We start from the raw sequence: 72,089 nt of genomic DNA, 5'->3' as shown, positions 1-72,089 counted from the left end.
TCGTTATGCTTGAGCACATTGTTGCAGCCACTGTGTCAATCCACCTCGTGGAGAGTCTTCCTCTCTTTCACTGACCCTTTACTTTACCAAGCATGATGTCCTCCAGGGACTGATCTTTCCCCGTAACATATCCAAAGTATGTGAGACATGGTCTTGCCCTTCTTGCTTCCAAGGAACATTCTGGTTGTACTTCTTCCAAGACAGCTTTGTTTGTTCTTTTGGCAGTCCATGGTATATTCAATACTCTTCACCAACACCACAATTCAAAGGCATTAACTCTTCTTCGGTCTTCCTTATTCATTGTCCAGCCTTCACACGCATATGATGTGATTGAAAATACCATGGCTTGGGTCAGGCGCGCCTTAGTCTTCAAGGTGACATCTTTGCTCTTCAACACTTTAAAGAGGTCCTTTGTAGCAGATTTGCCCAATGCAATGTGTCTTTTGATTTCTTGACTGCTGCTTCCATGGGTGTTGATTGTGGATTCGAGCAAAATGAAATCCTTGACAACCTCAATCCTTTCTCCATTTATCATGATGTTGCTTATTGGTCCGGTTGTGAGGATTTTTGTTTTCTTTACGTTGAGATTTTCCTCCATAGGTTTCTTAATGTAGTAATTTTAACATTGTACTGTACCGAAAATTGTATTTGCATCATAACCATAAAACAAATAATTTTATCTTTAATGTTGAACTTTTTAACTGAATTTAAACAACATTCACAATAATGTCAGATGTTTCATCTTAAACAGAATGAAATTTAGTTGGCTTCCAAAAATTGGGTAAAAAATTTAAACCATTATACAAATCAACTACTTTTCTCAGAATACGGATATAAAGCTGGCACCTTTAACTGCTTGCAAAGTTCTTTTTTTTTTTTCTTAATGATTCATTTTGTTTTTGTGGTTGTTTAAAATATACACAGCTAAATATACGCCAATTCAACAATTTCTAAATGTACAATTCAGTGACATTTATTACATTCTACAAGTTGTGCAGCCATTTTCACTCTCCTTTCCTGAATTGGTCCTCCTCCATTAACATAAACTCACTGTCCTCTAAGCCTCTTATCTAACCTTTTAAGGTGTTGGATGTCAATTTGTTCTCATATACATAGTTCTTTTACAGAGCACAATATTTAAGGCAGACATTCTTTACTAATTAAGCTAAACTTTTTTTTTTTTATTGTTTGGTTTAAAGAAAACTTCAGGGGATAGTTTTGGTTTAAGGTTTAAAATTATCTCAGGGCAATAGTTCCAGGGGTTTATCCAGTCTTAATGACTCTGGAAAGTCTGAACTCTACAAGAATCTAAAATTCTGTTCAGCATTTTCTCCCCTTTTGATTAGGATTCTTCTATAGAATCTTGCAAAGTTCTTCTCAATGGAGTCAACATATTAACAGCAATCATATTACCCTTTGTATTGCACACACAAAAAAAAAACTTGGTATAGAAAATGAGCAAATTTCATTTAGAAGAGTAATCACTTCATCTAAATGAAAAATCGTGCTTCACAGAGTGATAGACAAAAGCACCTTCTGTTGCTCCACACATTAATTCATTATTAACTAAAGTCTTCTTTTAAAATAACTATTAGCATTTGAAGTACATGTTGATGTTTCAGCAGTTTTGTGGCTTCTGGTTCTCATGGGGTCAGTGATAACACTAAAACCGAAAAAACCAAACCCGTTGCTGTCAAGCTGACTCCGACTCATAGCAACCCTATACCAATCCTACAGGACAGAGTAGAGCTGCCCCATAGCATTTCCAAGGAGCGGCTGGTAGATTTGAACCACTAAACTTTTGGTTAGCAGAAGAGCTCTTAACCACCATGCCACCAGGACTCCAAAATATCAACAAACATTTTGTTTATGTTAATCTTCATCATCACTTTTCCTGAGCAATAGAAATCCATTCCCTAATTTTTCATTAAACATGCATTCTTTTTAGCTCTTTGCTGTTAAAAGGGCTCATTGCAAAATAAAAGAAGTATTACCAATTAAAAAAAAAAATCGTTGCAGATATCAGCATACAATAACTGACAAAACCATCGTAGCAAGAGCGTTCAGAACACTTGCTATGCTATACACACATTTCTTCCACACACTTCACATACACCTGACCCACAATTTCCATGTTTCCGGGACCCTGCCAGCTGGAGGTCTGGCAGTCCCATGCATTTCACAGGTCTTGGCACAAGTCACAGCATTTCTGTCTGGTACACTCTACATGTTGCTGTTATTGTGTGCTATCTAGTCAATTCCAACTCACAGCGACCCCATATGATAGAGTAAAATTTCCCCTGTAGGGTTTCCTAGGCTGTAATCTTACAGGAGTCAGATCACCAGGTATTTTCTGTCATGGATCGGCTGGTGGGTTTGAACTGTCAACCTTTCGGTTAGCAGTCAAGCCTTAACCATTGTGCCACCAGTGTTCCTTACACTATACGTAACAGTTTCTAAAGCTTATCCCACTACCATCCAACATGAAAAGAGTCACCGGGCCCGAGCTGCCCCTCTTCAACCATCCCGTTGCTGTCCTTGAGAAGGAGCTATCAGTTACTTTGTGTCAGGAAGGTGCCAGGACAAGAGTCATTGGTGCTGGATGACTTTCAAATGCACCATGGGGTAAAGTCAGAAGTCCATATTTGTTCACTATATTGGTGGCTACGGCTGCTAACCAAAAGGTCAGCAGTTGGAATCAACCAGCCACTCCTTGGAAACCCAAAGAGGCAGTTCTACCTATAGGGTTGCTATGAATTAGAAACGACTTGACAGCAACAGGTTTGGTTTGGTTTTTATATTGATGGCGTAGTAGTTAAGCACTCAGCTGCTAACTGAAAAGTTGATGGTTTGAACCCACCAGCCACTCCTTGGGAGAAAGATGGGATGGTCTGCTTCTGTAAAGGTTACAGCTTTGGAAACCCTGTGGGGAAGTTCTACTCTGTCCTACAGGGTGACTATGAGTCGGAATCAAGGCAACTCAACGGCAGTGGATTTGGTTTGGCTTTTATTAATAACCATAGTAAATGCTAAATAGGCAAGGAAAAACAGCAGGAACATATTGGGACTGCCTTATAGAAACCAGGGTATATGATCACCATAAAACAAAACCTATCTAATTGAATCCAATTTATGGCTACTCCATGAGTTACAGAGTAGAGCTGCTCCTTAGTTTTCTTGGCTGTAATGTGGTACGGAAAAAAAGATTGCCAGGCCTTTCTTCCTCACCCTCTCTGGGTGGGTTCAAACCAACAACTTTTAAGTTAGTAGTTGATTGCAAACCATTTGCACCACCTAGGAACTTCATGGTCACCATATTGTTGCTGTTTTGTGCCATCAAGTCGATTCCGACTCATAGCGACCTTATAGGACAGAATAGAACTGCCCCACAGCATTTCCAAGGAGCGGCTGGTAGATTTGAACTGCCAACCTTTAGTTAGCAGGCTGAGCTCTTAACCACTTTGCCACCAGGGCTCCATGGTCACCACAGACGTAGGCATATCTCCTAGCCTGGCCTATCAGACCACTTATCCTCCTGGACACAGTAATTGGTTCAAAGTTGGACACATAACCCTTGTTGAACCAATGAGAATCACCCCTACAGAGTGCAGGCAGGCAGGCACTCAGGTTGTCGGCGCATCAGAAGCCCACTGGCTGTCAGGGCAGCACAAAGGCTGAGGTGCGCAATGTTCACATCAGGAGTACCGAGGGAAGTGGTCGCGGGCCAGCCTTGAGCTGTGAGCTGACAAACGGACTGTGAGCCCTGGGACTGCAGCTGGGGCTGAGTGCATAAGGAACAAGAAGAAACAAAAACAAGAGCACACTGGAATCAGGAAAACAATCACCATCCTCCTGCAATGTCCCTCTAGTGCCCTCTGCTGACAAAGCTTAATATCATGTTCACTTTTGCTGTTAGCTGCAATCAAGTTGGCTCAAACTCATGGCAACCCTATGTATAACAGAATAAAATGTTGCCCAGTCCTGTGCCATCTTCATAATGGTTGGCATAGTTGAGGCCACTGTTGTAGCCACTGTGTCAATCCATTCCATTGAGGGTTTCCCTCATTTTCTCTGACCCTTTACTTGACCAAACATGGTGTAAAGGAGAAGTGCCTCCTAATGATGAGTCCAAAGTAAGCAAGTCGAAGTCTCTGACAATTTCCTGCGACCATTTTATGGATTTTCGATGCCTAATTTTCAGAAATGCATAGCCAGGCCTCTCTTCCTAGTCTGTCTTAGTCTGCAAGCTCTGCTGAAACCCATCCACGATGGTGGCCCTACTGGTATTTGAAATGCTGGTGACATAGCTTCCAGCATCATAGCAACACACAAGCCACCATAGCATGACAAACTGACAGAGGGGTGATGGAAATCCAGCCTTTAAGGAGCTTTTCTGGTGTGACAGAACAACCTGGTTTAGAAATGACAAACATTGGTCTTCAATAATAGCCAAAACCACAAAGGAGAGATGTATAAATCTCCATCATGGAGCTGCAAGTGCAGCATAAAGTTGGAGCTGAGAGGTAATAAATTAACTGACAACACGACCACTTAAACCTGTTTTTCATATCACACGTATTAGCATTTGCCAAAAGAGCGTTCTGGGGACCACAGTTTAAGAAACACTGATAGCTGATTATCTTGGGAGATCTGTTCTCAATCTCCTATCCCTCTTATAAAAAAAACAAAAACCCATTGCCATAGAATTGATTCTGACTCATGGTGATTCCCATGTGTTACAGGATAGAACTGGGCTCCATAGGGTTTTCTTGGCTGTAAACTTTACAGAAGCAGATTGCCAGGTGTCATGGATTGAATTGTGTCCCCCAGAAATATCTGTCAACTTGGCTAGGCCATGATTCCCAGTGTTGTGTGACTGTCCACCACTTTGTCATCTCACGTGGTCTTCCTATGTGTTGTAAATCCTACCTCTATAATGTTAACGAGGTGGGATTAGCAGCAGTTATGTTAACGAGGCGGGACTCAATCTACAAAATTAGGTTGTGCCTTAAACCAATCTCTTTTGAGATATAAAAGAAAGAAGCCAGCAGAGAGACATGGGAACCCCATACCACCAGGAAACAAGAGCAAGGAGAATAGTGTATCCTTTGGACTCAGAGTCCCTGTGCTGAGAAACTCCTCAACAGGGGAAGATTGGTGACAAGGACCTTCCCCCAGAGCCAACAGAGAGAGAAGGCCTTCCCCTGGAGCTGGCATCCTGAATTCAGACTTCTAGCCTCACAGACTGAGAGAAGAAATTTCTCCTGTTAAAGCCATCCACTTGTGGTGTTTCTGTTATAGCCGCACTAGATAGCTAAGACACCAGGCCTTTCTTCTGTGGTGCCACTGGCTGGGTTCAAACCACCAACATTTAGATTAGTTGCTGTTTTAATGTTGTCGTAAGATGCCGTAGAATCGTTTCCAGCTCATGGTGACCCCATGTCTGGCACAAAAGGTTAAACACTTGACTACTGGCCAAAAGGTTGGCGATTTGAACCCACCCAGAGATGCCTCAGAAGACAGGCCTTGCAATCTGCTTCCAAGAGGTCACAGCCTGGAAAACCCTATGGAGCAGCTGTACTCTGCACACGTGGGGTCATCATGAGTTTAGGTTAGTACTAGAGCCCAAACTGTTTGAGCCACCCAGGGACCTATCCCTCTTCTTTGTATCCATTTTTGTTGAATCCCAAAGTCCACATGTCAACAACCACATCTGGAAAATACACTCCACTTTGGAAGGCTGCCAAGGGCCGAGAACCGGGGCTGTATGTGTGTGGGTTAAGTTCTGTAGAAAGACGCTTTAATGCAGGAAGCAAAGAAGATTTGATGAATCATTAATAAGGGTAATTTAGCAAAATATATCAACAAGTTCTTGCATTCAGTGACAATGTTATGACTATTTTCCCATTAGCCCAAATCTCTGGTTACACGAGCTTTGAAAATGCCCAAATTACACAGCTCCTGAACTAGCGTTTCGGCAACACAGAAATAAAAACCTTAAAGGCCAGAGATACAACACTGGCTGTTCCTCACATCTTGCAGAAAGCTGTCAAAGTCTTGCACCTCCTTCAAGTACCCCCTCAAACAGATAGTCTACCCGGATACCCCCCAGTCAGAATGCATTTCTCCTCTTGGGGGCCCTGGCGTTTTTTGCTTATGCCTCTACCGAAGTACTTCCTCAGGCTAACTTGTCTTGTACTTGGCTATGTCTGCAGCTTTCTCTCCCACTAGACTGTGACCTTCTCAAAGGTAAGGTGTTTGTCTTCTTCATCTTTGTATCCCCAGAGCCAAGCACAGGGCCTTGATGTGGTACGCTCTCTATCTGTATTTGTTAATCCAAACGTGTTCACTTCAGGTGAAGGAAGAAGGTCCGTCGAAGTCTCGTGATCATCGCTCTCTCCTTGCACAGGAGCTTGGTCACAGATGGCCACTTAGCTGGTTTTCGCTGTGAGCAATCTTCAAGGCATTCTGAAAACATTGGTCTTCAGGGGGATTCTTTTGAGACAGGCAAGGAGTCTGAAATTTATTTGAGAATCCTGGAATGCAGCAAGTTTACGGGCTAATTTGAAACCCAGAAAAAAAATAATAGGACATTATTTTATACCGGAATTCTGTTACAGCTTATCTGGATTCATTAATTTCCTACTCGCCTCCTTCCTGAAGCCTTGGCCTTTAGTAATTTAAGGCAGGGCTATTCGTCTAGCAAGGACAGTGGTGGTTCAGTGGTAGAATGTCTGCCTTCCGTGTGGGAGACCCAGGTTCAATTCCCAGCCAAGGCACCTCAAGCACAGCCATCACCTGTTTGTCAATGGAGACTTGGGTGTTGCTATAATGCTGAAAAGGTTTCAGCAGAGCTTCCGTACCAAAGCATGAAAATGCGATGGATCACAACAGTTTGATCCTGTTTGTATGCGGTCACCACGAGTCAGGGGCCAACTCAATGGCAGCCAACAACAACACATTAGTCTAGCAGAACCTTAGAATATCTTATTGGTAGCATGGCATATTCCGTCCCCCATATCCAACCCTCCCAAACAGGTTCTATTGGTCAGGATAAACTAAACTATGAGGCAATAACAAATAATCCTCAAATCTCAGCGCCTTAGAGCCATAATAATTTATTTCACACTTCTGCAAAGTCCACTACGAATCTGGGTAACTCTGCAAGGCAGCTGTGCTCAATGCAGTGACTCAGGGATCTAGGTGACTCTCACCTGCAGGTCCGCCATCTCAAGACAAGGTTGAAGATGAGATGACATGGAGACTCAAGACTGCATGTCCTATGCTTTGACCCAAAAATGACACAGATCACTTCAGTCACAAACCTTTGGCCACATACATGACTCCACTTACCTGCAAGGAAGCTGGGAATTCTATTCCTCCGTGTACCCAGGAAGGAACATACCATGGAATGCCAGAAGAACTAACAAATCTGTCTTGGAAGAAGTACAGCCAGAATGTTCCTTAGAAGCAAGGATGGCTAGACTTTGTCTCACTTACTTTGGATATGTTGTCAGGAAAGATCAAAAGCTGGAGAAGGACATCATGTTTGGTAAAGTAGAGGGTCAGTGAAAAAGAGGAAGGCCCTCAGTGAGATGGATTGACACAGTGACTGCAACAATGGGCTCAAATATGCCAACTATGGCACAGGACTGTTATACATAAGGTCACAATGAGTCAGAGCAGACTGGATGGCATCTAACAACAACACCCAGGAAGGAAAGGAAAGCCAGATATTGGTGAGCTCTGGTAATGTCTCCTTCCAAGCCTTTCACAAGGATTTTAGAAGTTCAAAAGCTACAAGTCCTCCTCTCATCAATCTCATTCCCCTTTGAGAACAGCACAGTGAACCATGATATGCATCTGACAGAAGGAAAGTAGGTGAGAAGAGGTAGCTCACTGCTCCCACCACTGCCTCTTGTCCCAAGAAGGCTGCCGTTCCAGGTAGGCCGGGCCAGGTCTCCTCAGCATCCCCTGAAGCAGAAAGCATACCTGCACAGAGCAGAAGTGGGAGGCACCTATTCCCCACCTGTCTCATCTGCACTCTTGTTTCTCTGGCAGCATGATTGTTTAACAGAGGTGTTCTAACCCTTTGGCTAGGAGATTAGCCTAATCATTGCCTATGCCAGGACACCCACCCTTGAAGAGTTCCTGTTCTGAGGAAGAAAGAAACGGTAAAGTTTAAAAGGTTTCAGCCCTCACTCCTATTTCTGTAACTGATTTTATTTTAATATCATATTCATTTCTCTTTGATTATTAATGTAATAACTCAGCACCTCCAACAAATATTTATTGAATATACCTTACTATAAGAAATGGGGACCCAAGCATTTTTTGAACAACTGTGGTGTTCCAAATTTCAAACTGTATGTTCTTTACAAACAATAAGTTATCCTTTGTACGTTTTAAGGTTATGCTTACTTCCATTTTTTTTTTATTAACTTTTATTGAGCTTCAAGTGAACGTTTACAAATCAAGTCAGACTGTCACATATAAGTTTATATACACCTTACTCCGTACTCCCACTTGCTCTCCCCCTAATGAGTCAACCCTTCCAGTCTCTCCTTTCATGACAATTTTGCCAGCTTCCATCTCTCTCTATCCTCCCATCCCCTCTCCAGACAGGAGATGCCAACACAGTCTCAAGTGTCCACCTGATGTAATTAGATCACTCATCATCAGCATCTCTCTCCTACCTACTGTCCAGTCCCTTTCATGTCTGATGAGCAGTCTTTGGGAATGGTTCCTGTCCTGTGCCAACAGAAGGTTTGGGGACCATGACCGCCGGGATTCCTCTAGTCTCAGTCAGACCATTAAGTATGGTCTTCTTATGAGAATTTGGGGTCTGCATCCCACTGATCTCCTGCTCCCTCAGGGGTTCTGAGTTGTGCTCCCTGTCAGGGCAGTCATCGATTGTGGCCAGGCACCAACTAGTTCTTCTGGTCTCAGGATGATGTAGGTCTCTGGTTCATGCGGCCCTTTCTGTCTCTTGGGCTCTTAGTTATCGTGTGACCTTGGTGTTCTGCATTCTCCTTTGCTCCAGGTGGGTTGAGACGAATTGATGCATCTTAGTTGGCCACTTGTTAGCACTGAAGACCCCAGACGCCACATTTCAAAGTGGGATGCAGAATGTTTTTATAATAGAATTATTTTGCAAATTGACTTAAAAGTCCCCTTAAACCATGGTCCCCAAACCCCTGCCATTGCTCCGCTGACCTTTGAAGCATTCATTTTATCCCGGAAACTTCTTTGCTTTCGGTCCAGTCCAGTTGAGCTGACCTTCCATGTATTGAGTATTGTCCTTCCCTTCACCTAAAGCAGTTCTTATCTACTAATTAATCAGTAAAAAACCCTCTCCCACCCTCCCTGCCTCCCTCCCCCGCCATAACCACAAAAGTATGTGTTCTTCTCAGTTTATACTATTTCTCAAGATCTTATAATAGTGGTCTTATACAATATTTGTCCTTTTGCCTCTGACTCATTTCGCTCAGCATAATGCCTTCCAGGTTCCTCCATGTTATGAAATGTTTCACAGATTTGTCACTGTTCTTCATCGATGCGTAGTATTCCACTGTGTGAATATACCACAATTTATTTACCCATTCATCCGTTGATGGACACCTTGGTTACTTCCAGCTTTTTGCTATTGTAAACAGAGCTGAAATAAACATGGGTGTGCATATATCTGTTTGTGTGAAGGCTCTAATTTCTCTAGGGTATATTCCGAGGAGTGGGATTTCTGGGTTGTATGGTAGTTCTATTTCTAACTGTTTAAGATAACGCCAGATAGATTTCCAAAGTGGTTGTACCATTTTACATTCCCACCAGCAGTGTATAAGAGTTCCAATCTCTCCGCAGCCTTTCCAACATTTATTATTTTGTGTTTTTTGGATTAATGCCAGCCTTGTTGGAGTCAGATGGAATCTCATCGTAGTTTTAATTTGCATTTCTCTAATGGCTAATGATCGAGAGCATTTTCTCACGTATCTGTTAGCTGCCTGAATATCTTCTTTAGTGAAGTGTGTGTTCATATCCTTTGCCCACTTCTTGATTGGGTTGTTTGTCTTTTTGTGGTTGAGTTTTGACAGAATCATATAGATTTTAGAGATCAGGAGCTGGTCGGAGATGTCATAGCTGAAAATTCTTTCCCAGTCTGTAGGTGGTCTTTTTACTCTTTTGGTGAAGTCTTTAGATGAGCATAGGTGTTTGATTTTTAGGAGCTCCCAGTTATCGGGTTTCTCTTCGTCATTTTTGGTAATGTTTTGTATTCTGTTTATGCCTTGTATTAGGGCTCCTAAGGTTGGCCCTATTTTTTCTTCCATGATCTTTATCGTTTTAGTCTTTATGTTTAGGTCTTTGATCCACTTGGAGTTAGTTTTTGTGCATGGTGTGAGGTATGGGTCCTGTTTCATTTTTTTGCAAATGGATATCCAGTTATGCCAGCACCATTTGTTAAAAAGACTATCTTCCCCCCCCCCCCCCCAATTAACTGACACTGAGCCTTTGTCACATATCAGCTGCTCATATGTGGATAGATTTATATCTGGGTTCTCAATTCTGTTCCACTGGTCTATGCGTCTGTTGTTGTACCAATACCAGGCTGTTTTGACTACTGTGGCTGTATAATAGGTTCTGAAATCAGATAGAGTGAGGCCTCCCACTTTCTTCTTCTTTTTCAGTAATGCTTTGCTTATCCGAGGCTTCTTTCCTTCCATATGAAGTTGGTGATTTGTTTCTCTATCACCTTAAAAAATGACATTGGGATTTGGATCAGAAGTGCATTGTATGTATAGACAGCTTTTGGTAGAATAGACATTTTTACTATGTTAAGTCTTCCTATCCATGAGCAAGGTATGTTTTTCCACTTACGTATGTCCTTTTTAATTTCTTGTAGTAGAGCTTTGTAGTTTTCTTTGTATAGGTTTTTACATCTTTGGTAAGATTTATTCCTAAGTATTTTATCTTCTTGGGGGCTACTGTGAATGGTATTGATTTGGTTATTTCCTCTTCGATGTTCTTTTTGTTGATGTAGAGGAATCCAAGTGATTTTTGTATGTTTATCTTATAACCTGAGACTCTGCCAAACTCTTCTATTAGTTTCAGTAGTTTTCTGGAGGATTCCTTGGGGTTTTCTGCGTATAAGATCATGTCATCTGCAAATAGAGATAATTTTACTTCCTCTTTGCCAATCTAGATGCCCTTTATTTCTTTGTCTAGCCTAACTGCTCTGGCTAGGACTTCCAGCACAATGTTGAATAAGAGCAGTGATAATGGGCATCCTTGTCTGGTTCCCATTCTCAAGGGAAATGCTTTCAGGCTCTCTCCATTTAGAGTGATGCTGGCTGTTGGCTTTGTATAGATGCCCTTTATTATGTTGAGGAATTTTCCTTCAACTCCTATTTTGGTGAGAGTTTTTATCATAAATGGGTGTTGGACTTTGTCAAATGCCTTTTCTGCATCAATTGATAAGATCGTGTGGTTTTTGTCTTTTGTTTTATTTATATGGTGGATTACATTAATGGTTTTTCTAATATTAAACCAGCCTTGCATACCTGGTATAAATCCCACTTGGTCGGGGTGAATTATTTTTTTGATATGTTGTTGAATTCTATTGGCTAGAATTTTGTTGAGGATTTTTGCGTCTATGTTCATGAGGGATATAGGTCTGTAATTTTCTTTTTTTGTGATGTCTTTACCTGGTTTTGGTATCAGGGAGATGGTGGCTTCATAGAATGAGTTGGGTAGTATTCCGTCATTTTCTATGCTTTGAAATACCTTTAGTAGTAAGTGGTGTTATCTCTTCTCTAAAAGTTTGGTAGAACTCTGCAGTACAGCCATCCGGGCCAGGGCTTTTTTTTGTTGGGAGTTTTTTGATTACCATTTCAATCTCTTTTTTTGTTATGGGTCTACTTAGTTGTTCTACTTCTGATTGTGTTAGTTTAGGTAGGTAGTGTTTTTCTAGGAATTCATCCATTTCTTCTAGGTTTTCAAATTTGTTAGAGTACAATTTTTCGTAATAATCTGATATGATTCTTTTAATTTCAGTTGGGTCTGTTGTGATGTGGTCCTTCTCATTTCTTATTTGGGTTATTCGTTTCCTTTCCTGTATTTCTTTAGTCAGTCTAGCCAATGGTTTATCAATTTTGTTCATTTTTTCAAAGAACCAGCTTTTGGCTTTGTTAATTCTTTCAATTGTTTTTCTGTTCTCTAATTCATTTAGTTCAGCTCTAATTTTTATTATTTGTTTTCTTCTGGTCCCTGATGGATTCTTTTCTTGCTCACTTTCTATTTGTTCAAGTTGTAGGGACAGTTTTCTGATTTTGGCTCTTTCTTCTTTTTGTATGTGTGCATTTATCGATATAAATTGATCTCTGAGCACTGCTTTTGCTGTGTCCCAGATGTTTTGATAGGAAGTATTTTCATTCTCGTTGCATTCTATGAATTTCCTTATTCCCTCCTTAATGTCTTCTATAACCCAGTCTTTTTTCAGGAGGGTATTGTTCAGTTTCCAAGTATTTGATTTCTTTTCCCTAGTTTTTCTGTTATTGATTTCTACTTTTATTGCCTTGTGGTCTGAGAAGATGCTTTGTAATATTTCAATGTTTTGGATTCTGCAAAGGTTTGTTTTATAACCTAATATGTGGTCTATTCTAGAGAATGTTCCATGTGCACTAGAAAAAAAAGTATACTTTGCAGCAGTTGGGTGGAGAGTTCTGTATAAGTCAATGAGGTCAAGTTGGTTGATTGTTGTAATTAGGTCTTCCGTGTCTCTATTGAGCTTCTTACTGGATGTCTTGTCCTTCTCCGAAAGTGGTGTGTTGAAGTCTCCTACTATAATTGCGGAGGTGTCTATCTCACTTTTCAGTTCTGTTAAAATTTATGTATCTTGCAGCCCTGTCATTGGGTGCATAAATATTTAATATGGTTATATCTTCCTGATCAATTGTCCCTTTTATCATTATGTAGTGTCCTTCTTTATCCTTTGTGGTGGGTTTAAGTTTAAAGTCTATTTTGTCAGAAATTAATATTGCTACTCCTCTTCTTTTTTGCTTATTGTTTGCTTGATATATTTTTTCCATCCTTTGAGTTTTAGTTTGTTTGTGTCTCTATGTCTAAGGTGTGTCTCTTGTAGGCAGCATATAGACGGATCGTGTTTCTTTATCCAGTCCGAGACTCTCTGTCTCTTTATTGGTGCATTTAGTCCATTTACATTCAGCGTAATTATAGATAAGTGTTTAGTGTTGTCATTTTGATGCCTTTTTATGTGTGTTGTTGACAATTTCATTTTTCCACTTCCTTTTTTGCTGAGACGTTTTTCTTTGTAAATTGTGAGATCCTCATTTTCATAGTATTTGACTTTATGTTTGTTGAGTCGTTACATTTTTCTTGGCTTTTATTTTGAGTTATGGAGTTGTTATACCTCTTTGTGGTTACCTTAATATTTACCCCTATTTTTCTAAGTAAAAACCTAACTTGTATTGTCCTATATCGCCTTGTATCCCTCTCCATATGGCAGTTCTATGCCACCTGTATTTAGTCCCTCTTTTTGATTATTGTGATCTTTTACATATTGACTTCAATGATTCCCTGTTTTGAGCATTTTTTTTTTCTTAATTAATCTTAATTTGTTTTTGTGATTTCCCTATTTGAGTTGATATCAGGATGTTCTGTTCTGTGACCTTGTGTTGTGCTGGTATCTGATATTATTGGTTTTCTGACCAAACAATTTCCTTTAGTATTTCTTGTAGCTTTGGTTTGGTTTTTGCAAATTTTCTAAGCTTGTGTTTATCTGTAAATATCTTAATTTCGCCTTCATATTTCAGAGAGAGTTTTGCTGGATATATGATCCTTGGCTGGCAGTTTTTCTCCTTCAGTGCTCTGTATATGTCATCCCATTGCCTTCTTGCCTGCATGGTTTCTGCTGAGTAGTCTGAACTTATTCTTATTGATTCTCCCTTGAAGGAGATCTTTCTTTTCTCCCTGGCTGCTTTTAAAATTTTCTCTTTATCTTTGGTTTTGGCAAGTTTGATGATAATATGTCTTGGTGTTTTTCTTTTTGGATCAGTCTTAAATGGGGTTCGATGAGCATCTTGGATAGATATCCTTTCGTCTTTCATGATGTCAGGGAAGTTTTCTGTCAGCAGATCTTCAACTATTTTGTCTGTGTTTTCTGTCCTCCCTCCCTGTTCTGGGACTCTAATCACACGCAAGTTATCCTTCTTGATAGAGTCCCACATGATTCTTAGGGTTTCTTCTTTTTTTTTAATTCTTTTATCTGATTTTTTTCCAGCTATGTTGGTGTTAATTCCCTGGTCCTCCAGATTTCCCACTCTGCATTCTAATTGCTCGAGTCTGCTCCTCTGACTTCCTATTGCGTTGTCTAATTCTGTAATTTTATTGTTAATCTTTTGGATTTCTGCATGCTGTCTCTCTATGGATTCTTGCAATTTATTAATTTTTCCACTATGTTCTTGAATAATCTTTTTGAGTTCTTCAACTGTTTTATCAGTGTGTTCCTTGGCTTTTTCTGCAGTTTGCCTTATTTCATTTCTGAGGTCATCCCTGATGTCTTGAAGCATTCTGTAAATTAGGTTTTTATATTCTGTATCTGATAATTCCAGGATTGTATCTTCATTTGGGAAAGATTTTGATTCTTTTGTTTGGGGGGTTGTAGAAGCTGTCATGGTCTGCTTCTTTATGTGGTTTGATATCGACTGCTGTCTCCGAGCCATCAAAAAAAAAAAGATATAGTAGTGATTTATTCTATATTTGCTCACTGAGTCTTATCTTGTTTTGTTTTCTTTCAATATACGTGGATGGGCTCCTAGATTGTGCTGTCTTGTTTGTTGTAGCCCTTGACTTACTTATGACCTATTACCAGCTGGTTTGGGCTGTTGCCAGATATATATGCCTGAGTCTATTCACTATTCTTGAGTAGAATCTGATTTTGGGTCATCAAGTGTTTGCTGCACACTAACACCTATCCACCTCAAGAAGTAGTGGTGATAGTTGTGCGCACCAGATTCTATTAGCAGCTAGGGTTCACACTCCAGGGGGGGCAGGATGCTGACAGGCTTCCACCAAGTATCAGTGAGGTAGGTGTGTCTCTATTCCTATAGCACCTTGGTGGGAGGGCTCTGCAGCTGTACCTTAGGCCCCCAATGCAAGTACCTCTACTGATTGGTAGGTGTCACCCTCCTTAGACCCCTAAGGCAAGAGGCTAGGTGGTCTGGGGGGAACTTCAGCCCTCAGTTCCCTGTTGTGGGTCAGTTAGGGCTCTGTTGAATAAGCAGAGATATCAGGCCTGGGAAACTTGTTTTTCCAGTAAATCCACTAAAAAAAATGCAGTCAGATCCCTATCAGAACTGCCTTTGCATTATAACAGCCACCTTGTTCCCTGTAAGGATAAAAGCCCGAGATTTGGATCATACATGCTTGGCTGGAGCTGGTTCTGTGTTTTTAGTCCAATTAGGGAAGGATTTTTGGTCCCTGAGTTTTTTGTGGTTGCTTCTCTCAGGCCGGAAGAATGGGTTAGGAAAAGACCAAAAAAAAAAAAAGGGAAAAGCAAAGCCGTGAGCCAGAGCCGTTCTCCCTCTGGCTCAGGAAATTCCAATGTTAATGAAGCTGCCTGGGAAGGGGAGGGGAGTGTTCAGAAAAACAGCAGAGAGTAGCACTCCAGAATATAGCCAAAGTTGCTTACCTTGCTTGGGATGACTATTTTATCTGAGACTCCTGAGGGGCGTGTCGCCTATGTGTGCTGGTTGTGTGGAGATTGTCCCCGAGGGTCTGGCCCGCTGAAGCCGCGGTCAGATCCTCCGCTGCCAGTCCAAAGCTCAGTGTCAAGGTTCCCCTGCTGGGACGCTGCACTCCCAGCTCCAAAATCAGTCGCTGTCTCCCGGGGACTTCTCGTCCCGCCAGCCGTGTTGCCGCGCCGCCTCCGCGGACCGGCTGGGCCCCCTCCCGGGGTTAGTTCAGGGGAGTAGGGCTGCGCCCCGTGTTTGCGTCGTGACCGGATGCCGCGTTCAGCTCCCCTGTGCCCAGTCCAAAGCCCGGCGCCAAGGTTCCCCGGCTGGGACGCTGCACTGCCGGCTCCAAAACCAGTCACTGCCTCCCGGGGACTTCTCCTCCCACCAGCCGCATGGCCGTGCTGCCTGGGCAGACCAGCTGGGCCCCCTCCCGGGGTCAATTCAGGGGGCTAGGGCTGCGCTCGTGTTTGCACCGTCACAGATGTCGTGTTCAGCTCCCCTGTGCCCAGTCCTAAGCCTGGCGCCAAGGTTACCTGACTGGGACGCTGGCTCCAGGCTCCAAAAACAGTTGCTGCTTCCCCGTAGTTGTTCGTTCTCCGTCTCTGTCACTTAGATCAACTCTTTAAATCTGAGTCTGTGGTTCAGGGTTCATAGATTGTCATGTATGTGATCGATTCACTTGTTTTTCCGAGTCTTTGTTGCAAGAGGGATCCGAGGTAGCGTCTACCTAGTCAGCCATCTTGGCCCCGACCTCCACTTACTTCCATTTTACAACCAAATAAATTGAGGTTCAAATAGTTAAGTAGTTTGTCCAAGGCCATGGATCATAAGTGGAAAAGTTGAAATCCCAACCCATATCTGTCTAGCTCATGATAAGGGAGTCCCACACATGTGCTAAAAATGAATTACAACTTAGGAGTTATTGCTTACAGTCTCCTTTAGACTTTGTATTACTTGAAGAGTAAAATCAAGAGATCATTCATTTATTGAAATAATTACAGTTCTATTTGAATAGGTTGAGATTTGAAAGAATGCTTATCATCACTTTTTTCTTGTATTCTTTGTTCCAGGATGATCTTTTTGACATCAACTTCCCTTTCTCTCTAATAACTCACTGAACAGAAGGCAGCTGTATAGCATGGTCAAGAGGATTAAATAAGATAATGCTTGTAAAACACTTATCAAAGTTCACACAGCAAGGTTAGTAGTTTATAAAGATAAGCTATAATTTTGTTTGGTAAAGTCATAGAGCACTGAGGCTTTATCTCATACAAAAGTGAAAGCATGAGAAAAGAAAATACTAATACTCTGATAAGAAGTGTTGGTGTCATGAGACCAGGAGAATAGATGGTGTCCAGCTACCACTACTAAACCTTTTGATCAAAGACCCAATAGAAGAATCCTGATCTAAAGGAGGAAAATCATGGAACAGAACTTCAAACTGATATAGGAACCATGCTTACTGGATCCATTGAGACTAGTTGCTGTTGTTGTTGTTAGGTGCTGCCGAGTTGGTTTTGACTTGTAGCAACCCTATGTACAACAAAACAGAACACTGCTGGGTCCTGCACCATCCTCACAATCATCACTGTGTTTGAGTCCATTATTGTAGCCATTCTATCAATTTATCTCTTTGAGGGTCTTCCTTTTTCACTGACCCTCTACTTTACCAAGCATGATGTCCTTCTCCAAGGACTGGCTCCTACTGATAACATGTCCAAAGTATATGGGACAAAGTCTCACCATCTTTGCTTTTAAGGAGCATTCTAGCTGTACTTCTTCTACAACAGATTTGTTCATTCTTCTGGCAGTCCATGACATATTCAAGATTCTTCACCAATACCACAATTCAAATGCATCAATTTTTCTTCTGTCTTCTGGATTCACTGCCCAGCTTTCCCATACATATGGGCCAGGCACACCTTAGTCCTCGAAGTGACATCTTTGCTTCTTAAAGGGGTCTTTTGCAGTAGATCTACCCCATGCAATAAGTCATTTGATTTCTTGACTGCTGCTTCCATAAGTGTTGACTGTGGGTCCAAGTAAAATGAAATCCTTGACAACTTCAATATTTTCTCTGTTTATCATGAAGTGGCTTATTGGTAGAGTTGTGAGGTTTTCTGTTTTATTTATGGTTAGGTGTAACCCATTCTGAAGGCTGTAGTCTTTAATCTTTATCAGTAATGTTTCAAGTCCTCTTCACTTTCAGCAAGCAGGGTTATGTCACCTGCATATCAAAAGTTAACGAGTCTTCCTTCAATCCTGATGCCCCATTCTTCTTCATATAGTCTAGGTTCTCAGATTATTTACTCAACATACAGATTGAATAAGTATGGTAAAAGGATACGTGCTGACACACAACTTGCCTGATTTTAAATCACACAGTATCACCTTGTTCTGTTCAAATGACTGCATCTTGGTCTAGGTACAGGTTCCACATGAGCTCAATTAGGTGTTCTGGAATTTCCATTCTTTGCAACGTTATTAATGATTTGTCATGATCCACAGAGTTGAATGACATAGCATAGTCAATAAAACACAGGTAAACATCTTTCTGGTATTCTCTGCTTTCAGCCAAGATACATCTGGCATCAGCAGATGTCCTCTTCCATGTCCTCTTCTCAATCCGGTTTGAATTTCTGGCAGTTCCCTGTCAATGTCCTGCTTCAACCATTTTTGAATGATCTTTAGCAAAATTTTGCTTGTGTATGATATTAAAGATATTGTTCGATAATTTAGCATTCTGTTGGATCACCTTTCTTTGGAACGGGCACAACTATGCATCTCTTCCAGTTAGTTGGCTGTCTTCCAATTTCTTGACATAGACAAATGAATGCTTCCAGCATTGCACCCATTTGTTGAAACATCTCAATCGGTATTCCATCAATTCCTGGAGCCTTGGTTTTGGCCAATGTCTTCAGTGCATCTTTGACTTTTCCTTCAACACCCTCAGTTCTTGATCATATGCTCCCTCCTGAAATGGTTGAGCACTGACCAATTCTTTTTGGTTCAGTGACTCCGTCTATTCCTTCCATCTTCTTTTGACGCTTCCTGTGTCATTCAATTTTTTGCCCATAGAAGCCTTCAAAATTGCAACTTAAGGCTATAATTTTTTCTTCCATTCTTTCATCTTGAGAAATGTCAAGTGTGTTCTTCCTTTTGGTTTTCTAACTCCAGGTCTTTGTACATTTCAGGATAATATCTTACTTTGTCTTCTCAAGTCGCCCTTTCAAACCTTCTTTTCGGCTCTTTTGCTTCATCATTTCTTCCATTCCCTCTAGCTTCTCTACATTCAAGAGCAAGTTTCAGGGTCTCTTCTGACATCCATTTTGGTCTTTTCTTTCCTGTCTTTTTAATGGCCTTTGCTTTCTTCATGTATGATGTCCTTAATGTCATCCCACAACTCCTCTGGTCTTCAGTCATTGGTTGGACACATCAAATCTGTTCTTGAGATGGTCTCTAAATTCAGGTGGAATATACTCCAAGGTCATACTTTGGCTTTCATGGACTTGTTCTAATTTTCTTTAGCTTCAACTTGAACTTGCATATGAGCAACTGATGGTTTCTTCCACAGTCAGCCCCTGGCCTTGTTCTGACTGATGATATTGAGCTTCTCCATTTTCTCTTTCCACAGATGCAGTCGATATGATTCTTGTGTATTCCACCTGGTGAGGTCCATGTGTATAGTCACCATTTATGTTGTTGAAAAAGGTATTTCCACTGAGTAGGTCATTGGTCTTGCAAAATTCTATCATGCAATCTCCAGTGTTGCTTCTATCACCAAGGCCACATTTTCCAACTACTGAACCTTCTTCTTTGATTCCAACTTTTGCATTCCAATCACTAGTAATTATCAATGCATCTTGATTCCATGTTTGATCAATTTCAGACTGCAGAAGTTGGTAAAAATCTTAAGTGTCTTCATCTTTGTCATTAGTGGTTGGTGCATAAATTTGAATAATAGTCACATTAACTGGTCTTCCTTGTAGGCATATGTATATTATCCTATCACTGACAGTGTTGTACTTCAGGATAGATCTGAAATGTTCTTTTTGACAATGAATGCAACACTGTTCCTCTTCAATTTGTCATCCCAGGCACAGTTGACCATATGCTTGTCTGATTTAAAATGGGCAATACTAGTCCATTTCAACTCATTAATGCCTAGGATATCAATCTTCAAGTGTTCCATTTCATTCTTGACAACTTCCAATTTTCCTAGATTCATATTTTGTACATTCCACATTTCAAACATTAGTGGATGTTTGCAGCTGTTTCTTCTCACTTTTCGTCATGCCACATCAGCAAATGAAGGTCCCAAAAGCTTGACTCCATCCGCATCATTAAGGTCAACTTTACTTTGAGAAGGCAGTTCTTTTCTAGTTGTATTTTGAGTGCCTTCCAACCTGAGGGCCTCATCTTCCAGCATTATGTCAGAAAATGTTTGACTGCTACCCGTAAGGTTTTTACTGGCCAATTTTTTTTAGAAGTAAATCACCAGGTCCTTCGTCCTCGTCTGATTTAGTTTGGAAGCTCCACTGAAACCCATCCACCATGGGTGACCCTGCTGGTATTTGAAATATTGGTGACATAGCTTCCAGCGTGATTGCAACACACAAGCCACCACAGTATAACAAACTGACAGATGAGTGGTGGACCACATATTATTTTTTGTTGTTGTTAGGTGCCATCTTGTTGGTTCCGACTTGTAGCAACCCTATGTACAACAGAACACGGCTCAGGCCTGTGCCATCCTCACAATCATTGCTATGTTTGAGCCTATTGTTGCAGCCACTGTGTCAGTCCATCTCATCAAGAGTCTTCCTCTTTTTCGCTTATTCTCTGCCTTACCAAGCATGATGTCTTTCTGCAGGGACTAGTCCCTCCTGATAACATGTTCAAGGTACATGAGATGAAGTCTGGCCATCTTCACTTACAAGGAGCACTCTGGCTGTACTTCTTCCAAGACAGACTTGTTCTTTCTTCTGGCAGTCTATGTATATTATATAAGGGTTTAATACCTAGGGTATATAAAGAATCTTTTACAACTCAACACCAGAAAGACAAACAACCCAATTTAAAAATGAGCAAAGGCAGGGACTGGAAGGCAGGTGGGAACAGGAAAGCTGGTAATAGGGAACCCAGGGTTGAAAAGGGAGAGTGTTGACATGTCATAGGGTTGTTAACCAATGTCATACAGTAATGTGTGTACTAACTGTTTGATGAGAAACTAGTTTGTTCTGTAAACCTTTATCTAAATTTCAATCTAAAAAAAATGAGCAAAGGACTTAAATAGACATTTCTCCCAAGAAGATACATAAATGACCAATAAGCACATAAAAAGATACCCAATGTCATTGGTCATTGTTGTTGTTGTTAGTTGCCATCAAGTCAACTCCAACTCATGGTAACCTTATATAAAACAGAAGAAAACGTTGCCTAGTCCTGTCCCATCTTTAAGATCATTGGCACCTTTTAATCCATTGTTCTGGTTATCATATCAGTCCATCGCATGGAGGGTTTTCCTCATTTTCAATGATCCTCCCCCTATTTTACCAAACATGATGTCCTTTCCTAGCAACTGGTGTTTCCTGATCATGTGTCTAAAGTAAGCAATTCGAAGTCTCACCAGCTCCCCTTCTAAGGAGCATTCTGGTAGTATTACCAGTAAGACTGCTTTGTTCGTCCTTTTGGCAGTTCACAATATACTCAATATTCTTTGCCAATACCACAGTTCAAACGCATCAGTTCTCTGTCTTCCTTTTTTAATATCCAACTTATTCATGCATATGAAGCGATTGAAAAGATCATGGCTTGGGCTATATATCAACCAGGAACTTCCAGAAGTTCAAGCAGGTTCAGGAGGGGATGTGGAACAAGGGGTATCATGACTCTTGTCAGATGGATAATGGCTGAAAGCTGAGAATACCAGAAAGATGTTTAGCTGTGTTTTATTGACTACACAAAGACATTCAACTATGTGGATCATACTAAATTATGGAGAATGTTGTGAAGAAAGGGGAAGTGATTGTAAAAGCAGGCAATACCCTTCTCCTGAAAAGTTCATTCTTAAACAAGGAATGATGTCTAACTAGACGCACTTAAAGTCAACCCCAGTAAGACAAGACAAAACCCCCTGATTATGGTACCTCCTCATTCTTCTTGCTGATCCAATCTAAGTCATCGTTTATTCTAAGAAGGCAGGTATTAGGAGAAAGGAAACCAGCAGGTTCAAAAAGAAAACCAAATCCTTTGCTGTCAAGTTGATTCTGACTCATGGCAACCCCAAGTGTTTGTCCTCAGTTCCTGTTCTCTTAAACTCAAAGTTGTTGTTGCTCTTGGTTTAATATGTTGTCCTTCTGCCTCTTGGAGAAGGTTGCTCATTTCCTTGCTTAGCAACAGGCTTAGAGAAGTTGTACACAGAAAAGGGGGAGAGTGCATCCACTGGATAGTCAACCAGAAACATCAGTTACATTTGGGATTCACAGCCCAGGAAAACGTCCAGCCTGCCTACATAGCACTGGTAGAGGCTCAAAGAACACCAGCTACAACAAGAGCCTTTTCTTGTGCTAAATGACACCCTCGTTTACATGCTCGCCATATTAATTCTCTTTGTTTCAACCTTAACTAGAATCAATGAAAGCTTCTCTTTAAGTGTTATTCACATAAATTAGACAACCTAAAATGACAATATGTTCTAATTCTATCCACTGATAAAGGTCAATTTGACATCAACACTAAGCTGTTATTTTTCAAATAACAATGGCAACATTTAATTAGAATTTAACCTGGCTGCTTGTTTTCACGTAACAATGGTAAGGTACAGTGTGGGTTCCCTGACTCAAGGAAAGATTGAAATCCAGGGTAAATGCTGCGTTTTCAAAAGAGCTGCATGCTCCAAAAAAACACACCTAGTGCCCTTGAGTCGATTCTGACTCATAGCAACATAGCTGCATGCTAGTGGTGCCCAATTACGCATAACACTGTGCCATTAATTGCTAGTATTTCAAGTGGTTTGAAGGGTCAACTGGATTTAGTCCTTCCTAAAAACCTGATTTTTTTTTTTTTTAAAAAACCTGATTGCAGTTTAGGTTAAGTCTTTGTGGCACTATAACAATTGTTTCGCAAAAATTACTTCGACAGAGTGAGCCTGCAAAAACCCTTCCAAATGACTGATTGTATTTTTAGATCCCTTCTTTGGCCAGAAAAATAATGTAAGAAAGCATCTAGCATAGTATCTGGCGTATTACCAGCTAGGAGTTGCCCTCAGGTCAGCTCTGACTCATTGCGACCCCCGTGTGTGTCAGAGCAGAGCTGTGCTCCACAGGGTTTTCAATGGCTGAATTTTTTTGGAAACAGATCTCTCTTCAAGGTCTTTCTTCAAGGCACCTCTGAGTAAGTCTGAACCTCCAACCTTTCGGTTAGCAGCCAAGAGCATTAGCCATTTGTACCACCCAGTGAATGGCACATAGTAGGTACTTAGTAAATAGTAGATATTAGCATAACGAATGTTTCATAAATGCATCTCGACTTGATAATATTGTAGTCCTGCGATGTACCTTGATCAGGGAAGTGTTCTTTCCTCTCTGGGAACTTCTGCAGTACGTCATCTATACCATTCATTCACTGATCCTTCACGCCACACACAGTCACAGAGTACCCCAGGCACATAGTCTAGCACTTCTTTTTTTTCCTTCTCTAGACATTTCCTTGTGGAAATGCTGCATAATGCATCCCCACTGGGGATTCCCAATACTTCTTAGCATATTAGAGGCTCCAAGAAGTCCTACAAGGAAAATATATACATGTAAAACCACACAGATAGATAAATAGATTAAACAGATAAAGGATGGATGGATGGACAGATGGACGGACGGGTGGATGGATGGATGGATTTTCAATATTTTCCCAACTTATTTGACTGTGTTAGTTGCTGTCAAGTCGGCTCTGACTCATAGCGACCCTATGTACAACAGAACAAAATGTTGCCCAGTCTTGCACCATCTTCACAATCATTGGTAGGCTCAAGTCCATTGTTGCAGCTACTGTGTACTTTGAGAGCCTTCTAACCTAAAAGGCTTATCTTCCAGCACTATATCAGAAAATATTCTATTGTGATCCATAGGGTTTTCATTGGATAATTTTTAAGTAGGTTGCCAGGCCTTTCTTCCTAGTCTGTCTTAGTCTGGAAGCTCCGCTGAAACCTGTACACCATACATGACCCTGCTGGCACTTGAAATACCAACAGCATACCTTCCAGCATCATAGCAATATGCAAGCCACCATAGTACAACAAAAGGAGAGATGGGTGGTGGCATTTGACCATGGAACCCTTTTTTTCATGGACATCTATTAACCTCCCAAGACAATGGGGTTTTAATTAAAACACTTTGGTAAACAGTGCAGGACTACACCTGATACATTGTAGCATACCCCATCTACAAACACACAGTTCCCCACCCAAGGAGTCCCTGGGTAGCGGAAAGTATTTAGTGCTCAACTACTAGCCAAAAGGTTTGCAGTTCAAACCCACCCAAAGGTGCCTTGGAAGACAAGCCTGGTGATCTGCTTCTGAAAGCTCACAGCCTTGAAAACCCTGTAGAACAGTCCTACTGTGCACACACATAGGGTCACCATGAGTCAGAATCTACTCGACAGCAACTAACAATAACAACGACCCATGTGTGTCCACATATTTATGGTACAAGGGGCGTAAAGCCAAATCGAACCTCATCTGTAGTTCTCTACACGTTAAAAATTTGCAGGGAAAATTGATTAAAGTTGACGCTGGTAAATCTAGTTGATGCAACAATGAGGTAAAGTTTGAGCTCTAATATCAAGACCACCTTGTCTTCAAAAACTACACCCAGGTATGTCGGTCACTGATAACAAATTCCAGATCTGGACTTAGACGCACACAGACATGACTAAAATCCCAGCTGGTCCACACAAGGTCCTTCCGTAACCTCCCTGGGTCTCAGAGGTCTTCCTGAGGACTAAGTAAGATAATGTATGAGACGACCACAGCCTCCCCTGAGGCACTGGCTAATGCCTTGTGCTCAAACAGTCGCCTCTGTTGTGCCTAGCTACGCCACCTGGGCATCATCTCACCACCCTACTGCGGGCCCTGTTCACCTCCTGTCCCTCAGATGTGGGAATCAGACTTTCCCTTAATTAGGCGGGAACAGGGGTAAAAATTTTGTCCATTGGGAGCCAAAGTGTATCCAATCATTTTTTCAAGCAGTCATGTACATACCACACATTGGTGGGTTAGCCAATAGATGAGGTAAGCACACTGGTTACCTTGCTTACCATATCATACGTAGTGAACGATTTCACATTTTTTCACCGCATCGAAGATTCTGCTTCTAGGTATGACTGGCATCAGTCTCTTTCCCAACCCCAAAGCACCTTCCTATAGAATCAAAGCCTCTTTTCAAATTTGCAATCCCTGACATGGACAGATTGCCCAGTAAACAAAGTAAGCACAGGCTTACTTGTGCTTATTTACTAATCTGTATGGGAACCAGGCCACCTTAGAATTATGGGGACTAATGAAAAGATGTTGTGGTAATCCAGTGAGACAGAAATAAGGATCTGAATTGTGACAGTGAACAATTTCACATGTTTTTCACACCTCGCACCATCTCACACCACCACATGCCACCCCACACCACCTCATGCCACCTCAGCAAGGATGAGCATTGCCCTTCCCCACTAATTCCTCTCACACTTTTACGTGGAACTAGTCAGCTTGCTCCTCAATTTAACTCCTGGTCTACCTGCTCTTGGAGGGGCTTTCACCTGACACATCCCGCCCTCCTTAAAAGGCAATTGTGTTCTCAAATAGCAAACTTTTCCTCTGCCTAACCCCACAATTACACATATCCCCAAGGAAGCCAATGTAACTTCCACATGGATCATTTAAGGAGGAGCCGGACTGTAAGGTCATTCAAATAAGACCTTCATAATTTTCAACATATAATTCATACCCTCTGTACTATGGGGCCCTGGTAGCACACTGGTTAAGAACCATGAAGTGCTATGGCTGCTAATCAAAAGAACAGCAGTTTGAATCCACCAGCCACTCTTTGGAAAACTCTATGGTGCAGTTCTACTCTGTCCTGTAAAGTCACTATGAGTCAGAATCAACTCGACAGCAATGGGTTTGGTTTTTGGGTTGGTAGTATGAGGAGCCCCTAGTGGCACAGTGGTTAAGAGCTTGGCTGCTAACCAAAAGGTCAGCAGTTCAAATATACCAGCTGCTCCTTGGAAACCCTATGGGGCAGCTCTACTCTGTTCTGTAGGGTCACTGAGTCAGAATCAACTTGACAGCAATGGGTTTGGCTTTTTTGGTACTATTCTTTATGAGGTAGAGAGAATAATGCTCCCTCCCCCAAGCTGTCTACGTCCTAATCCCCAGAGTCTATGAATATGTCACCTTACATGGCAAAAGGGACTTTGCAGGTGTAATTAAGTGAAGGATTTGAGATGGCAGCCAATGCTGGATTATTGGGGTGGACGAAACGTAATCACATGATCTTTATACGAGGGAGGCAAGAAGGTCAAAGTCAGAAAATGGTGTGATGACAGAAGTTAGAGTGATGTGAGGAAGTTCATCTAGCCAAAATATAGGCAGCCTCTAGAAGCCAGGAAAAAGCAAGACTTCTCACTCAGAGCCTCCAGAAGGAGCACAGTCCTGCAAACACCTTGATTTTAGGACTTCTGACCAGCAAAACTGTAAGGTACTAGATTTGTGGTGTTTTAAGCCACTAAATTTGTGATAATTGTTACAGCGATAATAGGAAACTCATACACCTTATGTAATATATTCTTTATGTAATGTTTATATTTACCCACCTCTTACATACTATACTGCAAGGTGTGGGATCACCTCGTAGAAAACAACTTAGCCTTTGTTCTCAGTTCTTTCCAGCTGGACCAACACCTGAGGCTACTGAATGGGGGTTGACAAGACCAAGGGGGACCACCTGGGGGCTCAAGGCTGCCTAAGCCTCAGGAAGCATGATGTGAGCTATCATGGCCACGTGATGAGGCCAATCAAGGCCTTGGAAGACAGAGGCTCAAGGAGCTTTCTGGTTGGTGAGCATGCACAGGAGAGGGTAGTGTGTGCCTTATTGGGACATGGAGGCTCCACACTGTGCCTCCTCCCAGACCGCACCCTATGCGTCTCTTCATCAGTATCCATTTTGGTTGTAATAAATCTGCAGCCATAAGTATGGTACCAAGAAAAAAAAAAAAAAACATTGCTGTCAGTCGATTCCTACTCATAGCAACGCTATAGGACAGAGCAGAACTGCCCCATAGGGTTTCCAAGGATGTAATCTCTATGGAAACAGACTGCCACATCTTTGTCCTGCGGAGTGGCTAGCAGGTTCAAACCACCCACCTTTCGGTTAGCAGCTGAGCGCTTTAACCACTGCACTAATGAGGCTCCTTGTAAGTATGGTGCTCTCTGTGAGTCATTCCAGTGAACTAACAAACCCACAGGGTCAGCGAGAGCCAGCAGGGGCTGGCATCTGCCTGTTTGGCAATCTCAAACAAGGTATCTTTCTAATGTGTGAGCCCTGACCTAGTTATGTGTGGTTGGGGCTGAGAAAGAGAGTACCATGTGAGCAGCTGGCAACGAGGATGGAGAAGTGGGAAGGTGAGGACTGGATCCATTTCCATTTCCACGCCTCGGGAATTGGGTTCATGTTGATCCTTACCACACAGCTAGCTATGATGTGGGATTTACCCACCTTGCCCCTTGCTTTAGCCTCATGAAATTATGGGTCTAACATACTTATTAAATATTTTTCTAATACATACAAAAATAAATTTGCTATGAAGTATTTTGTCTTAGAAAATGCTCAGGTTTGTCATGCATAAACTCATTTAGTTTATTGCAAGGTACGCAAGTAAGACCTCACAACACTCATTTAGAACAGGTGATCAGAACTTAAAATTACAACTGCAGTATTAGGTCAATGATTAAAGTCCAAATCTCTAGACTGCAGGCTTTTACCTTTAACAAGAGGTCTCGGGAGGAAGGCTTAACCACGGCTCAAACTCGGTTTAGGTCCCTCATGGATAGGGTCTGAGGTTGGCAGCAGTGGACGGAATTTCTGTTCCCTCTCCGCCTTCACTGAGTGAGCAGAAATTTAGGGTTTATATGTGAATTTGTCACCTTGGTGCCACATGACAAGGGCCAGTGTGGCGTCAAAGATTGAAGTGTTATGTCTTTTCTGCAGGGTGAGAGAGTAAGCCGAAAGATGCATCTTCTCTTCAAGGTTAGAGGCTAGGGAGGTTGTGTAGATTTGTGTTATGTTTTCTTGTGTCACAGCATGCAGGGTCAACGCGAACTTAAAGGTTGTTGACATTCGTTACATATTTCACATGCTTCTTTCTATGTTTCTATGTCTAAGTTCAGGAATATTCTAAATAACTTTCTCATGACTTACAGATTTCTAGTGATTTACGGGTAATTTTAGAGAGCCTCACAAAGGTAGACATATTTCTAAGTTCATATTATGGGTGCTTATACATACGTATTTTGAAAGCATAATAGTGACTTATACCTTATGGGATTTAAGATCGTTACAGAAACATACCGAACAAAATACACGATTAAAGAAAAAACACTCACCTATGCTTCACCCCGTATGTCTTTGTACATCTACCCCAATGGCATAATGCATATCATCTTGGGAGGCCCTGGGATACGGGAACACTCAAAGCCCTGGAGGTGGGAGATGTGCATTCCACACGTGGCTCTTGACTTCCTGGCGTTGGACTGGTCACTTCAATGCCCCCAGTCCTTAGTATTCTCCTTTGTACAGGGAGTCAGTAGAACAAACACTGATTGGACTCCAGGACTTCCCTGTGCTGGTCACCAGGACTATCCAGAGCAGTTCCTGGCTGATCAGGGACTGAGACCACTGGGATGGCCAAGCGTTTCCACCCCCTGGTCCCCGAAGACTGTACCTCTTCCCTGAGCTCCCCAGCCTCCATGCAGAGTCAGAAAGCTGAAGTTTAGAGCGATGAGAGTCTCCCATCATGGTCTCCTCAGGCTGCCATGACAAAACACCACAAAGTAGACGGCTTTAAAGATATAGCAATTTATTTTCTCACAGTTCTGGAGGCTGCAAGTCTGAATTCAGGATGTCAGCAGGGCCATGTTCTCCTCCTCTGCTCTAGAGAAAGGTCCTTCCTTGTCTCTTTCAGCTTCTGACAGCTCGGGGTGTTCTTACCATTCCTTGGCTTGTAGATATATCTCCACGTGAATGTGTGTGGCTCTATTTCCCTGCCTGTCTTCTCCTTAATAAAAGGCCACTCAGAAGGGATTAGGACTAGGGCCCACCCCACTCTGGTTATGACTTCATTAACCTAATGGATAACATCTTCAAAGAAAACCCTTATTTCCCCAAACAAGGTCACATTCACTGGTGCTGGGGTTAGATCTTAAATATATCTTTTGGGGGACACATTTAATCCATAACACCCCATCTCCCCATTCCTCTTCTTTCCCTTTAAAGCACTGAGCTTTGTGAACATCACAGAGGGGCTATTTAACATCTCCCTCCCTATTGGTCTTTCTGAATCATACTCACATAGAGTAATTACAATAAATCAATTAGTCCAGTGTGGCTTAATGGCAGGAATGATAAAGTAGAAGTCTAAAAGTCTGGTTTAAATATGGCCCCGTGGACTGCCAACAATCTAACCATGATCTTATCCTGTCTAGCACTCAATGGCCTCAGTAGTAAATAGGGAAAATTCTACTTAGCTGAAAGTATTTGTGTGAAAATTCAGCAAAATAACATGTACAATCTCCCAGTACCAAACCTCGCACACAGTAGGTATTCAATAAATGTTAGCTGAACCTGAATTGGAATCAGTAAACATTTCCTATAGGGTCGCTATGAGTCGGAATCGACTCGACAGCAGTGGGTTTTGGTTTTTGGAAGTATGTGGAGATGATAGAACCTTTGCTGTGACTCCTGAGATACAAGGATACAAGGATAAGACCTCCCTGTAGCTAGTTTAGACTCTAGCAATCTAAACAATTGCTATTTCTGTTGGCGTGTGCACAGTTGTTTGTATGTGGACTGGGATCTTCAGATGTTGCAAACTTAATGATCTTTAAGAAATGTCTTACAAGGCTACAATACAAACAGCACACGTGAGGAACGGGCTTCTTACTTCAGTCAAGTATACAAAACCAAATGGGCAACACCTGCCCACAAGCAAAGACGAGAAAGCAGGAAAACTGGAGGAACGGACAGAGAACCCGGGGTGGAAAGGGGGGAGAGTGCTGACATATTGCAGAGGTTGCGACCAATGTCACAAAACGATTTCTGTATAAATTTTTGAATGAGAAACTAATCTGCGTTGTAAACTTTCACCGAAAGCACAATAAATAAAATTAAAAAAGAGAAATGTCTGCTACTCTTTTTAAACTGAATTTATATCCACTTTGCTAAAGGTGAGCATGAGGAATGAGAGGAGAAAGGGCGAGCGGAAAGGAGAAGGGAAGGCAGGAAGGAGAGAAAAGCCGGAATGAACAGCAGCAGGTCTCCAATGCTAGAGGTTATTTATCGATCTCAGATCTACTCAGCTGAGCTGACATGCCCCACTAGAAAATTGAACCAATATTCACAGGCTGGTTTCCAACACCAATTTCCTCATCTGTTGTCAACGCCTGCCCCCTTGCGGACATTCTTCAAACTGCTTGTAATTTTGAAAGTGCAAGGAAATGGAGAGGCTCCCAAGGAGAAAATTACTTTAAGCTTTCAAAGGTTCCCCATTGTCTGCAAGATAAAAATCACGAGACAAAGATCCTTCATGATTCAGCCCCTGCCTAACGGGACAATCTCCTCTCCATGCACTTCCCCCCCAGTACTTTCTACTCCAGTGATAACAAGCTTTCCTGTTGTTTGTATATGTTTGTTGTGTGGCGTCGGCTCCCACTCACAGTGACCCCACATTCAACAGATAGAAACGTTGCCCAGTCCTGTACCATCTTCACGACTGTTGGTGTGCTCAAGTCCATTGTTGCATCCACTGTGTATTTTAAGTGCCCTCCAACCTGTACATACATAGATCAAAAGGCAGTTGTTTGAACAGAACAAGGGGATACTGTGTGGTTTGACGTCAGGAAAGGTGTGCGTCAGAGTTGTATCCTTGCACCATACCTATTCAATCTGTATGCTGAGCACATAATCCGAGAAGCTGGACTATATGAACAACAACGGGGCATCAGGATTGGAGGAAGACTCATTAACAACCTGCGTTATGCAGATGACACAACCTTGCTTGCTGAAAATGAAGAGGACTTGAAGCACTTACTGATGAAGATCAAAGACCACAGCCTTCAGTATGGATTACATCTCAACATAAAAAAATCAAAAATCCTCACAACTGCACCAATAAGCAACATCACGATCAACGGAAAAAAGATTGAAATTGTAAAGGATTTCATTTTACTTAGATCCACAGTCAATACCCATGGAAGCAGCAGTCAAGAAATCAAAGAATGCATTGCATTGGGCAAATCTGCTGCAAAAGACATCTTTAAAATGTTGAAAAGCAAAGATGCCACCTTGAAGACTAAGGTGCGCCTGACCCAAGCTATGGTGTTTTCAATCGCCCCATATGCTTGTGAAAGCTGTTCAATGAATAAGGAAGACCAAAGAATTGATGCCTTTGAATTGTGGTGCCGGAGAAAATACTGAATATACCATGGACTGCCAAAAGAATGAACAAATCTGTCTTAAAAGAAGTACAACCAGAATGCTCCTTAGAAGCAAGGATGGCGAGAGTACATCTCACATACTTTGGATATGTTATCAGGAGGGATCAGTCTCTGGAGAAGGACATCATACTCGGTAAAGTAGAGGGTCAGTGAGACGGATTGACACACTGGCTGCAACAATGGACTTAAGCATAACAACGACTGTGAGAATGGCGCAGGACTGGGCAGTGTTTCATTCTGTTGTACATAGTTCACTATGAATTGGAACCGACTTGATGGCACCTAGCAACAACAAAACCCACAGAGCTTGGTGAGTGGTTGGATGGAGGAGGAGAGAGCAAGAAAGGGCAAAGCACTTCATCCTGGGTGCCACACCCAAGTAGAAAAGGCAGGAGGAGACTCTGGCTCTTGAGGATGGATACTGAACTCTGAGACGCCATGTTCAAGTTTCCCAGGGGATACGCAAGTGGAAAGGTCAACAGGCTCCTAGCTGGAGTGGGGGGTCTCGGAAAGCTTTAAAGTTGAAGTATGGAGATACAAAACAGGATGTCAGAAAGGGACTTGTACTGTCAGTTTTTCTGCTATGTTCGAGGACAAGAAGATGATAGCCACAAAGACCTCACATTCCCAAGGGAAGTGCTAGGTCCTTTATGCAAAAGAACTCATCAAGGGCCTAGGGGGTGGTACGAGATTCCATGAACACCCACCTCCAGCCTATGACAGCGGAGAGGTGGAAGAGAAAGTAGAGAGATAGTGGAGAGATTGAAGAGAAAGTAGAGAGACAATGTCTTGGGAGAGGGCTGTTGGGGAGTGCTATGGCATTTCCCATCCCCCTGCCCCTCACAGGGGAGGAAGGGAGGGAAGACAAAGGCTCATGTTTTCCCACAGGCCAGTGTGGGTCAGTGGGAAGGAACCAATCTGGAGCCACCTTGAAAGGGGTCCTCCCAGGACAGTGGCCTGGAAGGACAAAGTGACCCAGCAGATACAAAGGCCATGGAAGCCAAGGAGCTGAGGATTACAGCCTGGTGGGGGACAGAGACTATGTGCTTCAGGGGAGCTGTGGCCAGAGACTCCAGTAGGGTGCACCCAATGAAAGAATCAGCAATTGATACTCTGCCATTCCCAGGCAGCTCCTGTGTCTATTTCTAAGCCAGACCAGCACACCCTTCCTGCACTATCCTGTACCTGGAACCAACTTGCCAGCACCCTCAGAAGTGGATCCTCCAGCCCTGGTCAAGCCTCCAGATGACTGCAGCCCCAGCTGACATCTGAAGGCAACATCATAAGAGGCTCTGAGCCAGAATCCCCAAATAAGCCACTCCCAAATTCCTGACCCACAGAAATTCTAAAAGATAATGAATTTTGTCATTTTAAGCTACTAAATCCAGGAGTGATGTGCTACCCAGCAATATCTATCGATAACTGATGGGGGCAATGGTGGTTCAGTGGTAAAATTCTCGCCTTCCCTGTGGGAGACCCAAGTTCAATTCCCGGCCAATGCACCTCGTCTGTAGCCACCACCCATCTGTCAGTGAAGGCTTGCATGTTGCTATGATACTGAACAGGTTTCAGTGGAGCTTCCAGACTAAGATGGACTAGGAAGAAAGGCCTGGTGACCTACTTTCAAAAATCAGCCAATATACTGTGGGGACCATGGTCTCAGGGAAAATCTAGTTCAATTGGCATAGCATAGTTTATAGAGAATATGTTCTACATTCTACTTGGGTAAGTAAGTGTTTGGGGTCTTAAAAGCCTGTGAGTGGCCGTCTAAGATACTCCACTATTCTCACCCCTTCAGGAGCAAGGTAGAATGAAGAAAACTAAAGACACAAGGAAAAGATTAGTCCAAAGGACTAATGGACCACAACTACCACGACCTCCACCAGACTGAATCCAGTACAACTAGATGGTGCCCAGCTACCACCACTGACAGCTCTGACAGGGATTACAAAAGAGGGTTCCAGACAGAGCTGGAGAAAAATGTAGAACAAAATTTTAACTCAAAAAAAAAAAAAAAAAAAAAAGACCAGACTTGTTGGCCTAACAGATACTGGAGAAACCCTGAGAGTATGGCCCCCCAGATATTCTTTTATCTCAGTAATGAAGGCACTCATGAGGTTCACCCTTCAGCCAAAGATTGGACAGGCCCATAAAACAAAACAAGTTTAAAGGGGCACACCAGCCCTGGGGCAAGGACTAGAAGGCAGGAGGGGACAGGAAAGCTGGTAATACGGAACCCAAAGTCAAGAAGGGAGAGTGTTGACGTGTCATGGGGTTGGTAACCAATGTCATAAAACAATATGTGTACTAACAGTTTAATGAGAAGCTAATTTGTTCTATAAACCTTCATCTAAAGCGTAATAGAAAAATAAATAAATAAATCAGCCAATAAAAACCCCGTGAATCACAACAGTCCAAAGCTCAGTGAATTTTGGGGATGGTGCAGGACCAGGCATCATTTCACCCTGTTGTGCATGGGGCCACCATGAGTCAAGGCCAGGTTCATGGCAGCTAACAACAATAGATAACGAGTACATGGCTCTGCCTCACAACCGCTGAATTGGGGGCGGGTTCCAGGAACCTTTTTTTTTTTTCTTTATTATTAACTTTTATTGAGCTTCAAGTGAATGTTTACAAATCAAGTCAAACTGTCACATATAAGTTTATATACACCTTACTCCGTACTCCCACTTGCCCTACCCCTAATGAGTCAGCCCTTCCAGTCTCTCGTGACAATTTTGCCAGCTTCCAACTCTCTCTATCCTCCCATCCCCCCTCCAGACAGGAGATCCCAACACAGTCTCAAGTGTCCACCTGATACAAATAGCTCACTCTTCATCAGCATCTCTCTCCTACCCACTGTCCAGTCCCTTTCATGTCTGATGAGTTGTCTTCGGGAATGGTTCCTGTCCTGGGCCAACAGAAGGTTTGGGGACCATGACCGCCGGGATTCCTCTAGTCTCAGTCAGACCATTAAGTATGGTCTTTTTGTGAGAATTTGGGGCCAGGAACCGTTTTTAACAAGCTCCTTAGGTGATTCCTACGAAGACCAAAGTTAAAGGAAGGAGGGGACCTCAGTAGTCTCTGGGAGTCCCGACATTCAGTGCTGAAGCTGACAGCCTGTGGGTGAAACAGACTGTATACCAAATCTTGTTAATTGTCACCTGTGTTTTGAGGAAGCCAGAAAGTGGATGGTGGCACCAGTTTTCACAGGTCACTTAAGTATCACTGGAAAGACTGTATCCAGTAAACCAATCTAAGCGGGCAGCTCCCCCAAGTGGCCATTTTAAAAACTCCTCTCATCTGAGCTTTTTCCCTTTCACGCACTTCCAGTCACAGGCAGTTAAAATGCACCATCAGCATCAGCTGACACACTGATTCTAGATAACGTTTGCCTCGCTGATACTTACCAGCTGTTGACTACCTAAGTTTAAGCCCTTCATGCGCCTCCCAAGAAGTCTTCTGGTTTGAAAGATCACAAAGGAAAACTGAAGACAAGATAAACCAAATGCAATCCCTACTCATGTTGACCCCATGTCTGTCAGACTAGAACTGTGCTCCATGGGGTTTGCAATGGCTGATTTTTCAGAAGCAGATCACCAGGTCTTTCTTCCACGGTGTCTCTGGGTAGCCTCAAATCTTCAACCCTTTGGTTAGCAACCAAATATGCTAACCATGGTACCACCCAGGGACTCCAAGAGGCCAGAAAGGGGCTTGCTTAACCCCAGAGTATCTCCAGGCCATCTCTTGAGAGTAAGAATATTCTAGAAAAATACCTACCCATCATCCCCTGAGCACAGGGTGCTCCAGAGCCCTCTGACTGAGTAGGATTCCGACTACCCGATGCACTTCCTTTAGCCTCTACTGAGACTGTTTTCCCCCACTTCTCCCTCTAAAATGGATCAAATGGTATTTATTTTAAATCTTACTGACAGGGTATTAGGACGGAAAGTGATCACGGAAGAAAAATCTGGATTTGGCATTGATTGTCTCCTGTGGACAGTGACCTGGAATCTCTTTACAAGACCCCAAAGATGCTGTCCCCTGCACTTCGAACGGCAGTGTGCAGCTTCATGGTTTTCTTACTCACAAGACTTAATGCTCATAGGTGGCAGCACCGTCCTCCCCAGGCCCTCAGCCCAGCCATGACCTGCTACAGACTGGGGCCACACTGAGGGCCACCCCCATGTCCCCAGGTTACTCCACTGTGCTGACTCAGCCGCACTTGAGCACTCAAGGGGTGAGTGATGATATTGCTACCATAGGGTCACTATGAGTCAGAATCAACTCGACGGCACTGGGTTTTTTTTTCCCTTATAGGGTTGAAGTCCTGGTGGCACAGTTAAAAGCTCCCATGCTAAACAAAATGTCAGCAGTTCAAATCCACCGGTCACTCCTTGGAAACCCTATGGGGCAATTCTACGCTGTCTTAGAGGCTCACTATGAGTCAGAATTGACTTGACGGCAACGGGTTTGGTTTTTTGTTTTTTTGTCTCGGCTTTTCCCAGGATGAGAGGGGGAAATTGTGAAAGTCAGGATTGTTGGCTTAGGGGGAAAAATTAAAAATGTAGAAGTCAAAACATACTCTTTCCCAGAACAAGCCCACCATACTCCATGAAAGTATAAAAGTAGCAATAAATAATAACGTGTGGTACAGTGGTTAAGAGCTCAAGCTGCTAACCAAAAGGTCTGTAGTTCGAATTCACCAGCCACTCCTTGGAAACTCTATGGGGCAGTTCTACTGTTATGTGTCGGAATCGACTCAAAGGCAATGGGTTTGGTTTGGGTTTTATTATCGTGTTGAATATTCATGGTCACTCCATAAAGTAGATGTTGTTGGTGTTGCTGTTAGTTGCCGTCCAGTCGGCTCTGACTCACAGCGATGCCATGTACAACAGAACAAAACGTTGCTCGATCCTGCATCATCTTCACGATCCTTGGTGTGCTCGAGTCCATTGTTGTGGCCACTATATATTCTGAGTGCTTTCCAGCCTGGGGGTCTCATCTTCCAAAGCTATATCAAACAAACAGTTTTCTGTTGTGATCCATAGGATTTTCATTGACTAACTTTCGGAAGTAGGTCGCAGGGCCTTTCTTCCTAGCCTTAGTCTGGAAGCTCTGTTGAAATCTCTCCAGCATGGGCGACCCTGCTGGTATGTGAAATACTGGTGGCATAGCTTCCAGCATCACAGCAACATACAAGCCACCACAGTACAACAAACTGACAGACAGGTGGTGGAAGGCAAATATCACCATTCCCATTTTACAGAACAGGAAGCTGAGACTCAGAGAGGAGACATAACTTGTTTGCATCAGTCAGGCACCAGCCAGAAAATAAAAGCAGAAGCAGAGGGAGTTTAATATACAAGATGGAGAAGCCAAACAAGAAAGGTGGGACGACTCAGAGATTAGCAGTAGTGGGAAGCCTTTGCCACCCCAAGGGCTGAGGGTCAAAGGGAAGAGGTGGTGACATCCCCAAGTGGACCTGCCATGGGAGCTGGGTCCACAAAGGAGTGTCCAGTAGAAGCTGGAACCACAGAGAAGATGCAGCCCAAGCTGAAGCAGTCACTGTCCCTGGAAACGCCACCTGAGGCAGAAGGGGCCCTGGGGAGACTGGCCTCTCCCCACTCCCACCCTTCAGTCTTCCACGAGGGCCTCCTGCTGCCTGAACCTACAAGAAGCCCATCAGCAAAGGAGCCTGGGAAATGTAGTTTCCTGCAATACGGAGCTGCATAGAGGAGGGCAAGGAACCCATCTGAGAGTCCGATGACTGGCCCACTGCTCATGGTCCCACAGCGATTGAGTGGCAGGGCCAGGTATTGAAACAAGGTGACCCTGAATTCACCAATGTGCAGCATGGATGAAGCAACAGGGGGATGACAGGTGGACAACATGGCAGATGGCAGGAACAAGGTTTAACAGTCGTGGCTGCGGAAAGGAGAAATTGGTCTTACCTACCTAACTGGAGTCTCCTATAATCAACTAGGGGTTGTGTCTTAGTTACCTATCGTTGCTGTAACAGAAATACCACAAGTGGTTGGCTTTAAGGAACAGAAGTTTATTTTCGCAGTTTAGAAGTCCACATTCAGAGCACCAGCTCCAGGGTAAGTCTATCTCTGTTGTCTGTGGGGGAAGATCTCTTTCAGTTTCTATAGGGCCGGCATTCCGTGGTTCCTTGTTGAGCTCCGCCTCCCAAGTATCTTCCCCTCTATTAGTGCCAGCTTCTCTGTGCCTAATGTGTACCTTTTATATCTCAAAAATGAATAGGTTTAAGACACACCCTACCTAACAAAGAAAACTCTATTCCCAAATAGGATTGTATCCACAGGTATAGGGGTTAGGATTGACAACACATATTTTGGGGGGACACAATTCAATCCATAACAACCCCTCCCTATTCCCCATTGCCACCAAGTCAATTCCAACTCATAGCAAACCCATAGGGCAGCTACCCCATAGGTTTTCCAGGGCTGTAAATCTCTATGGAAGCAGGCTGCCACATCTTTGTCCCGTGGAGCTGCTGGTGGTTTCGAACTGCTGACCTTTAGGTTAGCACTCAACCACATTAACCACTGCACCACCAGGGCGCCTTTGAACGCCCCTAGCTTCCCATTTATCAGTCATGAGTGCACAGGTTAGTTAATTTCTCCCACCCTGTCCACTCACTCAATGAGGACATGGAAATGCAAAATGAAAAAAAAAAATGCTGCTTTGCAGGTTAAGAAAAGTCTTCCATTCACCCTCCTCTCCTCTAAGTCACTAACCAATCGAGAAGAGACAAAAAAAGATCCAGAAAGGGGGCAGGGGTGAGAGGAGACAAATCAGTTCTTCAAGAGCAGGAGAGTGGGAGACCCCCCCCCACACCCCACCCCACTGCCCAATGTTCATGCAGTGGCCAAGCTCCTTGTCAGTATGGTCCAGTTGGCCCCTATTCCCAGTGTTACCAATCAGGTAAGTCCTTCCTCCTCCTCTTATGTCAAGGAGAAAATGCGGACCTCAAGAAAGTTCCTGCAAAAACTTCCTCAGTCCTGGAGGCTGAAAATGGCGACCCTTTAAGGATCCATGAGAAAGAGAAGCCAAGAAGAATGTGTATAAGGCACCTAGCACCTAGCAGATGATCCATTCATGCCACTAATTATCATTGGGACCAAGGTGGAATCTCTATCCACATTAGTAAGTCCCCCACCCTGTCCATAAAGGATAGTGGTTAAGAGCAGCGCTAAGGAATCCAATCGACCAGCACAAATTCTGGCTTCCCTCTACACTAGCTCTGTGGTTTGGGAAAAATCACTTAATCTCACGTGACCCTTAGTTTCCATATGTTTAAAATGGGACTAGTATCTACCTCATCTGGGGTCTCAGTCCATGTTCGCTAGAAAATAGCACAAAGCAAAAGCTTATGTGCCAACAGGACATCATCTAAATTTAAAACTTTGTGCTTCAAAGGACACCATCAAGAAAGTAAGAAGAAAATTTCTAGAGCTAACAGAGGAGTTTAGCAGAGTTGCAGGGTACGAGGTCAACAAACAAAAATCAGCTGGGTTTCTATACACCAGCAGTGAGAAATTTGAAATGGCCAATTAGGGAAAGAATTCATTTACAGTAGCATCTAAGAGAATAAAATATCCAGGAAGAAGTCTAACCAGGAATGTAAAGGACTTATAGAATGAAAATTATAAAACACTGCTAAAAGAGATTACAGAAGACTTAAAGAAATAGAAAGTTGTTCTGTGTTCTTGGGTTGGAAGACTTAATATTGTTAAGATGTCAATACTACCCAAAGCAATCTACAGATTCAATCTAATCCTAATCAAAATTCCAAAAACCTTCTTCACAGAAATGGAAAAAACAATCCTCAACTTTATGTGGAACAGCAAAAGAGGCCCCAAACAGCTAAAGCAATGTTGAAAGCGAAGGACAAGGTAGGAGAACTCACATTTCCTGATTTTAAAACATATCATACAGCTACCGTAATCAAAATAGCCTGGTACTGTAAAACAATAGACACATAAACCAATGGAATAGAATTGAGAGTCTAGAAATAAACCCATACATCTATGGTCAACTGATCTTTGACAAGGGTGCTAAGTCCATTCAATGGAGATAGAAGAGTCTCTTCAATAAATGGTGTTGGGGAAACTGGATTTTCACATGCCGAAAAATGAAACAGGATCCATGTCTCACACCATATACAAAAATGAACTGAAAATTCTTAGAAGAAAATGCAGGGGCAACATTGTCAGGACTAGCTTTTAAGAATAGATTAGTTAATATAATAACAAAAGCAAAAGTAACAAAAGACAAAATAAATAAACGGGACCTCATAAAAATTTAAAACTTTACTTAGTCAAAAGACCATCAAAAAATGAAAAGACAAGCTACCAACTGGGAGAATGCCTTCAGAAACCATATATCTGACAAGAATCTAACAGCCAAAATAGATATAAAGCTCTGACAATTTAACAACAAAAAGACAAATAACCCAATCATAAAATGGGCAAACGACTTGAATAACATTCCACCAAAGAGGACATTCACCAAATACATAAAAAGATGATCAACACCACTAGCCATCAGAGATGCAAATAAAAACCACACTGAGATAGAATTTCACTCCCATGGCAATGGGTTTTGTTTTTGTTCTTAGTTTTTTTTTTTTTTAGGATGGCTAAGATTAAAAAGAAAGAAAATAACAAATGTTGACAAGGATGTGGGGAAATTGGAACCCTTATCCACTGCTGCTGGGACTGCAAAATAGTACAGCCATTGTGGCAAAGTGCGATGGCTCCTCAAAAAACTAAAAATAGAACTACCATATAACTCAGCAATTCCGCTCCTAGGTATTTACTCAAAAGACTTGAAAGCAGAGACTCCAACAGAGACCAGTACACCAATGTTCATTGCAACACTATTCACAATAGCCAAAAGGTGGAACAACCTATAATGCCCATCAACATTTGAGTGGATAAACAAAATGTGGTACATACATACAGGAGAATACTATTCAGTCTGTAAAGAAGTGAAGTCTTGATACCTGCTACAGTACGGATGGAGATTGAAGGCTTTATGCTAAGTGAAATAAATCAATCACCAAAAGACAAATATTGTATGACCTCACTTATATACAAAGACAAGAAAAGGCAAATGTATAGAGGCCAAAGTTTATTAGTGGTTACCAGAGGTGGAAGGGAAAAAGGGGGGTAAGATTAATAGTGATTGAAAAATCATATTGATTAAGGGTAGGGTTGCACATACACTTATTTGTAATTGATACCAGTAAGTTGTACACTTACTGATACAAAGTGTAAAAAACAAATTGAATTGGCAAAATATGTGACAGATACATTTTCAATGACGAAAAAAAAGAATATCTGCTGAGGCTGCTTATGTACAACCAAACTCCTCGGGGGATTCGGTTCCTTGGTTTGGAGGTTTAGGATCATGGCTTCATGGAACATTCCAGTTAATTGACCTAATAACATATTAAGTGCTTCTGTTCTACCTCCTAGTTCACTGCACCGTACCTTGGGTCTTAAAAGCTTGCAAGTGGCCATCCAAGGCAGGACAACTGGTCTCTGTTCCCCTGGAGCAACAGAGGAAAGAGAGTCAGGAATGGGAGGAAGATATGGAATGTGTGGCTAATCGCCTCCATGAACAACTGCCTCCTTTGCCATGAGACCAGAAGAACTGGATGGTACCCTGCTACCGTTAACTGAATATTCTGATCGAAGATCCTGTTAAAGAATCCTGATTAAAAGGGAAAAAATGCAGAACAGAATTTCAAATTCCCATGGACCCCAGACTTTCTGGAACCATGGGACTAGATGAACCCCTGCAACTATGCTCTGAGACAATCTTTAAAACTTAAGCCAAAAATATCCCCTTAAGTCTTCTTAGAACCAAACAATAGTTTGACGAAACTAGTAAAAAATGTCTTCCTTGAGTATTTTACTCTTTTAAAGACTATAAGGGATCTGTCTTGGCTATCTAGTGCTGCTATAAAAGAAGTACCACAAGTGGATGGCTTTAACAAACATTTATTCTCTCACAGTCTAGTAGGCTAGAAGTCCAAATCTAGGGCACCAGCTCCAGGGGAAGGTCTTCTCTCTCTGTGAACTCTGGAGGAAGATCTTTGTCATCAGTCTTCCCACGGTCTAGGAGCTTCTCTGCGCAGGATCCTCAAGTCCAAAGGACATGCTCTGCTTCTAGCATTACTTTCTTGGTGGTATAAGGTTCCCATGTCTCTCTTCTTGCTTTTCTCTTTTATATCTCAGAAGAGATTGGCTTAAGATACAATCTAATCTTGTAGCTGTCATCAACATAACTGTTGCTAATCCATCCCATTAACATTGTAGTGATAGGATTTACAACACATAGGAAAATCATATCAGATGACAAAATGGTGGACAATCACACGATACTGGGACTCATGGCATAGCCAAATTGATACACATATTTTTGGGGAACACAATTCAATCCATGACAGGATCGAAGTGCCAACAGCAACTTGAAAGATTAGATAAGAACATTTGGGGGCAATGAGTTTATGTTAATGGGGGAGGTACAATTCAGAAAAGAAGGGCAATAACGGTTGCACAACTCAAAGAATGTAATCAATGTCACTGAATTGTACATGTAGAAATGGTTGAATTGGTGTATGCTTTGCCATGTATATTCTCAACAAAACAAAATAGATTTAACCAAAAAAAAAAAAAAAGGAAGTAAAAAGATAGCCCATAGAATGGGAGAAAATGTTCGCAAATCATGTATCTGATGAGGGACTTGTATCTAGAGTACATAAAGAACTATTACAACTCAGTAATAAAAAGACAAATAACACAATTTTAAAATGGACAAAGTATCTGAATAGGTATTTCTCTAAAAAAGATATACTAATGAGCGATAAGCACATGAAAAGTTGCTCAGTATCATCTGCCATCATGGAAATACAAGTCAAAATCACAAAGAGATACTGCTTCACACCTGCTAAAACAAACCAGTTGCCATCACGTCAAGTCCAACTCATCGCAACCCCATGCGTTATCAGGGGAAGAACTGTGCTCCACAAGGTTTTCAATGGCTGATTTTTTGGAAGCACTTCACCTGGCCTTTCTTCCACGGCTTGAACCCCCACTCCTTCGGTTAGCAGTGGAGCATATTAACCATCTGCACCACCCAGGGACCCCTTCACACTCACTAATCAAAAAAACCCATTGCCTTCAAGTCAATTTCAACTCATAGCAACTCTGCAGGACAGAGTAAAACTGCCCCGTAGGGTTTCCAAGGCTGTAATCTTCACAGAATTGCAGAACACTTAATTGTGCTCATGCCAAACCTGTACATAGGCCAAGAGGCAGTTATTTGAAGAGAACGAGGGGATACTGCATGGTTTAAAGTCAAGAAAGGTGTGCTTCAGGGTTGTATCCTTTCACCATACTGATTTGATCTGTATGCTGAACAAACAATCCAAGAAGTCAGACTCTATGAAGAAGAATGTGGCATCAGGACTGGAGAAAGACTCATTAACAACCTGCAATATTCTGATGACACAACCTAGCCTGCTCAAACAGCAGGTTAGAACAACAGCAGGTTAAAACAACAATATCTGTCGGACTGCTAATATTAGATTTTTAGGACCTAACTACCTACTTGGAGCCCTGGTGGCATAGTGGTTAAGAGCTTGGCTGCTGACCAAAAGTTTGGCAGTTCAAATCCACCAGCCGCTCCTTGCAAACCCTTTGGGGCAGTTCTACTCTGTCCTATAGGGTTGCTAACTGACTCGATGGCACCTAACAACTACCTACTTATGAAACCAAACTGTTAGGTATTTTCTTTGATGTAGGGCTATCATGAAAAGTTACTGAGACATTATGGGCACCATGAAAAGTCTGAAAGCCTCTGCCTCACATAGTCACCTCCTTGATCTCACCTCCTGCAACTGCACCCTTCACTCATTTCCCTCACTCCAACCACTCTAGCCACAATGGCCTCCTTGCTCTCCCCAAACATACTAGCCATGAGCCTGCCTTAGGGCCTTCACCTACCTGGTTCCTCTAAAACACTCTTGCTTCAGGTATCCAAGTGGCTAACTTCTGCACCTTCTTTAAAATGTACTCAAATGTCCCCTCCTCATGAGGTCTCTCACCACCCTATCTGAAACTACACCCCCCACCCTTCCTATTCCCTTTACTCTGCTCATTTCTCTCCCCCAGTTCTCACCTTTTCATATACTCTACATTGTATTCATATTGTTGTACCTACTGTCTCTCTCTCCCTCCCCCTATTAGAATGTAAGCTCTGTTACCAGCTGGAGTCTTTGTCTACTTGGGTCACTGTATGTCCCATGCACCTAGACTAGTGCCTGGTGCTCAGAAATTGCTTGTTGAACAATTGGCTAAAGCATAAAAGAAAACCATCCCCAATTCCTAGTCCCCTTGCCCCTTGCATCCTCTTCACCCATCACCAGGTTGTGCAGACACAGGAAAGGAAAAGGAACACAACTAATAAGGTCTGGTTTCCAGAATGGAATGAAAACTACCAGCTCAACTAAAACTCACTACCTTCAGCAAGTCTCTTAACACCAGGAACTGTCTTTGCACCCGAAAAAAATACATATTATTGGGAAGACAAGATGAAAGAACAGACATGTGAGGTGCTTTGTAACTTGTGCAGCATGCCACAAACAGCTGGACCTGTGTCCTAATTCTGGCTGTGCTGCTCTGTAGCTGGGGAGCATTGAGCACATCGGTCCTACCTTTCTGGGTTCCCCTCTTCTTACCTATAAAATCTGGATAACCTCTTATCTTGAAGTGTAGTGTCAGAAATCAAAAAATATTTCTCAAAAATTTAAACGTAGAATTACCTACCATATGACCCAGGAATTCCAAACCTAGGTATATACCTGTCCTAGGGTGGGTTCTCTAGAGACGCAAAACCAGCGAAGTGTATACACAGAGAGATTTATCTCAAAGAAATGGCTCACACAGTTGTAGAGGTTGGTAAGTCCCAAGTCCATGGGCCAGGCATCAGGCTGCAGGCTTCTCCTGATTCACACAGCTGCAGGGCCTGACAAACCGAAGATCGGCAGGTCAGATGGCAGGCTGCTCATTCACAAGCTCCAGAGGCTGATGAATCCAAGATTGGCAGGTAAAATGGCAGGCTACTGGCTCACAGGCTGCAGAGGCTGACAAATTCCAAGGTTGGCAGGCAATACCGCAGGCCGCTGGCTCAAGTCCCAAGAACCAGAGGTCAGATGATGATAAGCCAGATGCAGAATCCAGAGCGAACAAAAGCCAGTGAGCTTTGCCAGAAAGCCCATATATAATGAATGCACACCACACCCCCAAGGAAACTCCCCGTATAACTGATTGGCTGATCATATCAGATCACATCATGGAGGTGACTACATCACAAAATGGAGGATAACTACATCATTACATAACAGCCAAACTATATCAATACATAGTTGCCAAACCACTGAGAATCATGGCCCAGCCAAGTTGACACACAACTTTAGTCATCACAATACCCAAAAGAATTGAAAATAGGTACTCAAACAAATACATGTGCACATATGTTCATAGCAACATTATTCATAATAGCCAAGTAACCCATCAACAGATGAACGGAGAAACAAATTCTGATATATACATACAAGGGAATATTACTCAACAACAAAAAAGAATGATATACTGGTATATGCTACAACATGGATGAACCTCAAAAACATGCTAAGTGAAAGAAGACAGTGATGTAAGACCATGTATTGTAAGATTCCACTTATATGAAATATCCAGGAAAGTTAAATCTATAGAGACAGAAAGCAGGTTCGTGGTTTCCAGGGGTTGTAGAAGGGGAGTGGGAAGGGCCAGGGAACGAGGAGTAAGTGCTTAATGGGTACAGGGTTTCCTTTTGGGGTGATGGAACTAGACAGAAGTGGTAGTTACACAACGCTGTGAATGTACTAAATTCCACTGAATTGTACACTCAATAATGTTTAAAATGGCAAATTTTGTTATATATACCTTACCACAATAAAACTTTTTAAATTAAATAAGGAAAATATCAGCATTTATTCAATGTAGCATTCAGAAACAGGTGGCTGAACATGTTCTTTTTTTATCCGGTTGGACTGGCAAATATTTAATTAGGGTTATTAAGTGCCTGCCTTGGGAACAATCACAGTAGTTAAAGATCAGTCCCTAGAAAAGGACGTCATGTTTGGTAAAGGAGGACAGCAAAAATGAGGGCAATGCTCAGTGAGATGTACTGACATGACAGCCACAACAATGGCCTCAAATACATTAGCAGTCGTGAAGACGGCACAGGACTGGGCCACGTTTTGCTCTGCTTTACATAAGGTCACCATGAGTCAGAGCCAACCCGACGACAACGAACAATGGTTAATGGTTAATTTTATGAGTTTCATCTCATTTAAAAAAAAAATTACCTGGTAAAGGCCTTTTTAAACAGTGGCAATCTGGTGACAGGTTCTGGGCTTAGGTCTGCAACTTACCAGCTAGTAAATGACAGGGTTGGATTAGATCACAAGTTCTCAGCCAAAACAGCCTGTATCATGGACAAGCTTCTCCTATATATGTAGGGCCATCCCACCACCCTGAGACCCTGATATGCTCAAGAGAGAACCCTGCCTACACTACTGTTTTTAAAAAATGTGTTTCAAGATTTGACTCCATCTGGAGGCAAGATGAGAAGGCAGAGGAGGACAGGAGCTGGTTAAATGGACACGGGAAATACAGGGTAGAGAGAAGGAGTGTCCTGTCACATTGCAGGGAGAGCAACTACGGTCACAAAACCATGTGTGTATAAGTTTTTATACGAGTGACTGACTTGAATTGTAAACTTTCACTTAAAACACAATACATAAATAAGATTTGAGCCCATCCTTTTTTGACAACACCAGACTAAAAGAACTCTAGCAGTCCATGGTCCTATTACAGTCGTCTATGACCACTGCATAAAAATACTGAATATACCATGGACGGCCAGAAGAATGAGCAAGTCTGTCTTACAAGAAATACAGCCAGCGTGCTCCTTGGAAGCAAGGATGGTGAGACTTGTCTCACATACTCTGGACATGTTGTCAGGAGGGACCAGTCCCTGGAGGACATCATGCTTGGTAAAGTAGAGGGTCAGCAAAAGAGAGGAAAAGTCTCAACAAGATGGACTGGCACAGTAGTTGCACCAACAGGCTCAGGCGTTAACAACTGTGAGAACGGTGCAAGACTGGCAGTGTTTCACTCTATTGTACATGCGGTTGCTGTGAGTCAGAGCCAACTCATCCAACGACGACAATGACGACCACATGTATGACACTGATTAGAGAACACAGCACAATAAATGAAGTGCATTTATTAGGTGGAAAAACTTCAAATAATCACAAGAACTTCTTTCGCACACACGAGGCCTTAGCCCTTGGCCAGGGGACACTTGGCAGCTGTACAGAAGAAGGACACGGGGACAGAGTCCACTGGGTTTTGCTTACACTGCTAGAGGAGTTTTAAGGCAGTTTCACTCAAGGCTGCAAAAACTACATCTATGGCATAAACATAACATTTAAAAATAACTCAGCCTCCAAGCGGCCCCATACCAACAAATCGTTGAGCTAATCAAGACAGCAGCCACTGTAAGGGGCAGATAAACAAACAGGATCTGACACCCTTACAAACGGGCCATTCACAGACCTCCAGAGCTTAAACAGTGAGCACTGGTGGATGCCATTCGCGAGCCTCCACCCTCGCCCGTTTTTATTTCCCATAAACATTTCACACTGTCTTGGGAGAGCAAACGCACATTCCAAAAAAACCCATTGCCGTGGAGTCGATTCTGACTCATAGCAACCCTATAGGACAGAGTAGGACTACCCCACAGGGCTTCCAGTGAGTGAATGGTGGATTCAAACTGCCGACCTTTTGGTTAGCAGCCATAACTCTTAACCACTACACCAACAGGACTCAAATGTATATTAGACAACAACAAAAATTTATCTCATACCACGAACAGGATTACAGAAAACACAGGGCCAGTTGTGACCATCTGTTTGGCAGGCCCCTCACAGGCACTGAGATGAACCTTAAAAACGTGCTGGCGTAAGCTCTGTCTTTCCTCCCGTGGTTACCACCTGGATGAGGCTTCCCGAGCTCGGTCGGTTTTTCCCTGTTATCCACTCGTGGAAGGTTCTAGCACAAAGAAGAAGAGCTTTAAATTTTCAAAGCAGAGAGTCTAGACACATGCTTATACTCACATCAACAGCCTGGGGGGACGGGAAGGTGCACTACCAGCTGTGGAGAACCCACTAGGTGTCATGGACACACACCCACGTCCCCAGCGATTCCAGTACTTTCCTCATTCCAGTCTCTGAGAGGCAGGATTTGGCATGATTTTAGCTTTCATTTTTGTATGTTTCTACATTGTGGAATTCTTTATAACATAGTGGTAGGATTTTAACTGCAAGTCCCTGAGTAGCCCAAATGGTTAAGCACTCAGCTACTAGCCAAAAGGTTGGAGGGTCAAACCCACCCAGAGGAGCCTAGGAAGATAGGCCTGGTGATCCATGTCCGAACTGATGACAGCCCTGGCGATCTACTTCCAAAAGGTCACAGCCTTGACAACCCTGTGGAGCACAGTTCTACTGTGCACACGTGGGGTTGCTATGAGTTAGAATTGACTTGACGGCAACTAATAACAACATGATTTTAAGTAATTAAGAAAAAAGACTTTAGTTAGTTAATTCTAAGAGGCAGACATCAGCACGATACTTTATATTTTGGTATATTGAAAAAAACAGCTGCCATCAAGCCAACTCCAACTCATGGTGACCTCAGAGTAGAAATGTACTCCACAGGGTTTTCAATGGCTGATTTTTCTGAAGTAGATTGCCAGGACTTTCTTCCAAGGCACCTATAGGTGGATTCGAACCTCCAATCCTTTGATTAGCAGCTGAGTCCATTAGGATCAAGTCCCGACCCTTCGGGGCTCAACTCTCCAGCACCAGCTCCTGACATTGCCCCCAACACTCGACCACCCAGCTCTCCAGGCTGTGTGCCGTTCCCTAAATATGAACCTCCAGTCCCACCTGTTTATCCGGCTAAGTTCTCGACAGCCTGCGCCTGGACAGACAGAGCCATCGTCATGGATACCCGAGCCAGTTTGTTTTTATTTTTCTTAAAACAAACCATCAACCACATTCTAAGCAAAAAGTGAAGAGAACGAGCATTTGTTGAGCACCTACTATGTGTACTGTTGTGGGTTTGTCCATGGAAATCCCATCATTTCGCATCCCCGCCAGCCCTGATAGGGGGCAAGCCCCGTGCTAAACATGCTCACAGCCACACGCCTGTTGTCATCAAGTCGACTCCGACTCTTGGCGGCCCCACGTGTGTCAGACCAGACCTGTGCCCCATGGGGTTTTCAATGGCTGATTTTTCAGAAGTAGATCACCAGGCCTTTCTTCTGAGGTGCCTCTGGGCAGCCGTGCACGTTAACAGCTTGCAGCGCCCAGGAATCCACTAAACAAGCTAAGTGGGTGAAAATGGAGGTTCAGAGAGAGTGACCGGCCCAGGGCCACATTCTACTGGGGGAAGGTGGGGCGCAGAAATGAAACTGGTGTGTTCTCAAGCCCTGAGAAAAGGAACCCCAGACCTCAGGCCCCAAGTGAAGCTCGAGACATCCTCAGGGTCCTCACTCGGTTTCTACAGCCACACCCAGACATGGGCGGGGGTGGAGGGGACACTAGAATTACGTCCAAATTCTCCTGAACTCTGAGAAAGTTGTATGGGACAGAATTTAAGGGGTTTGTTTGTTTGTTTTGTTTTTAAATAGGTAATACATGCATATGATTTAAAAAAAAAAATCAAGGTGTATAAAAAGGTATACTGTGTGAGCCCCTCACTCCTGATTGTCAGCCCCCTGGCTCAGAGGCCACCACTTCCTTTGATATATTCAAACAAACAAACAAACTCATTGTCATTGAGCTGACTGCAACTCACAGGGACCCTATAGGACACAAGAGAACCGCTCCATAGGGTTTCCAAGGAGCAGCTAGTGGACCTGAACTGCCGACCTTTTGTTTAGCAGCCATCGTAGTTCTTAACCACTGTGTCACCAGGGCTCCTTTGGTATATGAGCTTCTCAGAAATTTAAGAAAGAATAAGCTCATTCATTTAGCAAATATTTACTGCGCACCCGCAGCTGTGCCAAGCATTGGAAAAAGATACAAAACAAAAACCAAATCATTGGAATAAAATACGTTATATGCAGTAGTGGTGACATTTAACAACTAGCCCAGCGGGGGAGAGTAGGAGATTTCCTATAAGCAGACAGGAATTGAAATAGGCACAATAAATTTACAAAGTGTAACAGTGAGTGACCATTTTTTAATGCAAAACATTTACACTTGAGTACACCAACCCTTTGACAATTGTCAGCTAGGACTTTGGACTTCCTATAATCAGAAAGCACTCAGGGGTTGCTGGGATAGTCTTTGATACCAATCTATAACCTTCTAGACAGATTTTTAACCATGAAGGCATTACGAGCCCCAATGCTGGGGGCTGAACAAGCCCAGGGGAGTTACATGGACTCGTAAAACAATGTGTTGCTAAAAATCCCAAAGGGACTATATTATGTCGTGGCACCATCTCTGCGGACAGGGCAGAGCTTACTGAGGGTGGCCCTGAAGGAGTCCAGTCATATTTGGGTGTGTAGGATAAGTTGTTGTTAGGTGTTGTCAAGTTGATTTTCAACTCATAGCAACTCCATGTGGCCAACAGTTGGGCGTTCCGCTGCTAACCGAAAGGTTGGTGGTTAGTACCCACCAGTCATTCTGTGAGAGAAAGACCAGGCAATCTGCTTCTGTAAAGACTACAGCCTAGAAAACTGGAGGGGGCAATTCTGCTCTGTCATGTGGGGTTGCTATGACTCGAAAACTGATCTGATGGCACCGAACAACAACAGGGGTCTGTGCGTTAGCTATGCACGTTTTAATCATCTTGAATCACCTTCACCTCCAGCAGTTTGGGGTGGGTGAGAGAGCACTGTTCTCACCATCAATAGCAAAGAAGGTAATGTGCTCACAGACATTTCCGACTAAACTGTATGCCAATTCCTCAGGACAGTTTTCAAATACCACCAAAGGGTGAATATGATTTCTGGAACAAAGGATGCTAGTCACAGCCTACCCTCTGTGGCTGTGTGGCTGGCATAATTCGGACACGTGACTTTAGATACTCAACCTAAATCAACTGTGGTTTATACAGACAGCTCCTCCCTAACAGTGAAGATGACATTCATAGGAGCTGAAGTTTACTGAGCACTTACTATGGGTGAGATACTGTGCCAAGCACTTGACAAGCACTGCCACTTTTAATCCTCCCAGCATTATTTTAACTGGAGCCCTGGTGGTACAGTCATTAAGAATTTGGCTGCTAAACAAAAGGTCAGCAGTTCAAAACTACCCTCTGGGGCAATTCTACTCCCTCCTGTAGGGTCGCTATGAGTTGACAGCCATTGGTTTGGTTTTGGGTTTTAGCATTATTATAGGGGACAGTAGAGGCTTGTGTGTTACTATGATGCTGAACAGGTTTCAGCGGAGCTTCCAGGCTAAGATGTATCTCCTTCTGATCTCCTTCCAAAATGCCAATGCAAACTCTGTGGTTCACAGCAGTCCGATTTCATTGTACATGGGGTGGCCGACTCAATGACAGCTAACATCACTATGGATCTCATTACACAGACAAGAAAACTCAGGCCCAGAGGAGTTAAATAAATCATACAGGATGGTTGGTTGGTGTGTGGGGGAGTCTGGGCTGGAGTCAGCAGTGTTAACCCCTGGACTCTGTAACCCGTTTCTAAATCCAGCTACCATGAGATTGAGATTCAAACCAGGGGACCTGGTAACCTCACAAAGACCACCCATGTCCCCAAGCCTATAAAGGCAGAGAAAAGGAGCTGGAAACTGCTTGGTCACTGTCATCATGATACTCACTCAACCAGGAATTCTAAGGGTGTCCAAGAGCTGAAGTCGGCCTCAGGCATGGATTTCCTGTTCATCGGGGTATCCAGGGTAACCCTGCATCACACAGAGAGAAGCTTGTTATTTGTACATAATCTTCCTAATAATAGCCACCCATCCTCTGCTCCAGCCAGAGGGACCCTCCAAAGACCAGGAAAATGCAAACACTTAGCATCAACACCATGAGCCTCAGGATCAAGGGCAACAACATTTGCAGGGGCAGATAAGACAACAAGGATAGCCAGAGACAGGCCAGACAGGTGTCCACATTAACAAAGATCCCATCAAGCATAGTTCACTGAGTGCCCTGTGACTCTGCCTTTAGGCAGACCAGAACAAGATTAAAGAGCCACATCTTGCTCCGTTTTAAAAATAAATGGCTTTGTTGTTTAAGCCTTCACTTGCTCTCTAAAAAGTAGCACACTCATTTCTATGCATTTTTTAAAGTGAAATAGTATTCCTTCAAGTATGGGAAAAGACAGCCTCATCCTTTGTGTTGTAGCTGTATCCCATGAAACCTTATGATTTTCTGCAAGAGGATACAGGATTGAGATATGTACAAATCTCTCCAGAACATTCAGTTCTCAGGGATCACTTAAATAGCTGTGGGACTAGGTCACAGGATCTCAGAACCTCACTAATAAAAGGGAACTGGGAAGTCTATCTGTCATGGATTAAACTGTATCCCCCCAAAATATGTGTCAACTTGACTAGGCCATGACTGCTAGTATTGTGTGGTTCTCCTCCATTTTGTGATGTGTTGTAAATCCTAGCCTCTATGCCCGTGGTTGGAGCCCTGGTGCAACAGTGGTTAAGAGCTCAGCTGCTAACCAAAAGGTCAGCAGCTGGAATCCACCAGCCGCTCCTTGGAAACCCCATGGGGCAGTTCTACTCTGTCTTATATGGTCGCTATGAGTTGGAATCAGCTGGATGGCAACTGACTTGGTTATTTTTTGTTTGTTTTGTTTTTTTTATGCCTGTGGTTATGGTCCCATTTGGGAGTGAGCTGTCTGTTATGTTAATGAGGCAAGATTAGGTCATATTGAGGACAGGTTACATTTGTTATGTTAATGAGGTAGGACTAGGGTGGGATGTATCCTGAGTCTTGGCATTTCACTGCCCTATAAGAGATAAGAGCAGAGACAAGAGAACAAAGAGAGACTTCCTACATCCAAGAAAGAAGAGCCAAGAGTGGAGTGCTTCGTTTGGGACCAGGGTCCCTGCCCTGAGAAACTCCTAGACCCAGGGAAAGATTGATGACAAAGACCTTCCCCCAGAGCTGACTGAGAGAAAACCTTCCCCTGGAGCTGGCGCCCTGAATTTGGACTCTTTGGCTCCTAAACTGTGGGAGAATAAATTTCTGTTTGTTAAAACCATCCACTTGTGGTATTTCTGTTATAGCAGCACTTGATCACTAAGGCGCCGTCAGTCCAGTGGCTCCAACAATCCCAGCATATCACAGCGCAACTGGTAAGAGACAAGCCAGCTGGTGCTGGAAGCCCTCCAGCAAGAAGAGCCGCCAAACCCAAGCTGGCTCTGCTTGGGCAGCTGACTAGGGACCTCCCTCTTATCACTAATGGAAAAATCTCCCATAGTTTCTCATATTCTCCATGGATCCTCCCCTTACACCGCCACACACGCCAACACCCCCATACACACACACACACACACGCACACACAGAGTAGAGTCCCTCTTTCACAGCAGCCTTATAATAACTTGAAAAACAGAACTACATACAGTCGATCCTCATTAATCATGGGTTCCAAATTTGCAAATTCGTCTATTCCCAACCCCAAAATCAATACTCGGGGCCCTCTCATGGACATGCACATACACCCAGTACCAGCTGCCATCAAGTCAGTTCCGACTCGTGGAGACCCCATGTGTGTCAGTAGAACTGTGCTCCATCGGGTTTTCAAAGGCTGATTTTTCAGAAGCAGACCACCAGGCCTTTCTTCCAAGGCACCTCTTGGTGGATTTGAACCTCCAACCCTTCAGTTTGCAGCTAAGTGTGTGAACTGTTTGCACTACCCAGGGACTACATGAGCATGCACAGATTAGCGAAAAAGTTGAGACTCCTCACCCCCACATTCCCAGCTGAGGTCAAACAAGGCTGGGGGCTTTACAGAACATGTTGTTATTGTTGTTGTTGTTCAGTGCTGCCAAGTCAATTTCGACTCATAACGACCCAACGTGACAGAGTAGAAGTGCCTCATAGGATTTCCTAAACTGTAATCTTTATGCGAACAGATTGCCAAGTCTTTCTTCCATGGAGCAGCTGAGTGGTTTCAAAACACCAGCCTTTTGGTTAGCAGCTAAGCGCTTAACCTTTGTGCCACCAGGGCCCCTTAAAGAACATAACTACCACAATTTTACAGTATTAGAGTAAAATGTGTAAACTACTTTTAAAGGAAAAGATGGAGGGAAGGAAAGAAAACAAGAAAGACAGACCCACCCCGCCACCGAATCAACCATTCTGGACAGACCAGGATAATCCAACTTGCAGCAGTATCTTATGGGGCTTTGGTGATTTTAGAATCCCTACGACAGCACACACGAGTTCCTGGGGGAGAGTGACTCTCAGGCAAATGTTAACGCTTAGCAGTGAGCCAGGGCACGACAGCAACTGGAGCACCCCGGCCACTTACGGGAGCACAGCGATGGCGGCCGAGCCCGATGGCATGCCACTGTTTTTTCCCGCGAGGCTCCGGCACAGCTGATGCACGGCACCCTTGGCCATGCCGTAGCCGATCATCCCTGGGAAACAGAGAAAGCAGCTCGGTTACCACTGGCTGGCAGAGTGACAGCAAAGACAGTGTCATGGATTGAACTGCATCCCCCAAAAATATTCGTCAACTTGGCTAGGCCATAATTCCCAGTACTGTGTGACCGTCTACCATTTTGTCATCCGATGTGATTTTCCTATGTGCTGTAAATCCTACCTCTGCGATATTAATGAGGCGTGATTAGATGCAGTTATGTTAATGAGGCAGGACTCAATCTACAAGATCAGGTTGCACCTTGAGGCAATCTCTTTTGAGGTATAAAAAAAAGAAAAGCCAGCAGAGAGACAGGGAGACCTCCTACCACCAAGAAAACAGAGCCAGGAGCAGAGCGTGTCCTTTGGACCTGGGGTTCCAACTTTGAGGTGCTCCTAGACCAGGGGGAGATTGATAACAAGGACCCTCCCCCAGAGCTGACAGAGAGAGAAAGACTTCCCCTGGAGCTGGTGCCCTAAATTTGGACTTCTAGCCGCCTAGACTGTGAGAGATTAAACTTCTGTTTGTTAAAGCCATCCACTTGCAGCATTTCTGTTACAGTAGCACTAGATGACTGAGAGAGAGGGTGTTATGGACTGAACTGTGCCCCCCACAAAATATGTGTTGGAATCCTTAACCCTGTACCTGTGGATACAATCCCATTTAAGAACAGGGTTTTCTTTGTTATACTAATGAGGCCCTATCAGTGTAGGGTGTGTCCTAAACCTAATCACTTCTGAGTTATAAAAAGAGCAGGATGAGACAGAAGTAAGCATGTACAGGAGGAAGACAGACTCAATCTGACAGCTACAGAGGCAGACACATCTACAGCCGAGATGCTCCAAAAGTGCCGGCTACTAGAAGCTGAGATAGACAAGGAAGGACCTCCCACTAAAGCCAGGCCTGAATTCTGGCTTCTACCCTCCAGAACTGTGAAAAGCTAAATGTCTGTTCTTTAAAGCTACCACCTGTGGTATTTCTGTTACAGCAGCACTAGGAAATGAAGACAAATGAGGAAAATTCTGAGCATCCCTCTATTCCTGAAAACTGTATAAACATCTAGTCCTAGGTGTCTTTTTTCAGGCATGGTCCCCTCAGCCTTCACCAATCCCCAAAATGGAGAGAGAACATGAAGAAAAAGGGCAGGGGGCAGGCTGTCTGGGGACTGTGGCCTTCCTGGCCATGAGTTTGCAAGAACACGGTCTCCACAGAGGCTGCCTCCACAGAGGCCTGGAGAGGACCAGGTCAAGGCAGAGAAGAGGCCAAGAAGAAGAGAAGGATGGACATTTATGGAGAGAAGGGAAAGGATATAACATCATGCCCGGCACTTAACATTTATCATAAAAGCCATGACGATGATCTTATTTTCACTGCTGAGGAAACCAAGAGTTGGGCAGGTTTAGTAATTGTTATGGGTTGAATTGTGTCCCCAAAAACGATACGCTGAAGTCCTAACTCCTGGTTCCTATGAATGTGACCCTATTTGGAAATACTGTCTCTGCAGATATAATTAATTAAGTTCACAGGAGGTCATACCGGAGTAGCCAAGCCACCACCATGAAGTCGATTCCAACTCATGGCCACCCTGCAGGACAGAGTAGAACTGTCCCATGGGGTTTCCAAGGCCGAAATCTTTATGGAAGCAGACTGCCACATCGTTCTCCTGTGGAGCCACTGGTGGGTTGGAACCACCAATCTTTCAGTTAGCAGCTGCGTGCTGAACCACTGCGTCACCAGGGCTCCCTTACCAGAGCAAAGTAGTCCTAAACCAATGAGCGGTGCTGTTATAAGAAGAGACACAGACAGAGACACAGAGGGGATACAGCCATGTGGAGACAGAGGCAGATATGGAACGATCCATCTTCAAGCAAAGGAACACCAAGGACTGCCAGGAACTACCAGAAGCCAGACAAACAACAGTTTCCCTCAGAGCCTTCAGAAGGAGCCAACCTTGCAGACACCTTGATTTCAGACTTCCAGCCTCCAAACTGTGAGGTAATTAATTTCTGTTGTTCTAAGCCACCCAGTTTATGGTACTTTATCATGGCAGCCCCAGGACACTAATAAATCTGTCCTACAGGCATGTGCCAGGACAGAGCCTCTTTCCTCTCTACAGTCTCCATAGCAGCCATCCACAGGTGCTAACTAAACGAAACAAAAGAATGCCTAATCCTTATAACCACCACCTATCTGTCGGTTTGTCATACTGTGGTGGCTTGCATGTTGCTGTGATGCTGGAAGCCGTGCCATTGATATTTCAGGTGCGAGCAGGGTCACGCACGGTAGACAGATTTCAATGGAGCTTCCATGCTAAGATAGACTACTTTTGAAAAAATTGGCCAGTGAAAACCTCATGAAGAGCAGCGGAACACTGTCTGATCAGTGGCTGCAACAATGGGCTCAAGCATAGCAACGATTGTGAGGATGGCGCAGGACCGGACAGTATTTTGTTCTGTTGTGCAAAAGGTCGCTATGAGTCAGAACTGACTGAACAGCACCTAACAACAACAACAGCAATAATCCCTGTAAATGCCTCTCCTCCTTCAGAAAATCTCTGTGTCTTCTAGAAAGGTCAGCCACCTCCTTAAACCCCCAGCAAATGTGCTGTTTAAAGTATGACGCACTGAGGAGGCATCAAAGGTCCACTGGGACCGGGGCGGGAGGGATCACATCCCAGTCAAGGAACCAATCACCAAAACGGTTCAACAATAACCTCAAATTGCAAAAGAGGGTCAAGGTCTCAAAAAGTTGTTTAGAAACACAAGAAAAATATTTCACCATGCCTGGGCCCTCTGTTTAATCACGGGCAGGAAGCCAACAGTGTAATGAAGACCTAACAACATATGCAGTGACTGAAATAAACCAGTGCACGGGTGCTCCTTAACCCAGCCCCAGTTCCCCAGCAAAGCTCCCAGAGCTCACCCTCTATTCCACTCTATTGCGCAAGGGCAAGAAGCTGATAAAGGCAAAAGCAAGCAACTAGGAGCCCTGATGGCTTAATTCTGCAGAACACCATCTTCCTTGGGTACAAAATGTGGGTAAGGGGGATCATTTGCAAGATATGGGGGGGCGGGGAATATATATATATACACACACATACCAACTAAAACCAAACTCATTGCCATCGAGTCGATTCCAACTCAGAAACACTACAGGACAAAGTAGAACTGCCCTACAGGGTTTCCAAGCAGCAGGTGGTAGATTCAAACTGCCAACCTTTGGTTAGCAACTGAGCGTACACGTACATATATCTCGGAGCCCTGGTGGTGCAATGGTTAAGTGCTCAGCTGCTAACCAAAAGGTTAGCAATTCAAATCTACCAGCCACTCCTTGGAAACCCTATGGGGCAGTTCTACTCTGTCCTACAGAGTCGCTGAGTCAGAATCGACTCAATGGCAACAGGTTTGGTTTTTTCATATTTATATTTATATACAAATATATATATATTTCCATATATGTATGTGTGTGTGTAATAATATGCATGCATGTACATATTGTTATCAGTTGCCGTAAAGTTGTGGTGGCCTTACGTATAACAGAACAAAATGTTGCCCAGTCCTGCACCATCCCTACAATCCTTGGTATGTTTAAGCCCATTGTTGGAGCTTTCATGTCAGTCCATCTCACTGAGGGTTTCCCTTTGTTTCACTGACCCTCTGCTTTAATATGTGTGTGTGTACATATCTGCATTTCACTAAGAAGATAAACCTTTTCTTCCAAATGATATAATGATGAGTGTGGTCCCTAAAAACAGATTTCCAATCCCAGCACAGATCCTTGAATGACAAACAAAAGCCATCACCATCATTTTAATTGAGCATATCCTCCAGTTGAGAATCCACAAACTCAACCTCAGAAATAGCAAGCTGGGGTCTTTTCAGTATCTTTCCAAGTGAAAAACATTTCTTTTCATTGAACAATCTTCTTGGGTCTAAGGGACTATTAAGCCTGATTCTTCATGTACTTTCAAATTATTCACAGATTCTCTTAGGTTTTTCCCTGGTCTAAACAAAAGTGAAAAGATGTCATGACCCAAATCGGTTGGCCAACATTTGATCTGAGAGCTCAGAGATGAACAAATTTAATGACATGTGAAGCAAGAGTGGGTGTGTAAAAGCAGGCGTGGAGAAAACAACAGCTAACATTTACAAGTGACCGTTTACATCTAGTAAGACATTGACAAGTCACAACAACTCTATAAAGAAGGTATTATTACTAATCTCCACTTCACAGATGACAAAACTGAGGCTCAGACAGGTTAAGTAACTTGCCAAATACCTCACAGCAAGTCAGTGGCAGAACTACAATAGAAAATCAGCCTGTGTAATTCTGGAGCCTACAGTCTTAATCACTGTTTTAAAATTTAAACAAAGATGAAAAATTACAAGCCAGTATATAAAATATAAAAAGGGAAGTAGGAAACTGTTATATCCTTTAGGAAAATAAGTCTTTTGGTCCTGGGGTTCTCTTTTTACAGGTCAAGCTATTACTTGTCTCTGTATTTACTGTCCAGTTCCTCTGCTCTGTGTCACCTTTAATAAAAATCAGATTTCACTCAAATACCTAACATTTCACAGCTTTCATTACTACAATAGCCATGGACTCATAAACTCTGAGAAATGTAATAAAACAAAGACAGTGGCAAGAAGTTAATTAGTAAGGGACTCAGAGTTAAAATTGAGAAAGATGGTTGTGGGGTAAAGAACCTGATTTTACCCTAAATAAGGTGGCCTTTGTCCTTGGTTCCTGAGATATAATCCTTGGAGTGCTGAGGTGCCTGATGTGGGACTTCCAGGCCACACCTGAGAATTTGTGCTGACCAGTGGGGCTAGCCAGACCAGAAATGACTTAGCAGGGAGGCCGATATCAACTAGCCTCTGGAGGTATGATTTAGCCTATCGTACAGGATCGGCCAATAAAAGCCCAGAACAGGAAGGCTGAGAGAGCTTCCTGGTTGGTGAAGGGAGGGTGATGTGTGCTCTCTGAGACAAGGCAGCTCTGCAATGGGGACGTTCCCAGGCCTCGTTTGTGTATCTCTTCCTTATGATGATTCCGATTTATACTCTTTTACTATAATAAAGGGGCCCTGGTAGTGCACTGGTTAAGAGCTACGGGCTGGTAGTGCACTGGTTAAGAGCTACGGCTGCTAACAAAAATGTCAGCAGTTCAAATCCACCAGCCGCATCTTAGAAACCCTACGGAGCAGTTCTACTCTGTCCTATAGGGTTGCTACAAGTTGGAATCGACTCGAGGGCAACAGGTATGGTTTGGTTTTTTACTATAATAAAACTGGAAGCTACTAACTGAAATGCTGGCAGTTCAAACCCACCAGCTCTTCTGTGGGAGAGAAGACCTGACAATCTGTTTCCGTAACGATTACAGCCTAGGAAACCCTATGGGGCAGTTCTACTCTGTCCTTTAGGGTTGCTATGAGTCAGAATTGACTTGACGGCACACAAAGCCAACAACAAAGTCGTAAGCATACAATCTCCCATGAGTTCTGTGAGTCGTCCCAGCAATTTACTAACCCATGGAGGGTATCCTCTTAACCTATAAGGTCTGATTTAGCTCCAGATGGCTGGTATCAGAAACGGTGGACAAGCGGGAAAGTAGGGATGTGACTGAGCTCCGCCATCTGGGAATCCAGTCTATGCTGATTCTCATTCACAAAGCTATCGTCGTAATGGTATAGCGGGCTAACTGGTAAACTCCAAAAATACTTGCCCATGTCCTACTCCTGAAACCTGTCGCTACGACCTTACTTGGAAAAAAAGTCTTTGCAGATGCAATGAAGTTAAGAATCTAGGATGAGAGCATCCCGGATCACCTGAGTGGGTGCTAAATCCAAGTTTCCTTGTAAGAGACAGAAAAGGAAAAGACAGAGACGAGAGGGCCACGTGAAGACAGAGGCGGAGATTGGAGTGATAGGCCGCGGTGTGTCCAGAGTCACCAGAAATCAGGAAAGAAGCAAGGAACGGATTCCTCCTCAGAGCCTCCAGAGGGAGAATGGCCCTGCCACCACCAAAACAGTGAGAGAATAAATTTCTACTGTTTTTACACCACCAAGTACATGGTAATTTGTTACAGCAGCCCTAAGGAAAAAGCTCTGATTCTTCTTTAAGAAGAGTTTATTAACATGGGTGGTAGACACTCTCTACCTCCTGGTAACCTCATTCCCTACACTCCCCACCCTCTTAAATTCCTTTCACCCTATCCCAGAGGAGCCCTGATGGTGCAGGTTAAGGCACTTGACCTGCTAACCAAAAAGTCAACGGTTCAAACCACCGACAGCTCCACAGGAGAAAGATGCAGCAGTCTGCTTCCATAGAGATTTATAGCCTTGGAAACCCTATGGGCTTGCTGTGAATCAGAATCCATTCACTGACGGTGGGTTTGGTTTTTCTGGTTTGGGTTTATCCGAAAGGGAGGAAAAATGCAAAGGAAACTCAGTTCTGCATGACGTGGTGGAAAAGGCACGCTATTTGGAGTCAAATGACCACAGTTTTGGTTCCAGCTCCGCAGCTTACATGCTGCATAAGCTCAGACGACTTACCTAACCTCTCTGAGTTTTGCTTTCCTTACCGATAAATTGAAAAAGATAATAAAGGCACCTGCCCTAGGATTAAGGGAATATGTATGAAGTGAAAACAGTATCATAAGACCAGCCATGTGCAGATGGGCACGTTGCACATATTAACACTTCTAAGACTTTTACAATTACTCTTCAAGGTAGATGCTGTCACTATTGGACAATCAAGGAAACTGAAGCTCAGAGAGATCAAATAACTTGTTCAAGGACACACAGCCAAAGTAAAGAATCCATCTCCAGCCTCTCTCATTCTAAAGCCCAAGCTATTTCCAGCTGCCGAGCTGCTGAGCTGTGACATATGAACACCAGATGGTGACAACAATTATGTTTACTAACTAATGAATCCACCACCCATCTGTCAGTATGTTGTACTATGGTGGCTTGCGGCTTACATGCTGGCAATCCCTGGCCTATGATACTGGAAACTATGTCATCAGTATTTCAAATACCAGCAGGGTCACCCATGAAGGGCAGATTTCAGTGGAGCTTCCAGACAGAGACTAAGAAGGGCCTGGCGATCTATACCTATACCTCACTTATCGACGATCGTGTTATCTGATATTTCACATTGATGACAACAGTGAAAAATCTACTATTCAACTATTTTGCACATTAACGACATACATCTGGCAGTGACAAACGCCGAAGTAACAGGCGAGAGTAACACTGGCTGTAATGGTTAAGGTTATGAGTCAATCCTGCTGGGCCAGAATTCTCAGTGGTCTGGCAGTTATGTGATGATGCAGCCATCCTCCATTTTCATATAATGCTGATTTTCGCCTAACAACGTGGCCTTTGGAACTTAACCATGTCAGTAAGTGAGGAGCGGGTGTACTTCTGAAAATCAGCCTATGGAAACCCCAAGGGTCACAACAGAACATCATCCAGTATAATGCTGAAAGGTGCGCTTCCTAGCCGGAAGTCACTCAAAATACACAGTGGCTTTAACAATGGACTGGAGCACACCAATGACAGTGAAGATGGTGCAGAACTGGACAATGTTTCGCTCTGTTGCACATGGGGCTGCCAGGAGTCAGAGCCAAAGGCAACCCACAACAACAATTAATTAATATCTACTGCACCGCCATTCATTTCCTAGGTGGCTCATAGGCAGATAAAACAGATGGGCAGGGGGTGCCTGATCATAATATTCCTTAACCTCTACTGTCATGGATTGGATTGTATACCCAAAAAATACCTGTCAACTTAGCTAGGCCATGATTCCCAGTATTATTTGATTGTCCACCATTTTGTCATCTGATGTGATTTTCCTGTGTGTTGTAAATCCTATCTCTATGATGTTGACAAGATGGATTAGTGGCAGTTATGTTGATGAGATCTACAAGATTTGATTGTGTCTTAAGCCAATCGCTTTTGAAATATAAAAGAGAGAAATGAACACGGAGACATGGGGACCTCATACGACCACGAAAGCAGTGCCGGGAGCAGAGCATGCCCTTTGGACCCGGGGTCCCTGCGTGGAGAACCTCCTTGACCAGGGGAAGATTGATGGCAGGGACCTTCCCCCAGAACCAACAAAGAAAGCCTTCCCCTGGAGCTGGCGCCCTGAAGGCGGACTTATAGCCTACTAGACTGTTAGAGAATAAACTTCTGTTTGTTAAAGTCATCTGCTTGTGGTATTTCTGTTATAGCAGCACTAGACAACCATGAACACAAGGATGAATACAAATGAGAGGATCAGAACCCTGCCCCCTAAAAAGATTAAGGCCTAGCAGGAAGCTCAGTCCATACGGCTGGAAAGCACCTTGGCGATTAAGTGTTTTCCTTACCAACCCCCTCATGGGAATGCCTGGAAACCCTGGTGAACCCACGAGCATTTCCATTTCCCAGATGGGCAGATGAAGGCTTACCAGGGGTCCCATCCAGGGCAGCCTTGGCACCAGTCAAGGTCAGCAGGCCTCCGTCCTTGAGATGCTTGGTGGCCAGGTGGCTGGATATGGTAGACGTCCATATGCTCTGCTTCCACACCAGGTCACAGTTTTTAAAGAGAGCTGAGGGAAAAAAATGACATCTCAGCTCACAATTCTCAGTGAAGAAACTGAAAGGTAAGCTCGCCCCACCCGGGTCCATGCTCAGGGAAGACTCACAGCACTGCCGCTCCCCCGGTCCCTGTCTATACAAAGTCTGACACAAACAGCACAGGGCTTGGAGGTAAGAAAGATGCAGGTTTGAATCCAGGTCATGTGATCACCAGAGTCTCAGCTTTCCCACTAGTCAACTGGTAAAGTTTCAGCCAATAAAAGAGGACTGTTAACATGACTTACTGGATTGGCCAAACAGTCATTTACTCAGTCATTCATTCACTGACTCATTGAATTCATACTACTTGTGGGCCTCCACCATGCCAGGCCCTGTGCCGGGGCATAAAAGACACAGCAATGAGCAAGAACAAGCCAGGCCCTGGCCTCCTGGACCTCAGTCTAGCAGAAACACCAACCCCCAAACAAAATAACTGGAGAAGTGTTGACGAGCATCATGGGAGCACCCCAGAGGGGTGGTTACAAGTCCCTGGGTGGTACAAATAGTTAACACACTCAGCTGCTAACCAAAGGGTTGGAGGTTTGAATCTACCCGGAGGTGCCTCAGAAGAAAGTCCCAGTAATCTGCTTACAAAAAAATCAGCCACTGCAAACCTTGTGGAGCGCTGTTCTACTCTGACGCACACGGGGCTGCCATGAGCCAGGGTGGACTCAATGGCAACCGTGTGGGTTTTTTCATTCCCTACGTCACGGAGCTATTATGAAGATTCCAGGAGAAAAACAGAAAAACCGTTGGTGTCAGCTGGACCAACAGCAGAGCAGAAGGAATGGTTAACTCAGGGAAGACTCACACTTGGACTTGGCATTGCCCCCAGCCCATCCTCCAGCCACACAAAGGATTGCGTCCACCTTCTCTTCACCCAGGAGTTTTCCAACCTCCACAGTCACCTTAAAAAAAGAGGGCAAAAGGGTCCATGAACTGCAAAATAAATCTAACAGGGTAGCGTCTTTATAGATGCCTCAGTTTATTTTTCTCTTCTTTTTAAGTCATTTTATAGTACTTTGCAATTAACATTTTGAAAATTAGATAAAGTACCAATCCATGACGAGCATTTTGGGTAGTTAAGCCCAACCACATTTCAACGTGATTTTTGTAAAGCGCAAACATCTTCTGATGAGCGTTCTAAAGGGTGGGGACCAAAAGCACCTCTGAAATAAAACAATAAAAAAAAAAAAAAAGGAAATAGGTTTTTAAAATCTCTCAGAGCTTCACTGCCCACAGCTAACGTTCTGGTATACTTCTTTCCAGGGATTCTTTGCAAATCCTGACCAAGTCTACTTTCCTTCCCAATTAAAGAAACAAAAAAAAAAAATCAAAAAACTTAAATGTACAACTGAAGACTAAATCATGGCCAATCTAGAAAATGAAAATCACTGTGCCCACAGAGAGTGATTTTGTTTTTGTTTTTTTTAAGTGATCTGGAGAAGTATTTAAATTATAATATTAAGTTAAAAGGAAACCCTAGTGGCATAGTGGTTAAGAGCTACGGCTGCAAACCTAGAGGTTGCCAGTTTGAATCCACCAGGAGCTCCTTGGAAACTCTTTAGGGCAGTGCTACTCTGTTCTATAGGGTCGCTATGAGTCGGAACCAACTCAACGGCAATGGGTTTTGTTTTTTTTGGTTTATTAAGTTAAAAAAAAGGTGACCATAAAACATAAAATACAATCTTAACTTGTAAAAATACTATACACAGCATATGCAAAGAAAACAGGCTGAAACGGTCAACAGTGGGCTAACTATAAATGGATGATGGGTAATGTATGACCTTCCTTGTATTTTTTTTCACTTTCATAATTTGAGAAACAATACTCTCAAAAAGGAAGGACACAGGGCCAGCAGAAACCTGTCTCCGGGTTCCCCTGCCCCAGTGCCCCGTAGAGCCTTTTTGGAACTACCTGGTCAGCCTGCTGAGTAAATGAGTCTGTCATCTTAACGACGACATTAGCACTGGCCTCTTCATTCTCCACCACGTCGATGCTGGCGACCCACTGGAGGAAAGGAGACACAGAAATGGTGAGGAGACAGGACAGAGTTCATTATTCCCACAAAGATCCAGGTCCAGAAATGAGGGAATGGACACTTAAAAAAAAAAAAAAAAAAAAACCCAGTTGCAGTCAAATCAACTGGAATTCATGGCAACCCCACGTGTCTCAGGTCTGTACTCCATATGGTTTTCAGTGGCTTTTTTTAGAAGGAGATTGCCTGGCCTTTCTTCCAGGGCACCTCTGGGTGGGTTTGAACCTCTAACCTTTCCGTTAGCCGCCTAGTGAGTTAACCATTTGCACCACCCAGGGACTCCAAATACACATATAAGTTTCCCAGATGCAAAAACAGAGACTCCTCCCCGCTTCCCTTTTTCTTAGTGTCTACTTTAGAAATCTTATATATTTTTTTTTTAACCTCTTTTGAGAAATCTTCTTGAAAGGCTCAACAGGCTTCTTGGCAGTTTTACAACCCAGGAATGTCTCCTCAAGGACTTGGGGCCATCTCTTTACAATGTAATCGATAAGGAAGACAGCCTTCTATCTCAAAGCTTCTATGGGAGGCTAAGAGCCTAAGTTGGGTTGGCCCCAAGCTGTAAAACTATGCCCTGTCATAAAGATAAGAGTTTATTTTTCCTTTGGATAAAGACAGATAACAAACACTGGTGGCTGCCCCGATAAGCCCCGATAGCCAGGTGAATTTAGGATAAACAATGTCTGACAAACGGTGCTGTCAAGTCCTCTTATTTGAGGACTAGTTACTGTTTACCCTGAGAACATGTATGAAATGGGTTCCATCTACTTGGCTATACAAAGGGTGAGATTTCCTTCCATCCTGGCAGTCTCTTTAGTGGGTTGCCTGGGATGCATCACATTCTGGTTCGATGCTTATTCAATAATAAAATTGTTTTTGTTCTCTTCTACCTTCCTGGGGAAGCAGGTTTTGTTTTTAATTCTATTTCCCCAACAGCAGATAAGAGGCTTAAATGGAAATCTACCAGAGAAAGGAACCAGCAACTGATCTTCAGCCTCCTTACAAGGACTTTTGGCTTTAGCCAGCCTACCCCTTACTTACCATCTGTCGATTTGTCCTACCGTAATGGCTTTTGTGCTGCTATGATGCTGGAACCTATGCCACCGGTATTTCAAATACCAGCAGGGTCACCCCTGGTGGACAGGTTCCAGTGGAGCTTTCAGAATAAGACTAGGAGGAAAGGCCTGGTGATATACTTCTACAAATTAGCCAATGAAAATCATGCAGATCACAACAGAGTACTGTCCAGTTACAACGATCATGAAGATGGTGCAGGACCAGGCAACATTTCATTCTGCTGTACGTGCAGCTAACGTGAACTGGAGCCAACTCAACGGGAACTAACAACAGCCCTTACTGTGCCCCAACCCAGCCCATCCTGCCCTCATACACCTCACCTGTCCTCCACCTCACCTCTTCAGGTCAAACTCTGTACTTTCAGAGAAGCCCTAGAGCTCACAGTAAGTACTTCAGGCTCCGTTGGATACAGAGACCCTGTCAAGACTACTCACCTCTGCCACTACAGTGGAAGAACAGCCATAGACAATATGTAAATGGATGAACGTGGTTGTGTTCTAATAAAACTTCAGACACTGAAATCTGAATTTCACATAAACAAAACCAAAACCAAACCCATTGCCACTGAGTCCATTTCGACTCGTTGCGACCCTACAAGGGCCTTAGAACTGCCCTACAGCGTTTCCAAGGAGCGGCTGGTGGATTTAAACTGCCGACCTTTAGGTGAGCAGCCATAGCTCTTAACCACTATAAAATATTATTCTTCTTTTGACTTTTTTTTTTCAACAATTTAAAAATGGAAAGCCATTCTTGGCTTTACGAATGTACCAAAACAGGGGGCAGGTGGACCCTAGTGTGCCTATCCCTGCCCTGGTGGCGCAGTGGTTAAGAGCTTGGCTACTAACCAAAAGATTGGCAGTTTAAATCCACGAGCTGCTCCTTGGAAACCCTATGGGGCAGTTCTACTCTGTCCTATAGAGTCACTATGAGTTAGAACTGACTCGACAGCAATGGGTTTGGTTTTTTGGTTTTTACTGCTATTACTACCACTACTGCTACTAATACTTCTTTGTGCTGCAAACAACAGAGTAAATGGATGCTTCTACAATAAAGTCTGTGACATCTATTAAATCCAGTAAAACCAGCAAATCTCAAAATTCTACCAGTTGTTATCCACAAAAGTGGATTCAACTTTATGAGCAAAGAAGGAAAAGGAAACTCAATTTTATTTTGGTGCAAATAACTTGTGCAGGGAAATAGTGTAGCCATTAACTTAATAAATTTTTAACTTGGGAAAGAAAAATCATTAAGGCAGAAGAACGTTTGTTTGCTAATCCCACTGGTTAAGCAGCACTCCTGGTGGTATAGTGGTTAAGAGCTACTGCTGCTTATCAAAAGGTTGGCGGTTCGAATCCACCAGCCCGCTCCTTGGATACCTTATGGGGCAGTTCTACTCTGTTCTATAGGGTCGCTGTGAGTTGGAATCAATTCGATGCCAACAGGTTTGGCCCTAGAGCATGGAGTCCCTAGATGGTGAAAATGGTTAAGTGCTTGACTATTAACCGAAAGGTTGGTAATTCACACTCACCCAGTGTGGCATCTCAGAAGACAGGTCTGGCGATCTGCTTTCCAAAGGTTACAGCCTTGAAAATCCTATGGAGCAGTTCTACTCTGTACACATGGGGTCACCAGGAGTCAGAATCAATTCCACGGCAACTGATTTGATTTTTTTTTTTTTTTTTTTTTTGCCCTGGAGCATAGTGGGATGGGCTCTGGGCTTGGGAATCAGACAGATCACGGCTTAAATTTAAATCCTGGCTCTTCCATACAGCAGCTTTCACACTCTTGGGCTCCACCAGTAAAATGGGGTCATTAACAACTGTGTCACAGAGTTAGTGTGAGAATAACTGAGATGGTGGGGGTGAACACTGCTGGCAGATGGGACTCTCGGTTCTCACTCAGAAAGCTCCAGGGCCCCTTGGCCTGCTGACAGGCCCAGCGACATGTATCTCTGCCACAGCTGTGAAAAACAGCAACCATTCAACAGCGCCCCTGACTTCTCTGCCGGAAGAAGGCCTGGGGAGGTTATGACAAAGAAAAGTCTCCATGCCAGCCCTACTGGGAGCTTCCAGGATTGAAGTGGGAAAAGACAGTCAGAGGTAAATCCAAACCAAACCAAACCCACTGCTGTCAAGTCGACAGGAAAGAGCAGAACTGTCCCACAGGGCTTCCAAGGAGCAGCTGGTAGATTTGAACCACTAAAACCTAAGTGCCCTGGTAAGGGGAAAGCATAGCCTTCCTATCTGTAATACAGAAGGCACCAACAGGGTCTACCACATTGAGGTTATGGCGAGAACTAAATGAAATTGAGAGTCTGCAGAAGCCCTGGTGGCACAGTGGTTAAGCACTCAGCTACTAACCGAAAGGTTGGTGGCAGCTTGAACTCACCTCCGTAAAGATTTACAACCTTGGAAGCCCTATGAAGCAGTTCTACTCTGTCCTACATGGTCGCTATGAGTTGGAATCGACAAAACAGCAATCGGCTTAGGTTTTTTGGAGGGACTCTTTAGTCACTGGGTGTTGCTAACTGAAAAGTTGGCAGTTCTAGTCTACCCAGGGACACCTCAGAAGAAAGGCCTGGGGATTCTCTTCCAAAAAAAAAATCACCCACTGAAAACCCTATGTGGCACAGTTCTACTCTGACACACATGGGGTCACCATAAGTCAGAGCTGACCACACAAGGAACTGGTTTTTGTCTTTCTGGTTTTAGGTGCTCTTTGATGCCTGGCCCTTAACAGGCACTCCATCAATGCTTCCTTCATTACCACCATCCAGCTCTGCAGACCTGGGAAGATGTCCCCAAATCATAGTCTTCCCAAGTTGCGAGCAGGTGGGTGGCAGAAAAGGGGTGGTGTGTTGAGAATCCTTTTAGAAGCGTGACCCTATACCCAATTCTCAGCTATAAGAAAACGCTGGGACCTCTCTGGCTCTAGGGAAATCCCTGCCCCTGGGCTGGAGCTACTGCTAAACAGACACCCAGAACAGCTCTCCAGAGCTCCAGGGCAGACTTTGAACAATGACAGCTGCAGAGACAAACACAGGGCGGAGTCTCCACCGGAAATGTGCTGAGCCCTGCTGGGAGCAGGGTCCCTGGTGGAAAGTCTACTCTGCTCCTACCTGCCTGCTTCCAGGTGCAAGTACCTGACAATGCAAAGTAATTAAAATATTCTTTGCAAAGCCAAGAAGCAGCCAGCATTTGCGCAGCAGAACCAATGGGAGCTAAAGGAACAAGGATAGCAACAGTACTACCAATAATACAGTTAAAACCTACGAGAGCAGAACGCCACAGGATTGTCTTGTTTTTCCAGGTCTCACAAGTTTTCCATCTTTGACAGGGTGCAATCTTACCACTTTTCAATCGTTCCCCGTTAGTGGAATATATTTGCATTTTCCTTCTCTGACAGGTTCCGCCTTCCACAGGTTTTACTGTAGCTAAATTTAAACAGCTTTTATCACATGTCAGGAAATTGAGTGCAATGACACCAGTTATCTCATTTAATCCTCACAACTCTGGCTTGGGGTAAACGCTATCATTATGCCCATTTTACAGGTGTGGAAATGAGGCTCTGCGCATGAAGTAACCAGCTCACGGTCACAGGAACAGTAACCTGAGCCAGACCAATGTAATTCCAGAACTTTCTTTTTATACTCTCTCCTAGTCCGCTCACCTCCGCTCCTCCTCTCCCACCCTCTCTGGACCTGTGTCCGGTCCGGTCCGCCTTTCTGGGCCTGGCTGAGGCTGAGAGCAACCCACCATCATCCCACATATTACAGAGCAAAGGCCACGCACTCGTGGGCAGAAAAACCTGCGTAGACGCGTGCATGGGCGTGCAAGCACCACTCCAGGGCGCGAAGAGGGGCACCCAGCCGCCTCCAGACTGCCCTGCTGGGCTACACCTGTAGGTTCCCCGCCCCGGAGCCACCGTCAAGCCCGCCCGCCCCGACCCTGGGGGTGCAGCCGCGGTTAGCATGCCCGTCCCCTCCCGCCGGACCCGGCAGCCCCCAGGCCCGGGCATTACCCAGTTGTGGGCCCGGAACGCCTGCACGCATCGGGTGCCCAGCGCGCCCCTGCCGCCGTACACCAGCACCCCGCGCGCCTCGCCCGCCGCCGCCGCCATCCTGCTCCTCCGCCGGCAGCAGCAGCGCGGTCTACCCAGCGCCCCGCCCCGCGCCGCCCCAACCCGCCCCGCGCCGCCCCGGCCGGCGCCAGCCGGCCAAGAGGGACCGCGCGGCCACCCGCCCTGCGCCGCGCCCGCTGCTGCCGCCTAGCGCGCGGCCCCGCTCTGCGGGCCCTGCACTCCGCGGGGCGTCCCCGGCCTTCTCTGGGGAGGTGCGCCGGCCAAGGCCCGCTGCCCGCCCGCAGAGCCTGCGAGGCGCAGGGCTAAAGGCGGAGACGGTGGAGAGCAGTGTGCGCGAGTGGCGAGTGCAGACGGCCCCTCCGCCAGAGGAGCTGAGAGTCCACTGGGGAGCCAAGACAAATCACAGATAATAGATTTTTCTTCTATGTAAGAGTGAGGGGAAACCCTGGTGGCGTAGTGGTTAAGTGCTACGGCAGCTAACCAAAGGGTCGGCAGTTCAAATGCGCTCTGAAGCCTGGCTACCTGGATGCTCTGTTTAATTGTTATGTGACTCTAAGCAACTTCCTTAACTGAGCCCGTGCCTCAGTTTCCAGGCCAGTAAAATAGGAGCAGTAATGATCTGTCCTTATAGGAGGGTCCCTAGGTGTCACGAATGGTTTGCAGTCAGTTACGAACTTAATGGCTGGAGAAAGGCCTGACGATCTGTTTCTGGCAGGCTTTGTTATTCGGCTCTCACTCATAGGGATCCCATGTGTTAAAAGCTGAACTGCCCCATTGGGTTTTCTTAGCGGTAATCTCTCCGGAAGGCGATCGCTTTCCATTTTTTTTTTTTTTTTTTAATCTTTCCGGAAGGCGATCGCTAGGCCTTTTCTTCCACGGAGCGTCTGGACAGATTCCAACAGGCCAGCCTTTCCTTTAGCAGCCATAGCAAACCGCTTGCCTCTAAGAAAACTATATAGCAGTTCTACTCTGCAACACATGGGGGCAACATGTGCGTCCTAAGGTTTCGAAAAGGATTTTTTTTTTTTAATAATTTTTATTGTGCTTTAAGTGAAAGTTTACAAATCAAGTCAGTCTCTCACACAAAAACCCATGTACACCTTGCTGCACACTCCCAATTACTCTCCCCATAATGAGACAGCCTGCTCTCTCCCTCCACTCTCTCTTTTTGTGTCCTTTTCGCCAGCTTCTAATCCCCTCCACCCTCTCATCTCCCCTCTAGGCAGGAGATGCCAACATAGTCTCAAGTGTCCACCTGATCCAAGAAGCTCACTCCTCACCAGCAGCCTTCTCCAACCCATTGTCCAGTCCAATCCATGTCTGAAGAGTTGGCTCCGGGAGTGGTTCCTGTCCTGGGGCAACAGAAGGTCTGGGGGCCATGACCACCAGGGTCCTTCCAGTCTCAGTCAGACCATTAAGTCTGGTCTTATGAGAATTTGGGGTCTGCATCCCCCTGCTCTCCTGCTCCCTCAGGGGTTCTCTGTTATGTTCCCTGTCAGGGCAGTCATCGGTTGTAGCCGGGCAACATCTAGTTCTTCTGGTCTCAGGATGATGTAGTCGCTGGTTCATGTGGCCCTTTCTGTCTCTTGGGCTCGTAATCGCCTTGTGTCCTTGGTGTTCTTCATTGTCCTTTGATCCAGGTGGGTTGACACCAATTGATGCATCTTAGATGGCTGCTTGCTAGTGTTTAAGACTCCAGATGCCACTCTTCAAAGTGGGATGCAGAATGTGGAAAAGGATTTTTAAGTTAACATTAGAGTACCTGGAGCAGTGTGTAGCACGTAGCAGGAGTTCAGTAAATACCATTGGCTATTATTTTATTATTAATATTTGTATTATTTTTACCGCCACTCCCAACTGGACCTCAGAGGTTGTGAGTTCCAGGCCTCTTCCATTTTGCTGGGTTGTAAGATGTTGAAATAACTACTTGGGGCATATTTAAAAATTAAAAATTGCCAAACCAATGACAC

At 43.8% G+C, this 72,089-nt stretch overlaps 1 protein-coding gene across 2 annotated transcripts; it reads right to left on the bottom strand.

The window, feature by feature from the left end:
• Positions 1 to 46,842: 46,842 nt before the first annotated feature.
• On the bottom strand, positions 46,843 to 70,158 carry QDPR (quinoid dihydropteridine reductase). Of its 2 annotated transcripts, none has more exons than XM_003411369.4 (7): positions 70,060 to 70,158; positions 64,842 to 64,934; positions 63,736 to 63,832; positions 62,756 to 62,896; positions 54,185 to 54,293; positions 51,509 to 51,592; positions 46,843 to 47,702 (listed from the first exon to the last, which is right to left on the bottom strand). In XM_003411369.4, the coding sequence occupies exons 1-7, from the start codon at positions 70,156 to 70,158 to the stop codon at positions 47,597 to 47,599; spliced, it is 729 nt and encodes a 242-aa protein (XP_003411417.2). In that variant the 3' UTR covers positions 46,843 to 47,596. The 2 variants fall into 2 exon arrangements, with proteins under 2 accessions (XP_003411417.2, XP_064142123.1); XM_064286053.1 differs by lacking the exon at positions 70,060 to 70,158 and adding an exon at positions 69,312 to 69,899.
• Between the last annotated feature and the right edge of the window lie 1,931 nt (positions 70,159 to 72,089).

The sequence above is a fragment of the Loxodonta africana genome, chromosome 5, assembly GCF_030014295.1.
Source record: "Loxodonta africana isolate mLoxAfr1 chromosome 5, mLoxAfr1.hap2, whole genome shotgun sequence".
Classification (NCBI taxonomy): Eukaryota; Metazoa; Chordata; class Mammalia; order Proboscidea; family Elephantidae; genus Loxodonta; species Loxodonta africana.
The sequence above is the reverse complement of the archived record's forward strand: the minus strand, read 5'-3'. Positions and strand labels throughout refer to the sequence as shown.

Excerpts from the sequence above, each read along its gene's own strand:
- QDPR (XM_064286053.1), bottom strand. The coding sequence starts at position 69,428 with ATGCAAATATATTCCACTAACGGGGAACGATTGAAAAGTGGTAAGATT. Across the intron at positions 64,935-69,311 it reads TCCTGTGGCGTTCTGCTCTC|TGGGTCGCCAGCATCGACGT; the intron begins GTAGGTTTTAAC and ends CCTTTCCTCCAG. Across the intron at positions 54,294-62,755 it reads TGCCCTGGATGGGACCCCTG|GGATGATCGGCTACGGCATG; the intron begins GTAAGCCTTCAT and ends TCTGTTTCCCAG.